Source organism: Lotus japonicus, chromosome 1 (genome assembly GCF_012489685.1).
Source record: "Lotus japonicus ecotype B-129 chromosome 1, LjGifu_v1.2".
Taxonomy (NCBI): domain Eukaryota; kingdom Viridiplantae; phylum Streptophyta; class Magnoliopsida; order Fabales; family Fabaceae; genus Lotus; species Lotus japonicus.
Genome location: NC_080041.1, coordinates 6,587,038 through 6,659,126, shown reverse-complemented (window position 1 = coordinate 6,659,126; position 72,089 = coordinate 6,587,038). Strand labels below are relative to the sequence as shown.

The window sequence follows — 72,089 nt, the reverse complement described above, 5'->3', positions numbered from 1 at the left end:
CATAGCTTGAAACTGTAGAAATGTGGAACAAGTATCAGATTTCTTTCTCATAGGAAAGATCCATGTGAAACGAGAAAAGGCATCCACACAAGTAAGAAAATAAGAAAAACCACAAGAAGACTCAATAGAGGAGGGCCCCCATAAATCAGCAAAAATTAGCTCTAGAGGAGAGGAGTAAACAGTAGTAGAAGAATGAGATGGCAAGCGATGAGACTTAGAAAGACAACAAGCTGAACAAACATTGAACTTTGTGGCTTACAATAGCAGAAGATGAAACTATAGACTTAGGACTAAGACTAGGTGTAGTAGAGCTAGATAATGCAGCTGACAAAGCAGAAACTGAGTCTGAAACAGCCACTGGAGACAAAGAAGCAGAAGCTGGAATAGGAGATGTCTTGGAAAGGGAAGGAGTATGCATGCCTTCAAAGACATACAAGCCATCTGGTCCAACATGACCTTGAAGAAGAACTCTAGATGTGACCTGACATTTAACAACACAGAAAGAAGGGTGAAATTCAAAATAAACATGATTGTCCCTTGCAAACTTACTTACACTAACCAAATTCTTGGTGATATTGGGAACTAGAAGCAGATTTTTAAGAGTGAGTGTGGTTGTATTATGATAAGGAGAAGGAAAAGAAGCAGATCCTATAGAGAGGATTGGCAAACCTTGTCCATTCCCCATGAAGATGTGGTCATTACCAGTGAGGGAGACACTATCTGAGATGACTGAGGAGTCATTTGTCACATGGTGAGTAGCACCAGAATCAGGGAACCAAGTGCTCAGGTTTGCTGAAGCAGATCCTCCAGCCTGTGATGTGCCAGTAAGCATAGCTTGTGGAGGCCTTGCAATGGAATTTCCAGGCCTCTGTCCTCCATTGTTGAACTGAGAAGGAAAATTACTCCATGGAGTACCAGCAAAGGAACTAAATCCAAACTGTTGAGGACCAAAAGGAAAACCAGAGAATGAATGTCCATGACCAAACTGTTGTTGCTGACCAAACTGAGTGGGAAAACCAAACTGAGGAGATCCACAGTAAGGTGAGAAGCCAAACTGAGGCATAGGCATCATAGGAAAATTAGGAAATTGCATTCCATAGCCTGAGTTCATTCCAGAAATGCCAGAAGAAGGAGTGGATGAAGATGAAGAACCACGATAGTAACAAACAGTAGCATCATGTCCATACTTCTTACAAATCTGACACTGAACGCTGCGATTATTACCTCTACCTCCTCCACGGCCATTGTAGCCACCACGAGAGTTGTTTCCACCATTGTTGCTAGTGTAGCCACCACGTCCACGCGATTCATAGGATCCAGTGCGATCATCACTGCGATCATCATAAGAACGATCCTTATAGGAAGAATCGACAGATCCAGAAGCATAATTTGCTTCAGAGGCCACCGGCGACGGTGTCGACAGCGGAGGTTGAGTCGCTGGTGGCGGTGGAGCCTGAGTAAGGAGCGCCGACAGAGGATTTGTCGAGATCTGGCGAGTACGAGCGCGATCGAGACGCGCTTCATGTGCGATAATCATCGCTTCAACCTGCGAAATCGAACTCGGTGATTCACGATTGTACACAATCGTTTGAAGATGACTGTATTCCTCAGGCAAGCCATCAAACACTGCTTCCAAGTGTTCACGATAGGAGATTGGATCTCCAATCGTGATTAGCGCATTAACAATCGACTTAATACGCTTGAGATACTCAGAACACGACTTCGATCCCTTGGAGATGGATCGAATCTCAGATCTCAGTTGTGTGGACTGCGCGAGAGCGTGTGCGTGGAAGAATTCGAGCACTGCTTCCCAGACTTGCCAGGACTGAGAGCAATTCACCACAGTAGGAAGCACTGATGGTGAAAGCGAAGAAAGTAACCACGTAAACAGAGCAGAATCTTGCTGCTCCCAGACTTGATATGCAGGATTCTCCACTGCATTCACACGATCTTCTTCAGTGAGAAATCGTGGTGGAATCTCAGGATGAGAAAGGAAACTCTGCAACCTGTGAGTGCGAACGATCCCTTCCACATGCTGCTTCCATGAAAGAAAATTTGTATCATCAAGCTTCAACGTAAGCTTGTGAACAAGCGTGGATGAACTCAACTGCGGTTGAGCCACTGGAACTGGAATCGGGATCGGAATCTCTGGAATTTCGTCAGCCATGACGAAGAAGAAGGAGAAGAAAAGAAAATCGAGAGAGATCTCAAGGATCGTGACCTGCTCTTGATACCATGTTGAAAACTCAGAACTCTGTAAATCTAATTCTCATTCATTTCAAAGGTTATGATACAATAGACCATAGTTCAGTACTTATAGAAGAATATAAAGCTTGATGAACAAGCTAACAATTCTAACAAACTCTAACAACTAACTCTTAATTCTGTTATGCCAGCTAAGCTTGACAGCTAAGCAAGCATAACTAACACACTAACTCAGCTACAATCAGTAGCTTTACTTAACACGAGTAGTATACTCTAATACCTTATTATATCAAAGAGCATACTCTACCAAGACAATATAAAATTACCAAGCTTCAGGTCCCGATGGAAGTACCAACGCTAAAATACACCAATTTCTAAATTCACCTTCAGAGAACAGATTTCCCTATCTATCATAAGTTAGTATAGATTGCATTCCTTCGGCTTCACAATATTTGGGTGGTTCATTTTTTGTAATGACTGCCATTAAGGGAAATAGTGATCAGAGATCATATACAAAAGAATAATAACACCTTGACTTCACTCATTTTCTTGATTGCAATTTGTAATTTTATGACTTATTAGGATAAAATCTGAATCCAAATACAGCATCTTCATGTTAAGAATACTTACAAGGTCACCAGTTGGCATATTTATAGCTCTCTAGACAGTAGCAAAAGTTTCACCACCAACTTCCTTAAATAACTTGTACCTGTATTTTCAGAGAAAAAGTCAATAATAAAATCAACAGATAAGGGAGGAAATAGTAAATTCTGCAGGAAATCAAATTACCAAAATGCCCGACATTTATGGTTCTCATTGATTAAGGTGAGAGTTTTGCATCCTGATGAGGATTTGAGGCTCATTGCCCTTGAAATATGTTTTGCTTCCTCGTTTCCCGGATTTTAATAAAAAATCCAGTGTGTAGTATGGCTATTGGCCCTTCTGATCCCGATCGGCACTGATAACCACCTTCTTTATGCATGTTTCTTCCTGGTACAAAAGATTGATCGCCCTATTTTAGTTGAACGAAAGAATCTAAACAATATTGACTAACTATCAATGTCTACCTTAAGACCCAACACAGAATAACATCAAAAATGCAAAAACTGATGCAAATAAATCTTTTCAAACAATTTTTTTTTTAATTCTTCCAAATTTTAGGACCAAATTTCACCTACAAACAAACCACAAAACAAAAACAAATCATTTGAATTAAAACAAGTAAAATAAATAAGAAGCACGAATGATAACAATAAAAAAAGGATGCAAAACTATGGAAATAGTATGCAAGATGCACACACATCAATTCTCAATAGGACATCTATGGAATCTTGAGAAAGAAAATTTAAGTATTACTATAAAAAGCAAACAGCAATTAAAAACCAACCAGAGCCTATGGCTTCTACATAGGTTTCTATTCTGACTGGAATTCTCTCTCTAACCGTATATAAAAGACATGCATGATTCTCCACTACGATCCCCCCACACTCATAATATTAGGATATACGTATAAAGCTTAGTTAGTTAGTTGTGTGTTAGCTTTGTATTTGTTATTCAGTTGAAGTTTCTAGTATCTATAAATATTGTATTTGTAATCTCTCTCTGTTAGGTTGAATAATACAGTTATCATTTCTCTGAAACTCTCTCTCTCTCTCTCTCTCTCTCTCTCTGAAACTCTCTCTCTCTCTCTCTCTCTCTCTCTCTCTCTCTCTCTCTCTCTGAAACTCTCTCTCTCTCTCTCTCTCTCTCTCTCTCTCTCTCTCTCTCTCTCTCTCCCTCCCTCCCTCCCTCCCTCCCTCCCTCCCTCCCTCCCTCTCTCTCTCTCTCTCTCTCTCTCTCTCTCTCTTGCTCTTCAAATTCTAAACACAACCTGCCCTCCTAACTTACACATTCATTCAATCCCTCTTTTGCCGATTTGTACTTTCTCTTTCTCACATATACCCTCCACCACCTTGGGTCCTATAACTGATCTTGATCCACAGCTCCATTAGACATCTTAGCCTTTTTATGTTGTGCTATCTAAAGCTATATTATGGTTTTAAATTGATAGGTCAATTGTAAAATAATAGCTTTATAATAAGTTTGCATGTAATTAAGTTAAATTAAACAAACAAATTAGGTCCCTGAAGTATTAACACTAAATTTCCTAAAGAGATTAGGATAAGACAGATAAATCATGAGAATAAATATGATAAGTATAACATTCTAGAAAGAAAACATAATGCAAAAATATGTGCATGCAAACAAATAACACTAAAAATAAAACATACTAATGCAACTCAATCTCCCCATGCTTAAATGGTACATAGTCCCCAATCTTAAAAGAAAAGTTAAGGAGGAGAAAAAGGATAGAACTCACAAAATCAACTTAGTGGTGGATAATGGCCTTGAGAAAGGTGCTAGTTGTGCAGCTATCATGTCATCTAATATGGTGCGTTGTTGAGCTTGCTCCATTTCTAGGTTGTGGCATTTTCTGATTTGGTCTAAATTTTGCTAACTTATTTCCAAAAGGTAGCGGAATTTTTTCTAACATATTTCTTCAATTCTTCCCGATTTTAGGACCAAAACTCATCTACAAACACAACACGAAACAAAAACAAATCATTTGAACTAAAACAAGTACAATGCATGCTAAAATTAACAGGAAAGCATGATAACATGATGTAGGAGCTTTTTAAGATAATTTTAGTATTTTAGTAATTTTACTTATTTGTAATTAAGATCTTTTAGGATCTTAATTATATTTAGCAAGCGGTTTATCCCAATTCCAGTTAACTCTGGAATCCACCAGTAAAGAGAGAAAAATCTCAAATTTGATTATCAATAATAAACTCCCATAGGCTATGCCTTACAAGTGCTTAAATAAGAAAAGAAAATATCCTAATAGTAAAATAAATAATATCCTAAAAGATCCTAATTGAAAATAAAAGATCCTAATTGAAAATAAATAAGTTCCTAACAAAAAAAATAATTAAGATCCTAAAAGATCTTAATTACAAATAAGTAAAATTACTAAAATACTAAAATTATCTTAAAAAGCTCCTACATCAGTTCTTGATACAGCGGAAGTCGTACTAGGATTGCAAGCGCAAATCCTAAGGAAAAGGTTTCTGGAATCCACCAGAAAGGAAATTAGCAAGCGCTAAAACCCTAGAAAATACACTGGAATCCACCAGAGAAGAAGAGAAAACTCTTAAATTTTATTATCAATCAAAACTCCCATAGGCTATGCCTTACAAGTGCTTAAATAAGAAAAGAAAATATCCTAATAGTAAAATAAATAATATCCTAAAAGATCCTAATTGAAAATAAAAGATCCTAATTGAAAATAAATAAGTTCCTAACAAAAAAAATAATTAAGATCCTAAAAGATCTTAATTACAAATAAGTAAAATTACTAAAATACTAAAATTATCTTAAAAAGCTCCTACATCAGTCTCCTCTTCTTGTAAAGAACTCGACCTCGAGTTCACATCACGATAAAGGACTTCAGTTGCCTCAAAATACCAGGATCAAAAGGCTTCCAAATTAAACCAAGGAGAGTGAGTGTTGAATATCTAATAAAAGCACATGGAAAAGAGTGTGGAGACTCCTGTTTTGAAACACTAGCATCCATCTTGTTGATGCCAGGATCAAATTGTTTTCGCCAAACACCATGAAATTGATGGAGTGTGATTTCTGGATGAACTAGCCGTGATTGAAACAACTTCCAGTGGCATGGAATAAATTGTCTGAATTGCGAGTTAGACAAGTTGGATTGCAGTTCCTTTTTCTCAGGCATATTACCAAACAAATGGGGTGCAAACTTGGGAACAAGGACATATCGAACCTGAGGCACAACCATAAGTGTTAGATTGTAAGGTGTGAACACTGCTTCGATGCCCAAATTGACAGAGGTGTCTGGCTCAGATATAACATGGGGTACAACCTCTAAGATGTCATCAGATCTAGATAAAAGAGAACAGTGTGTTGGTGTTGGTGCGCTCTCGCTGCACAAATCATCCATCAACGTTTTTGCCTCATCTTCCAGGCCAACAACAGAGGATGGCGCAAATGAAATTTGAGAATCAGATTCCGAAGAAGTTGCGTACATAGGTCTTGTAGAGGGACATGAATTTGAAGTAGGTTTTGGTAGGGGTTGTGGTAAGGAAATTGGATCTGCAGTCGGTGATATGTTGGGGTAAGGATTGATAAGGTTTGGAGTAGCAGGTTGGGGGTGTGGAGTTTCGGTGGTTTTAGAGGTTGAGTACTGAACTTGGTAATAAGGATGAGATACGGATGGTGAATGCAAAGATTGGGAAGGTAAAGATATAGCGGAACGATTGTTGTTGTTGTCGCGCGGAAACCTATGTGGTTTCCCTCTCCTGTCTCGTCCCCGGTTACCGTTGTTGGTATTGTTGATCTGCGCCGTTAAAGCCGCCGTGAACGTCGCCATATGTTGTATCATCTGTTGTGTCATATGTTGCGTAATAGCAGTTAGGGCCGCGGTAAGAGCCACGGTAACATCCTTCAGGTCTGCTTTGGTCATTGGTTGATCTTCCATGGTTGATCAAGCAAAGAAAAGAGACAGGAGAAAGCCTGCTCTGATACCACTTGATGCAGCGGAAGTCGTACTAGGATTGCAAGCGCAAATCCTAAGGAAAAGGTTTCTGGAATCCACCAGAAAGGAAATTAGCAAGCGCTAAAACCCTAGAAAATACACTGGAATCCACCAGAGAAGAAGAGAAAACTCTTAAATTTTATTATCAATCAAAACTGAAATAGGCTATGTCTTACAAGTGCTTAAATAAGAAAAGAAAATATCCTAATAGTAAAATAAATAATATCCTAAAAGATCCTAATTGAAAATAAAAGATCCTAATTGAAAATAAATAAGTTCCTAACAAAAAAATAATTAAGATCCTAAAAGATCTTAATTACAAATAAGTAAAATTACTAAAATACTAAAATTATCTTAAAAAGCTCCTACATCATAACACTTCAGAAAAGATGCAAAATACTAAGGAAATAGTATGCAAGATACACACACATGTATTCTCTATATGACGTCGATGGCATCTAGAGAAAGAAAATTTAAGTATGTCTCACTACAACAAGTAAATCATCAAATAGAAACCAACTAGTTGTGCATAACTAACATAATCAATGACATTTCTTCTTGTGCAGCTCTCATGTCATCTAATATAATGCATTGTTGAGGTTGTTCTGTTTCTATGTTGTCCTCTTTTATGATTTGTCTAAATTTCACTCACTTGCTCCTAATAACTACCAGCTCTTTTTTCTAACAAACTTTTTTAATTCTTCCCAGTTCTAGGACTAAGACTCACCGGCAAACATAACACAAAACAAAAACAAACCATTTGAAATGCTTATTAAAATTACCAGGGATCCATGATTGTCAAATAACCACTTAATCCCAAAAGCTTAAGCTGTTGGGTAAGGGTCACTTTAATGGTTTTATATTATATTCTAACACGCCCCCTCACGCAAGAGCCCTTTGGGCTTGAAGCGTGGATAACTGCACAGGCTCACCTACCATGTGCTTAATTAAATTCTACTTTTTAATTAAAAAGTGAGGGGAGCAAGGATCGAACTCTAGACCTCTCGGCCATAGAGACTCTGATACCATGTCAAATAACCACTTAATCCCAAAAGCTTAAGCTGTTGGGTAAGGGTCACTTTAATGGTTTTATATTATATTCTAACAATGATAACAAAGAGATTCACCATACTACGGAAATATTATGCAACATGCACACACATCTCTAAATAGGACATTAACAGAATCTAGAGAAAAAAAATTGAACTATTTCTCACCATAACAAGCAAAACAGCATTTAGAAACCAACAAGAGCCTGGGGCTTCTGCAGAAGTTCCAATGGCTACTAGAATTTTGCTCTCTAACAGAATACAGACTACCTGAATGATTCTCCACAACTATCTCCCCACACTTATTACATTCTCCACAACGATTTACCCACACTCATATCCAACTTACTCATGCATTCAATTCCTCTTTTGCCCCTTTGTTCTTACTCTTTCTCACATTTACCCTAAACACCTTGGGCCTATCAATTGGTTCCAATAACTGTTCATGATCCACAGCCCCTAGTCTATCTGGAACATTTTATTTTGCAATATGAAACTTATGTTGCAGTTTTAAGTTGGTAGTTCAAGGGTAAATTAGCTTTAGAATAAGTTTTCATGTAATTAAGATAAATCAAGCAAACAAATTAGGTCTCTGAAGTATCAACACTAAAATTTCCAAAAGAGAGTAGGCTAAGGTATATAAATCAAGAGAAAGAATATGATTAGTACCACATGCTATACTGCAACCATAATTTAAAAATATGTGCATGCAAACAAATAACTCTGAAAATAAAAAGGTTATTGCAACTCAATCTCCCCAGGCTTAAATGTTACGTTGTCCCCAATGTTTAAAGAGGAGAAAAAGGAAAGAAAACTCACAAAATCAACTAGGTGGTGGATAATGGCGTTGTTAGTGATGCATAGCTCGCATAATGGCTGACATTTCTTGTTGTACAGCTCAAATGTCATCAAATATAGTTCATTGTTGAGCTTGCTCAGTTTCTAGGTTGTGGACAATTCTGATAATCGCTCGCTTGCTCCCAAAAACTATCAGCAATCTTTTAAAAAAATTTCTTCAATTCTTCCTATTGCTAGGACCAAAACTCACAACACGAAACAAAAACAAAAATATCATTTGAAGTAAAACAAGTAAAAACCATACTGAAATTAACAGGAATGCATGATAACAGTAAAGGAAATGTGCAAAATACTATAGAAACAGTATGCAAGATGCAAACAAGTCAATTCTCAATAGGACACCAATGCAATCTAGAGAAAGAAAATTTAAGTATTACTCACTATAACAAGAAAAACAACAAATATTAACTTACTAGAGCATAAGACTTCTACAGAAGTTCCAATGGCTACTGGAATTCTGCTCTCTAACCGAATATACACTACCTGAATGATTCTTCACTACGATCCCTCCGCACTCCTAACATTCTCTACAAATATCCAACCTACTCATGCATTCAATTCCTCTTTTGCCCCTTTGTTCTTTCTCTTCCTCACATATAGCCTACAGACCTTAAGCCTATCAATTGATGCCAATAACTAATCTAGATCATTTTGAGTAGCCTTATCTAATTTTTATGTTACGGTTTTAAATTGTTAGGTCAACGGTAGTAAAATCATTAGGTTTAGAACAAATTTGCATGTAAATAACTTAGAGTAAACAAATAAATTGGGTCCCTAAAGTATCAAAACTTAAATTTCCTAAAAATGTGGGCTACGATAGATAAATCATGAGAAAGGATATGAGGAGTACGACATGCATATTGTACACATAATGCGAAAATATGTGCATGCACACACAAGTAACACTAAAACTAAAAAATGTTAAGGCAACCCAATTTCCCCATACTTAAATGTCATGTTGCATCCAATGTTAAAGCAAAGATAAAGAGGAGAAAAATGAAAGAACTCACAAAATTTGCTCACTTGATTCCAAAAGCTACCGACAATGTTTTCTAACAAAATTCTTCAGATCTTGCCAAGTCTAGGACCAAAACTCAACTACAAACACAACAAGAAAAAAAAAACAAATCATTTGAACTACAACATGCAATATGCATGTATTAGCAAGAATGCATGATACAACTAAAGAAAATAGGGAAAATACTATAAAAATTTACTAAATAAAGTGGGTTACATAGGTAAATTATGATCACTATAACAACCAAAACAGAAAATGAAACCAACCAGAGCATATGGCTTCTATAGAGGTTCCAATTCCTATTGGAATTCTCTCTCTAATCGTGTATAACCCAGTATGATTCTACACTATGATCCCCCCACACTCATAACTTGCCCTCCTAACTTACTCATGCATTTAGTCCCTTTTTTTCGCTTTGTACTTTCTCCTTCTCACATACCTCCACACATTGGGTCCTATAACTCTTCATGATCCACAACCCCATCTGGGCCATTTTATGTTGTGCTATCTAAAGCTATATTACGGTTTTAAATTGATAGATCAATGGTAAAATAATAGCTTTATAATTGTGTATGGCATGTATAACCCAGTATGATTCTCCACGATGACCCCGCTACACTCATAACCTGCCCTCCTATCTTACTCAGGCATTCAATCCCGGTTTTTTTCCGCTTTGTACTTTCTCTTTTTCACATATACTCTTCCACACCCTATAACTGTTCAGGAACCAAAACCCCATCTGGACCATTTTATGTTGTGCTATCTAAAGCTATATTGCAGATATAAATTGAGAGGTCAATGGTAAAATAATAGTTTCATAATAAGTTTGCATGTAAATAACTTAAATTAAACAATTAAACAAACAAATTAGGTCCCTGGAGTATTAACACTAAAATTTCCGAAAGAGGATAGGCTAAGATAGAGAAATGCAAAAATAAACGAAAGAATATGATGAGTACTACATGCTGTAATGCAAACTTAATGCAAAAATTTGTGCATGCAAACAAATAACACTAAAAATAAAAATGCTAATGCAACTCAATCTCCCCATGCTTAATGTTACATATCCACAATGTTAAAGCAAAACTAAAGAGGAGAAAGGAAAGAACTCATAAAATCAACTAGGTGGAGGATAATGGCCTTGAGAAAGGTGTTAGTTGTGCATTACTCACAAATGGATGACATTTTTTGTTGTGCATCTCTCATGTAATCTAATATTGTGTGTTGTTTGAGCTTGCTCTATTTCTAGGTTGGGGTGTTTTCTAATTTGGTCTAAATTTCAATATCTCACTACCAAAAGATAACGGCAATTTTTTCTAACAAATCATTTAAACTAAAACAAGTAAAATCCAACCTGAAATTAACAGGAATGCATGATAACACTTCAGAAAAAATGCAAAGTACTATGGAAATAGTATGGAAGATGCACACACATCAATTCTCTATAGGACACCAATGTAATCTAGAGAAAGAAAATTTATGTATTACTCACTATAACAAGAAAAACAACAAATATAAACTTACTAGAGCCTAAGACTTCTACAGAAGTTCCAATGGGTACTGGAATTCTGCTCTCTAACCGAATATACACTACCTGGAAGATTCTTCACTACAATCCCACCACACTCCAAACATTCTCTACAAATATCCAACCTACTCATGCAGTCAATTCCTCTTTTGCCCCTTTGTTCTTTCTCTTCCTCACATATACCCTACAGACCTTAAGCCTATCAATTGGTGCCAATAACTAATCTAGATCCAAAGCCCCGTAAGACACTACCTGAACGATTCTTCACTACGATCCCTCCATACTCCAAACATTCTCTACAAATATCCAACCTACTAATGCATTCAATTCCTCTTTTGCCCCTTTGTTCTTTCTCTTTCTCACATATACCCTACAGAAACTTCCAATGTCTGCATCATGAAAGAACTATTTGGCAGCTAAAGATAAGAGACTATGGGATAGAAACAAAAAGACACTACTAAAGCTTAAAATTAAGAAATATAGTGGCAAGCTGCACCTTTGTTGTCTTTGTGATCTGGTCAATGTCTCCTAAGAACTTCATCGCAAGTCCCTCAAAATAGTACATCAAAGTAGATTCGATCAAAAATGGAAGGTCTCTCGGTCTTGTTGGCATCTCATATTATGTATGAATGATAATCAAACACATAAAGAAATATAACCACAAAGGGCTACATGAATGAAAGCCACAAATAAAACACAACAACGAGAACAAAAAAATTCCAGTGTTTTAATAGATAATTAAAGAATTTTGCATGTAAGTTGCGCCTAGGTTCACAAGTTACGTACAAAATGCTTTAATTACTAAAAAATATTAACTAAACCTATTGACATAGCAATATACCAGAATAAATTACTGTGACTGCTAAAAAAACCATAATTAACACAACCTGCCACCTTGGTAGAAGCGTACTACCAACTACTTCGGTTGCGAAAGCTAGAGGAATGTAGTAGCAACTCTACGATACACAAAAAAGAGATTCTAAATTAAAATTCAAACAATGTATGATATGGACTCATGAAGAAAAAGTAAACAAAAAAACTCGTATTAGCTAACTGACTACCACATCGGGAAGAAACCATGGTGAAGGGCCTCAAAAACTGGTTGTCTTTTGCATGGATCATAGAAGCAAGGTGACTGCACAAATAGCATAAAAGAGAATTAGAAAATGCATTGCACATAATTAGTTGATAAATAGTAAGGGATAGGACACAGAATTGAATTCCCTTTATTGCTTTCCTCAACTTCCTTAGCTTCCTCCTTGACCGTCAAATATCCACTGTCTGAAACCTGAGAAAAAGACATTTCAACAAACCTTAAGTTAAAAAGAGACAAGAGAAGGGAGGGATAGAATTTTGAAGATGACTAATGCTTTAAACACATGAGAAGAGAGTAGTGCGAAACACCTCCGTCGCCATCCTAACCTAGTCATGGTTCTTAATATACTTTATCACATACGCTACAAAAAACGATGATTCTCAATCAAAATCACTACAAAATAAAAGCTTAATATGAGCATTATAAATTAAAAGGAGAGAAAACAACCCAAACTACTTTAAAGACCACGGCACCTAGAAGAAACCATGGTAAAGGGCTTCTAAGTTGTTGGTCTCTTGCAGTGATCTTAGCAGCAAAGTTACTGCACTAACAGCATAAAGGATAATGTGAAAATGCACTAAACGTAATTAGTAGATAAATGGTACATGGCTAGGATACATACCGATAAAACCTTCTTTGATAAGGCAGATTATATCATTAGTTGCAACTTGCAAACGGGATCTATGTGGAAAAATGTAAACCAGTGAGCGGTAGATAGTGAAAGGTGTATAGTGGCAAGGGCTAACTATAAAGTAAATGCTGCCTAAGTTTATCATCCTTAGCGTATGGGGCACTCATTTCTCTGGTCTTTTCTTTTGTTCACATCAAATAGAGAAGAAGCGTGAATAAGTTCATACCTGATAGTTGTTTGTTTCACCGACTCAATTCCCTCCTAATCCTAGAAACTTCCAATGTCTGCATCATGAAAGAACTATTTTTCAGCAAAAATTAAGAGACTGTGGGATAGAAACAAAAAGACACTACTAATGCTTAAAATTAAAAAATATAGTGGTGAGCTGCACCTTTGTTGTCTTTGTGATCTGGTCAATGTCTCCTAAGAACTTCATCGCATGCCCCTCAAAATAGTACATCAAAGTAGATTCGATAAAAAATGGAAGGTCTCTCTGTTTTGTTGGCATCTCATATTATGTATGAATGAATATCAAACATATAAAGAAATATAACCGCAGAGGGCTACAAGAATGAAAGCCACAAATAAAACACAACAACGAGAACAAAAAAAATTCAGTGTTTTAATAGATAATTAAAGAATTTTGCATGTAAGTTGCGCCTAGGTTCACAAGTTGCGTGCAAAATGCTTTAATTACTAAAAAATATTAACTAAACCAATTGACATAGCGATATACCAGAATAAATTAATGTGACTGCTAAAAAAACCATAATTAACACAACCTGCCACCTTGGTAGAAGCGTACTTCCAACTGCTTCGGTTGCGAAAGCTGGAGGAATGTAGTAGCAACTCTAAGATACACAAAAAAGAGATTCTAAATTAAATTCAAACAATGTATGATATGGACTCATGAAGAAGAAGTAAACAAAAAAACTCGTATTAGGTAACAGACTACCACATCGGGAAGAATCCATGATCAAGGGCCTCAAAAACTGGTTGTCTTTTGCATGAATCATAGAAGCAAGGTGACTGCACAAATAGCATAGAAGAGAATTAGAAAATGCATTGCACATAATTTGTTGATAAATAGTAAGGGATAGGACACATAGAATTTAATTCCCTTTATTGCTTTCCTCAACTTCCTTAGCTTCCTCCTTGACCATCAAATACCCATTGTCTGAAACCTGAGAAAAAGACATTTCAACAAACCTTAAGTTAAAAAGATACAAGAGAAGGGAGGGATAAAATTTTGAAGATGACTAATGCTTTAAACACTTGAGAAGAGAGTAGTGCGAAACACCTCCGTCGGCATCCTAACCTAGTCATGGTTCTTAATATACTTTATCACATAAGCTACAAAACAAAGATGATTCTCAATCAAAATGCCAACAAAATAAAAGCTTGATTTGAGCATTATAAATTAAAAGGAGACAAAAGAACCCAAACTACTTAAAAGACCACCTCACCTTGAAGAAACCATGGTAAAGGGCCTCTGAAGTTGTTGGTCTCTTGCAGTGATCTTAGCAGCAAAGTTACTGCACTAAAAGCATAAAGGATAATGTGAAAATGCACTAAACGTAATTAGTAGATAAATGGTACATGGCTAGGATACATACCAATAAAACCTTCTGTGGTAATGCCGATTACATCATTAGTTGCAACTTGCAAATTGGATCTATGTGGAAAAATGTAAACCAGTGAGCGGTAGATAGGGAAAGGCGTATAATGGCAAGGGCTAACTATAAAGTAAATGCTGCCTAAGTTTATCTTCCTTAGCGTATAGGGCACTCATTTCTCAGCTCTTTTCTTTTGTTCACATGAAATAGAGAAGAAGCGTGAATTAGTTCATACCTGATGGTTGTTTGTCTGACCGACTCAATTCCCTCCTAATCCAAGAAACTTCCAATATCTGCATCATGAAAGAAATATTTTTCAGCAAAAATTAAGAGAGCCTGTGGGATAGAAACAAAAAGACACAAACGATTAAAATTAAGAAAGATAGGTGGGAGCTGCAGCCTTATTGTCTTTGTGAACAGGTCAATGTCTCCTAAGAACTTGATCATGTGCGCCTGAAAATAGATGCATCATAGTAGATTCAACCAAAAATAGAAGGTCTATCTGTCTTGTTGGCATCTTATATTATGTATGAATGAATATCAAACACATAATGAAATATAACCACAGAGGGAGACATGAATGACAAGCCATAAATATAATAGAATGTCGAGAGTAAAAGCTCCAATGTATAAATATATAATTATAGCATTTTGCATGTACGTGCGCCTAGGTTCACAAGTTACATACAAAATGCTTTAATTACTCAAAAACAATTAACCAAAATACCATACCTGTTGATCAAAGTAATATACCAAAATAACTTACTGTGACAAGGCCGATTGCATCACCTATTGAAAATCCAATTACTGTTGAAAGATGCGCACCAGCAAGCTATAGAAAGTAAAAGAAAAATAGTGTCAAGTGCTAGGTAGAATGTCAATAACGTGTACCTTGGTCATAACAAGCATAAAGAATACTCACTTCTATGTTTTACTCTATTGTTCAAGGTACGTGAGCACTATTAATGAATTCAGACCTCATCATTGCTATCAACTTCTACGGTTCCCTCCATGACCATGAATTGTCGCTGTGTGAAACCTGTGAATATGTTAATACCTGATAGTTGTTTGTTTCACCGACTCAATTCCCTCCTGATCTTAGAAACCTCCAATGTCTGCATCCTGTAAGAACTATTTTTCAGCAAAAACTTAGGGATTGTGGGATAGAAACAAAAAGACACTACTAACGCTTAAAATTAAGAAATATAGTGGCGAGCTGCACCTTTGTTGTCTTTGTGATCTGGTCAATGTCTCCTAAGAACTTCATCGCATGCCCCGCAAAATAGTACATCAAAGTTGATTCGATCAAAAATGGAAGGTCTCTGTCTTGTTGGCATCTTATATTATGTATGAATTAATATCAAACACATAAAGAAATATAACCGCAGAGGGCGACATGAATGAAAGCCATAAATAAAACACAACAACGAGATTAAAAAAACTCCAGTGTTTTAATAGATAATTAAAGCATTTTGCATGTATGTTGCGCCTAGGTTCACAAGTTACATACAAAATGCTTTAATTACTCAAAAATATTAACTAAACCTATTGCCAAGCAATATACCAGAATAACTTACTGTGACAAGGCTGATTGCATGATCTATCGAAAATCCATTTGATGCTGAAAGATGCACACTAGAAAGCTATATAAAGAAATGGTAAAATAACGTCAAATGCTATGTAGAATGTCAATAATGTGTTACTTGGATATAACGAGTATAAAGGACACTCACTTCTATGTTTTACTCTTTTGTTGAAGGCAAAATACATGAGAATAATAAATTGTTTCGGACCTGATCATTGCTATCAACTTTCTCGGTTCCTTCTATGAAGATGAATCGTCACTGTGTGAAACCTGAGAGCGATATTTCAATAAACCTCAAGACCACGCAAGACAGACAAGAAAGAGAGGGAATAACAAAATTATGAAGATTACTTGATGAACACTTTCTTCATTTTCTCGAACTAGTCAAGGTAGTAGAAAAGTAAATCACACGTACCTCGGAATTAGGGAAAAACAACAGAAAAATCTCTGGTGCCTCCTTTCTGGTCAAGTTCCCCAACTAGTTCTAGCATAAAAAAGTACAATTGTTATTTTCTTATAGTTACGAAGGAAGAGTGTTCACTGCTAAAAAAACCATAATTAACACAACCTGCCACCTGGGCGAAGAGTACTTCCTACTGCTTCGACTGCGAAAGCTGGAGGAATGTAGTAGCAACTCTACGATACACAAAAAAAAAGATTCTAAATTAAAATGCAAACAATGTATGATATGGACTCATGAAGAAAAAGTAAACAAAAAAACTCGTATTAGCTAACTGACTACCACATCGGGAAGAAACCATGGTGAAGGGCCTCAAAAACTGGTTGTCTTTTGCATGGATCATAGAAGCAAGGTGACTGCACAAATAGCATAAAAGAGTGTTAGAAATCCTTAGTTAGAACCACACAACACCACAAAACCTTAGGCTTAAGGCAATGGGTGTGTGTGTTCTTTATTATATATGCACTTGTGCACTTGCTAATCTTGGCAATGTGGGACTTCTTTGAGTTACCACTTCATTATCTCTATTACTCCCCCTCAATTGGGACTCCATTTTTTTTTTTTTTTTTTTTTTTTGCCTGTGCCTTGCACTCCAGCGGGAACATCAGTGGTCGTCGGACTTGTGCTCCTTCGTCTGAGTCTGCCTTTCGACTTTCTTTGTCTGGGCTAGTACTCTAGCGGGAGCATCGGAGTTCCTTGGACTTGTGCTCCTTCGTCTGAGTCTGAGGCCTTGGCTTGCGCAAATGGGACTGCCATTTTTGCTTTTTTTTTTTTCTCGGATTTTTACTTTTTTTTTCGTTTTTTTTTTTTTTTTTTTTTTTTTTGGAAGCGGAAGTCATGGCTTGGATCAGACCAGCTCTGATACCATGTTAGAAATCCTTAGTTAGAACCACACAACACCACAAAACCTTAGGCTTAAGGCAATGGGTGTGTGTGTTCTTTATTATATATGCACTTGTGCACTTGCTAATCTTGGCAATGTGGGACTTCTTTGAGTTACCACTTCATTATCTCTATTATATGGAGACCTCCCATATTTGGGCCACCCGTTGTTGTTCCCACGTTCCAGTCTGTTCAATCCTGGACGTGAGGGGGTGTGTTAGAAGTCCCACATTGGCTAGAGATAAGGCCAATCAAGTGTTTATAAGGGTTGTGCAAACCTCAACTCTTGAGCTAGCTTTTGTGGTTGAGTATAGGCATCCCAATTTCTAATATGGTATCAGAGCCTATCCTAGATCCATTTGTTGTGTGGAGACCTCCCATATTTGGGCCACCCGTTGTTGTTCCCACGTTCCAGTCTGTTCAATCCTGGACGTGAGGGGGTGTGTTAGAAGTCCCACATTGGCTAGAGATAAGGCCAATCAAGTGTTTATAAGGGTTGTGCAAACCTCAACTCTTGAGCTAGCTTTTGTGGTTGAGTATAGGCATCCCAATTTCTAATAAAGAGAATTAGAAAATGCATTGCACATAATTAGTTGATAAATAGTAAGGGATAGGACACATAGAATTTAATTCCCTTTATTGTTTTCCTCAACTTCCTTAGCTTCCTCCTTGACCATCAAATATCCACCGTCTGAAACCTGAGAAAAAGACATTTCAACAAACCTTAAGTTAAAAAGAGACAAGAGAAGGGAGGGATAGAATTTTGAAGATGACTAATGCTTTAAACACTTGAGAAGAGAGTGGTGCGAAACACCTCCGTCGCCATCCTAACCTAGTCATGGTTCTTAATATACTTTATCACATATCCTACAAAATTTGGAAAACAACCAGAAAATATCTTGTCCCATTTCTGATATAGTGCCTTCTCTACTTCAAGTAGGGAAAAAAACACAATTACAATTTCTTTACAATTATACAAAAAGCAGGTGAACAGCTAAAAAAAGCTATAAAAGAACGCATTATGGAGTTATGTAATAGAAACACTACTGTAAAAAAAAAGATGATTCTCAATCAAAATGCCTACAAAATAAAAGCTTGATTTGAGCATTATAAATTAAAAGGAGACAAAACAACCTGAACTACTTAAAAGACCTGCGCACCTGGAAGAAACCATGGTAAGGGGCTCTGAAGTTGTTGGTCTCTTGCAGTGATCTTAGAAGCAAAGTTACTGCACTAACAGCATAAAGGATAATGTGAAAATGCACTAAACGTAATTAGTAGATACATGGTACATGGCTAGGATGTGTTGAAAACACGGAAATGTTTAACTGAATTTCATTGATTGTAAAACTGAATGGTACAAGGGATGATTTCTCTATTTATAGAGAGCTAACAAGCTTGCATAGGAAGCTACCTAATTCTGTTATGCCAGCTCAGCTTGACAGCTAAGCTTAACAACTAATTCTGTTATCCTAACAACTAACTTGACAGCTAGGATAACTAACTTCTGTTAAGCTAACAACTAACTTGACAGCTAGGATAACTAACTTCATAACAGTAACTAACAGTTACTTATCAGAAACTATATCTAACTATATAGTATACTCTAATAGGATGCATACCGATAAAACCATCTGTGATAAGGCGGATTACATCATCAGTTGCAAATGGGATCTATGTGGAAAAATGTAAACCAGTGAGCAGTAGATAGTGAAAGGCGTATAATGGCAAGGGCTAACTATAAAGTAAATGCTGCCTAAGTTTCTCATCCTTAGCTTATAGGGTCCTCAGTTCTCTGCTCTTTTCTTTTGTTCACATCAAATAGAGAAGAAGCGTGAATTAGTTCATACCTGATGGTTGTTTGTTTCACTGACTCAATTCCCTCCTAATCCAAGAAACTTCCAATATCTGCATCATGAAAGAAATATTTTTCAGCAAAAATTAAGAGAGCCTGTGGGATAGAAACAAAAAGACACAAACGATTAAAATTAAGAAAGATAGGTGGGAGCTGCAGCCTTATTGTCTTTGTGAACAGGTCAATGTCTCCTAAGAACTTGATCATGTGCGCCTGAAAATAGATGCATCATAGTAGATTCAACCAAAAATAGAAGGTCTATCTGTCTTGTTGGCATCTTATATTATGTATGAATGAATATCAAACACATAATGAAATATAACCACAGAGGGAGACATGAATGACAAGCCATAAATATAATAGAATGTCGAGAGTAAAAGCTCCAATGTATAAATATATAATTATAGCATTTTGCATGTACGTGCGCCTAGGTTCACAAGTTACATACAAAATGCTTTAATTACTCAAAAACAATTAACCAAAATACCATACCTGTTGATCAAAGTAATATACCAAAATAACTTACTGTGACAAGGCCGATTGCATCACCTATTGAAAATCCAATTACTGTTGAAAGATGCGCACCAGCAAGCTATAGAAAGTAAAAGAAAAATAGTGTCAAGTGCTAGGTAGAATGTCAATAACGTGTACCTTGGTCATAACAAGCATAAAGAATACTCACTTCTATGTTTTACTCTATTGTTCAAGGTACATGAGCACTATTAATGAATTCAGACCTCATCATTGCTATCAACTTCTACGGTTCCCTCCATGACCATGAATTGTCGCTGTGTGAAACCTGCGAGAGATATTTCAACAAAACTCAAGACCAAAGACATTCAAGAGAGAGAGGGAAGGATATAAAAATGAAGATGACTAATGCTTAAAAACAAAGAGAAGATTGTGGTGAGGAACACCTTCGTCGTTTTCCCGAACTAGTCAAGGTACTTAAAGAAGTAAATCACATGTTCCTCGGAGTTGGGTAAAACACCAGAAAAATTACTTGTGGTCTAGTGCCCCTACTAGTTCTAGTTTAAAAAATTACAATTACTATTTAAACAAGTTAAAGCAAAGGACTCATCATGAGCCTGAAGCAGAACTTCAAGAGAACGATACCTAATCAAAAACCATACCATATAATTAATTCAATACCTAACAAACAAAACCATTATATATCTATAGCTAGTCAATAGCACATACTATTGAGTGGAGACATACTCAGGTATATAAATCAAGAGAAAGAATATGATTAGTACCACATGCTATTCTGCAACCATAATTTAAAAATATGTGCATGCAAATAAATAACTCTGAAAATAAAAAGGTTATTGCAACTCAATCTCCCCAGGCTTAAATGTTACGTTGTCCCCAATGTTAAAGTAAAGTTAAAGAGGAGAAAAAGGAAAGAAAACTCACAAAATCAACTAGGCGGTGGATAATGGCGTTGTTAGTGATGCATAGCTCGCATAATGGCTGACATTTCTTGTTGTACAGCTCAAATGTCATCAAATATAGTTCATTGTTGAGCTTACTCTGTTTCTAGGTTGTGGACAATTCTGATAATCGCTCGCTTGCTCCCAAAAACTATCGGCAATCTTTTTAAACAAATTTCTTCAATTCTTCCCAATGCTAGGACCAAAACTCACAACACGAAACAAAAAAATATATCATTTGAAGTCAAACAAGTAAAAACCATACTGAAATTAACAAGAACACATGATAACAGTAAAGGAAATGTGCAAAATACTATAGAAATAGTATGCAAGATGCAAACACTTCAATTCTCAATAGGTACTGGAATTCTGCTCTCTAACTGAGTATACACTACCTGAATGATTCTTCACTACGATCCCTCCGCACTCCTAACATTCTCTACAATTATCCAACCTACTCATGCATTCAATTCCTCTTTTGCCTCTTTGTTCTTTCTCTTCCTCACATATACCCTACAGACCTTAAGCCTATCAATTGGTGCCCATAACTAATATAGATCATTTTGAGTAGCCTTATCTAATTTTTATATTACAAATTGTTAGGTCAATGGTAGTAAAATCATTAGGTTTAGAACAAGTTTGCATGTAAATAACTTACAGTAAACAAATAAATTGGGTCCCTAAAGTATCAAAACAAAAATTTCGTAAAAATGTGGGCTACGATAGATAAATCATGAGAAAGGATATGATGAGTACGACATGCATAAAGTACATGCACACAAGTAACACTAAAACTAAAAAATGTTAAGGCAACCCAATTTCCCCATCATACTTAAATGTTAAAGCAAAGATAAAGAGGAGAAAAATGAAAGAACTCACAAATTGAGAAATATGTGAACATTTCAGATGCAGCTTCGTAACAAACATGAAACTATAAGGTAGAAATACAATGATGCAAAGAAGGAATTAAGTTGTAAAACATAAAACACCAACAAACACATGAGTCTAGTCTAGTCTAGTCTAGTCTGTGTTAAAATCATAAACCTGAAGGTGTCCATGCCGTGCACGGTGGTGGTGGTTGCGGCCGTCTGTGCACGGTGGTGGTTGTGATGCCAACACGCGGCGATGATCTTTCACTGAAACACTCTTTCTTGACGCTTGAAACCCTCTTTCTTCTCTTCTGCTTCAAGAAACACTCAAACCCTCTTTCTCTGTCTGTATCTGTATCTGTATCTGTATCTGTATCTGTATCTGTATCTGGCGCCCCTGTATTTATACTCTTTTCTCTTCGCGTATTTTCTTCCCTCTTCAAAATGTTACCGTTTTAAATTGATTGAGTTTCATTTAATTAGAAACAAGATCTTAAAAGATCTTTTTTCAACTTAATTACAAACAAGATCTTAAAAGATATTTACTTATTTTATATTTTCAAATAATATTAAAAAACTTGTTATTTACTTATTGCTGTCAAAAAAAATATATTTAAAAACTTTACAACTTTTATTTACTTTCTTTATTATAACAAAATGTTACCTTTCTTAATTATGTTATGTGTCCAGTTACTCCAGTACAAAAATGATATCTATAAAATTAGAAGCGAATTTTTCGTCAAAAATAGAAACAACATTGTAAAACATATTTTACTTATTTAATATTTACAATTTTAATTTTATTTATTTATTTCTAAGGTGTGTGATATGATATCATTTTTTTAAAATTAGATTCATGCAAAATAAATTTAAGCAAGCAATACCTATCTATCTTTTTTTTTTCTTTATGGAAAGCAATACCTATCTATCTATCTATCTATAATTTATATAAAGGATAAGTTTTTGAATACATCTTCCCCAAAATGATGCGCGGCCTTTCTCACTTTTTTCCATTTCTCTTTCGTTTTTCTTTGATGAACTGACCATGAACAAGTACTTCTTTCTCCACAAATTGCTCTGCCGCTACCCCAAGCCTGAATCTTCCAGTTCTTCTCCCTCCTCTGTCGTGGTGATGGTTGTTGTTGTGGAGACCGGATCGACGGTGGCTGCCTGGAAAATGATTAATCTTTTACCCTCTCCATTCTCTCACTCACCCACTCACTCTTCAGGTTCATATGGGACAGTTACCATAGCATCCATTTCTTCAATTGTTGGCGGGACAGTTAAAAAAGCTTTAGCTGTTAGACGATTTGATGAGATTGGTGAATGCTAGCATTACCTCCCAAATTTCCCTTATGACGATTGAAGAGAAGATACTATGATTGAAAGTATGGAGAAACAAGTGGAAGTCCATAGTGCAATATGAGACTAGGGTGAAAGATTATGAGAGGAGTGGTACTATTGAGAAGAGAAAACTTCTCATCTTACAATTAAAGATTTCTCATTTCACAAGTATTCATTTAATTTTTACTTGAAGTTCTTGAAAGCTCAAGTATTCTTGTAAGTGTTATTGCAATGTGTGTTCTTGTCTTCAATAATTCATATTCCAATATATCCACTTGTGCAAAACTCAAAATCAGACAAATAATATTTAGAGCTTCAACACCATAATATGTTTGATGAGCACATAACTTATTCATTTGAAACTACAATTTGAACAGAATTTGCTTAGTGCCCTGTACATCTCACTAATTACAAACCACTAATGAATCTTGTATGCTAAACCCAATTGTTAGAGCCCAGAAGCATGAACTAAATGAAAATTGATAAAAAAAAATCACCATGCAGATGGTTTGACAAACTAACTCTATCCTCACTCACTTTCTTTGTTCATTTGAAGAGAGCCTCACACATAGAAATAATCTCAATCGAATAAGCAACCTTTACAAGTGAGCAAACCATTAATTTGACACAAACAACTGTGGATGTAATGTACATAATGCACCCTGCAAGGAATTAGATCTAGAAAACCATCTTGCAAAGTCCAAATTAAGAAAACCATGTGTGGATAATATCCTAAGATGGTCATAATAAAAGAATGGCTTCACAAATCTCCCCTATTTGTTTCATTAGCACCTGCAACTGCATGGTATCATCTGATGGGACATCTGACTCAGATTCTCCGGGGAAGGTGATGCCCCCCACCTCCCCCTTATGATTAAAATAAATTAAGGCATTTGCCGTGTCATATAAAACCATCTAATATAATTCTTGCCTTCTTGAGCACATACTATCAGGAGATACACTTTCCTCATCTTGCTTATGTGATAGGTCCCCATTTCCAGTAAAAAGTCGGACCGATAACGAAGGCGATGAAGGTGGACTACCTGTAATTGTTTCAACAACAAATAAAATATGAAAGAATACCAAGTTTGGTTCAATCTAGTAATCAATAGCACCAGAATAAGGGTACATTTGGGCAAACAACTTAATTAAGCACTTATCACATATGACCTTTTTCATTAGCTATTTAGGAATTTTATTGAAATAAGCTCAAAATAACTTATTGGTAGATATAAACGTTTATCCATAAGCAAATATGAGCAACTTATAAGTAGGTCATAAACTATTTTCAGAAGCTTACTTGAACACTTGCATAAGCGTTTATGCTATAAGTTAAACTCAAATAAACCATTCCAAACGCAGTCTAAGTAGTATGATCAAATTTATCATACCTCGAACAGACGGGCTTCTCTCAAAGTCCTTCGTTGCATGTAACATGATAGTGCCAGAGAGCACAACAATAAAGCCACATATTTCTGACACAATAGTTCCACCACTTTGACCATCCCAATCCTGTAAGCAATGTTATGAAATGTAATTTGGCTCTTCTACAATTCTATGACAACAGAAACATGTCATGCATCTTTCATTAAACGTCAAAACTAGTTGATCGTACCTTAAACATTATTACACTGGCTAATATTGTCAGTGTTGTAAACATGACATAGTATATAGGGGACACAATTGCTGTGTTGAAGGTGTCAAGAGCCTGAAATATATTATAATCATGTAAGTGAAAGCATTATTGATTCAACGTTTCAAATATAACTACTTCGTACATAATGCACAGAATAAGTCGGAATTAGAGTATTGCTTTCTTCTTCCGTTGCATATAACTCCGACATTATTTGGAACAAAAATATTAAAATTTCAGAATTCCCAAAACTAAACCCTATTTGACATTACATATTACAAAAATCATGTCAAGATTACAAGAAATAAGCATATGGTAAAGACTTGGTGTATCTCAGATAAATGAAGCAGCACATAATTCCTCCATAATTCAGCCAATTGTTACAGACAACTTACAAGGCATGGAAAACAGATGTTATTATCCCTATTAAGGCGGCCCATATTTCAAGTAACACATATCCAGAAAATACACAAAATGAGAAATATATTAAAAGTTTTAAAGCTGTTGAGAAGTACCACATTGACTAGAGATATATGGCCAAAATAGTGCTTATAATATAAAGGTTAGACCAACCCTCATCCCTAAGCTAGCTTTTGGGGCAGAGTTAAGCATAACCCAAATTCTAAGAAAAGCAACTATTACTGTTACTCACTTTCAAAAAAAAAAATCTATTACTGTTACTCTGTCTATCTCTCATTATCTAACAGTGAAATCGATAAATAAAATAGTAGATCTAATGGTGACAACAGAAAGAGCAAAATAAATTGAATATATTTGGATCAAGAAAGCATGTTCTTCAGTATCAAGCAGAATAACAGATACGGGAATACCAGATCCAGTCAAAGATAGAGCTTTACATTTCCTATCCTGGTGTCCTTACAAACTGCTATAATGATTGTTGAAAAGTTGCTCTATCAGGAAAAAGGACAAAGTTGTTTAATAGTGTCCTCACAAGGAATATAGCTCCAACCCAACCTCATCGATAAGATTGACCAACATATGCACTACTATAAAGAGAAAAAGAGGTCCTTTCATGGAAAAAAATATACTGCGTTTAGAAAGAAGCTTAGCAGAATTTCAGTATCCCCCTACTTATTTTAGTACTCTTTTCTATCCAGTTCTCAAATGTATTTCCAGTTGTAGCAATTAACAAAACCTCCCCAGTCCCCACAGTCCAACCAGAAGGAAAAGCCTAGCAACACCCTTAGTTTTCCTCAAAAACACCAAATACATCAAAAATAATTAAAAAATACCAACCCTTGCATGCCAGTCACAGCCCAAAAAATCAACCTCAAATCTGAGTTTCTTTGCTTTGATTGATTCCTAGTCTACCTATGTGATATGTCAAAAGTACAAGTAAAGCCACTTCATTTCCTGAGCCTAAGCCCATGGATACACTATAGCTTCTCCCCACAACTTTGCGTATGTCGTGCTTTCTTGCAAAACTTTGCATAGCTGGCCTCAAGTCCGAATAAAAGTAGAGCATTATGAAATGTAGTATGTAGACATACTTCATTGAATATCTTATGACATGAATCAATGATACAAGTTATATCTGCAAGTTCTAGTAAAATTTCCCATGTACTAACTGATCCATTGCTCACAGTAACATATGAAAGGGATGTTATATTAAAGGCTAGGATAAGTACAATATCTTGTTTTCCTCTTATACCTAATACTCAAGAACTCATTGAATATCCAGCACACTTCCACAACACGAGAACCTCTTGGCAAAGAAACACTGGTAAAATTACACACAAAACCCTAAACTATCTTATATTTTGTTAAGGATCTTCAATAATAAAAAACAATGTCATATTAAAATTTATAAACACTGTGTGTAATACTATTCAAAGGGCTTCTCTAACCTTATTTCCTTAAATGTGTTATGAGATGGGGTTGTACCTATGGCCTTGCTTTGGTGTTTAGCACAATGATCTGTAAGGGAGTTTTCTGGATATATAGACTCAATAGGTAGTTTAATTGCATTTTTCATTTTGAGCCTCTCAGCTCACCGATATCCTCCGTCCTTGTTTTTTTCTCTTCTATATCTAGTAAGCCTTTCTTTCAAAAAAAACTAAGAAAAAGCAGTTACTATGATATATATGGATTAAGATAGAATAGAAGCAAACCATGTGAAAAAAAAGAGCAAGGGACAAATTTCTTCTTATATACTAACAAATTACAATCGGAAGGTATATTTCAACTTAAAATTTGCCACATGTTTGAACAACCACCAATAGATCATTGGCAAAAATGTATTTAGGATGAGGTCAGATTCCTAACTTTAAGAGTCAATAAGTAACAAACCTTATTAAGATAATTCATTTGCATGATGACACATATAGCCACAACTAACATAAAGAACCATGTCTCCGGGTAGATCAACTGATTTTTGCCTTCAAAAGTTAATTTCAAAGAAGTCCCAAGGGCTTTAACACTCATCACCTGCAAAATTATAGTAGTTTCATATCAGTCAGTAGAGAAATTATTGCAGTGTTACTAAAAGGAAACACTTTTCAACTTTCAGAAAACATCATCAGTTATTTTGATAGAAATAAGTGCACATTAATTGGGGGAGAGGGAGAAAGCTTTAAAACATAATAGTATATGTAATATAAATAACATGTGAAGTTACATGGAAGCAATGTTAGCAAAGTAGCACTGTTCCGATTCAAAACGCATGCAAAATCTTTTTTTGGTGGAATCCCGTAGAATCTTAGATTTTAATCGTAAAATCGTAAAATCTTATTGAATCTTACGATTCTAGTATTTTTTTAATTTTTGAAGCTGATTCCTAAAATTGGGGAAACTAGAGAGTTTTTTTACTTTGTGGGAAAAACAACCCACCACCCAGCATTTAGGGGATTTCGAAATTGAAGCTCTAATTGATTGTAGTTGCCAAATTTGAATGCTTAATTGATAAGAATTAATAACTGATTGTATATTTCGAAAAATCAACTCATGTGACCCAACCTTCATGCCTCTAATTGCCTATTTAATTCACTCATAGTAGAGTGAATTGAATCACGCATTCATGCTCTGTTTTCTGTAGTCTCTATCTAGGTCTCTTCCTCTTATGTTTTCTCTTCATTCTTCAACATCTTTGTTTTCCTTCATTCTTCAACGTCTCTGTTTCATCTTTTAATTTCATGTTCTAGTACTCTTATGATTTTGGATTGAGATTATGACTTATATGGATGTTAATCTGATGAATTTTTATTCCAATTTTTGTTAAATGATGTGACTTACAAGATATCAATGCTATTTTTTTGTTTTTCTATTTATGGTAGAATCTTACGATTCAATTTACGATTATACGATTATACGATTTTGAACCCCTCTCCGATTCTACGTAGAATCTAGCTTTTCACAACATTGCATGGAAGCTAAAACTTTATTTATGAAATTCACTATTATAACAGGTCTCACCAGACAGTGTTAGTGGATCGTGAAGATTGAATTACTTTCAACATAAAGTTACATGGTTGTATATGTTTTAAACTAAACAACTTTGAATAAACAAATCTTTGAAGTTTTGGCCAATTATCAAGAAGACTGCGCAAGAGAGATAAAGTTGATTTACTTACAGAGAGGGAACCCATCAATGAACAAATGCCAGTATAAACAAGCACATTGGAATGCCCACATGTTGGTGCAAAATGGAAAACCAGGATGAAAACCAATACCATTACTGAAGCCACATAAGCCAGAAATGCTGCACGCAAGAAGAATACCTCTGTTGTCAAGGAACTACAATAAGTTGAATTGAGATAAAGTTGTGTGTTCTAACCTGGTTGAGTAGCCATGTTCCATATTTCCAGAACAGATGTGATAGGTTGCTCCTTAGGAGCATTTATAACAATAATAATAGAGCCAGCAATGCACATCACACAGCCTAATATCCCAAGATGGGGTAGCTTCTCTTTCAGAATAAGGTCAGCCAAAACAGCACTAGAGGTTACAACCAAAACATGCAACAATGTTGCCATCAGAGTTAGAAGTCAAAACTGTCTTGATTCTTAATTGAGGAAGAAAACTAAGTATACCTCACAATTATACTTAATGCGCCGAGAGGGGTAACTAGAACTGCAGGGGCAAACGCATACGCAACAAAGTTTGCAACCTCTCCTATAATCACTGAACAAGAAACCACACAGAAACAGATTCTGCAAGAAATCAGATATTGGAAGAAGAAAAAAATCCCTTGAAAAACTAAAATTCGCATCTTCTAATAAATAAACAAAAAACTAGAATAAGTGTTAAAAATCATTTGTCGGTCTAGTCTTAAGCAAGCTAAACCCGGTGAGGATGAAACACAAGTTCGAACCCCGATAAAGTCATTTGTTGGAAGGACAATTACAGATTCCCGAACCGGTGAGACATTCGAGTAAAGGCAAAAAAAAATCCAGATTCCATATTCCATTGAACAATGTAAAACGAAATTAATTCAATCTAGTTAATTTCATACAAAGATTAGATGAAATCAAAGCCAACTATGAACACAAAGTCACAAAAAAAAAAAAAAAACCATTGAAGCACAAGAAAATCAACCCCCAAAAACAAAGAAAGAGCATCAAAGGCTTACTTATGATCAACCCCACCCACCAGAGTGGTTCCATGAGATAATAATAGCCACCAACACCTGCAAAATGATGGAAGATTAAAACCATGAAAAACCAAAACAAGCTATGAAAAATCACAACAAAAATTGAAAATTCTCTGTCTGTCTTACCAGCCCTGACACCAGAAACTGCAGCTGCTCTTCTGAGACCTTGTTTCTTGATGATGAAGCTTGAGCCAATGAAGCCACTTGATACCAACGCTAGAGTAAGACCTGTTAGATTCTCCTTGGACAAACCCATGTCGCAAAATCGTAAATTTCTTCGAAATTTGGATCTTTTCTTCTTCTCCTTCGCTTCATCGATGAGCTCTGAGACAAACACGGTTCCTCAGATCATCATCATCATTGTTGTTGTTCATTTCATATTTTCATGATTGTCGAAGGAAGGAAAAAGATAGGGTGTGAACGACCACAACCAATTATTCTGAGTACCTTCAATCAAGGGCCCCACTTTATTAATATTCTCAAAAGTCTTTTTTGAACTTAATATTCTCAAAAGTCTTAACCAATCTTTTATCTTGCTTTCATAGTTTGGGTCCAAAACCATGGAATATGCATTTATTGAGGACTTCTGGACTAGGATAAATAAATAAATGCATAGTACAAAGAATATAACTTTTAATGCAACCTTTATATATTAAATGTGCATGTTTAGTGTATTTTTTTCCTTTCTAAAAGCACCTTTATTTTTACTTATGACCACACATTCTCAATATATATATATATAGATGATGTATTTTATGAGAAAGGTGATCTTACATGAGAAAATGAGAATAAATCACGACTGATAAATCTAATTATGAATGGTCTAGATTTCTAAACCATTCATGATTAGATCTTATTCTCATTTTCTCACACAAGATCACATTTCTCATAAGATACATTCCCTATATATATATATAATATAATATAATATAATATAAAACTATTCAGAGTTCTTCACATACAAGTGATCTAGAGTTTGATCATTGTTGTCTTCATTATTATAATAATAAAATGAAATCTCAGATCATGGTAGGTGAAATTTCAGTTTGATCCTTGTTTAATCTAAAGTTTGATCCTTGGGGTATATCATAGATGACGAAAGCAGAAGGACCCTTGCAATCAAGGTGAAGATCGTTGAGGTTGATTGCAATGTAAGTCTCATATTGCTAATATTGTTAAGGGAAGAAAGAGGTTAAGGAAAACATCTTGGAGAAGTCACACATGACTTAGCATGGCGAAGGGTGGGGCTCAAAGCTATATATAAAGATATCAAAGTTCCTTGTAACAACACATGGAAACACTTTTACTTATGTTTGTGTTTTCTATTTCTCTTATACTCTTGTTTTAGAGTATTGTGAGATGTAGTTAAAATATTTTCTTTAATGAGTGTATTGGGGTCATGAGATGGTTAAGAGTGAAACCAAATGTCAATTATGGGTAGGTTTTGAGCCATAGAATAAAGGTTGACATTTTCACTCAAGTAGTGTGTAGATAACCTCCGATCGGCCGGCTAAGTTATGAAGGTGTTTGCAAGATCATGTTTTAGTCTTTTGTCGAAATTTTGTTGGTAACATAGTCAGGTTTTGATGGTTGAGGATCATTGGTGTTACTTGAAGAATTAGATATGTACTTGCAGTTGGGCAGTTAAAAGAATCCCAAGTCATGACACATGGGAAATGAAAAACCAACAACGAAAACACGTTAAAAATACATGTTTGAATCTAGTCAATTGATTGTTGTAAAGACAACTAAGACTTAATCTATAAATAGGATTTCTGTCATCGTACTCTCAAAAAGCTCATATCTGCTTACAAAGTCCGGCCAAATGAACGTGACTATATAGCAATTCCAAGTTATAGAGTATGTATATTGTGAAACCATCTTAACTCCAATGGAATTTATGTTTTTCCTCCATTCTTATTATTTCACTTTTTTCAATTCCGCAATCTTTTATTTGTTTTAAGTTTCGTTGTCCTTGTTCTTCAAACACATCTTTTCTTTAACTTTTTAAATCAAAGTTGATACTTATAAGCTTTCACTATAAGAACACAAGAGGACTTGAATCCAGTTTCAAATTGCTTGTGGATTCATATTTGTTTACTAAAAATTCGAGTAAACAATGTGTTATGATAATTTTCACATCTCTTATTATCTGGTTGACTTTTCTCACAACGAGCATGGTTTTTTTTTTTTTTTCAATTCGAGAGTTTTTCATGTTATACTCTTGTGTTGTTAATTTTGCTTCTATTTATTTTATTTTTTCAATTGTGTTATTTCCTAACAAATTGAAGGATGTAAAATCCTTCGGTTCATCATTTAAAGTATAAAGGAATAAATTACAATATAATAAATAAATTTTTTATTTTAAAACTTGTCTTTTATATTTTTTTTATCCTGATTGTTAAGTTTTAGTGATGAAACTGGTGCCCACTAGGGTGGACCTTTATTATTTTGGTCCACCGGTGCACCATTTACTTAATACCTTTAGATCTAAGATTCCTAGAATATTCTTCAAACGAACGGTTAAGATTGAATCAACAATAGAAGGGTAAAATTGTAAATCGACCCCCTCCAAGTTCAACAGAACTGTAGCACCACTGGGTTGATACTGCCAAGAGCCTTTGAAATCCTTGCAGCGGTGAAATTGCTGGGTTGGGTTTCCATAAATCGAAGCAGATTGAAGCGGAGCTTGCTGCCTCTGAAGCATATCTTGCCATCGATCGAAAAACCAACCTTGGTTGTTGGGAAGAGAGTGGAGGGAGAAGGGTTGGGATTGGCGTTGATCTTGCTGGGTTTGGTGTTTTCCCCCTTCTAAAAATCTAACCTTTTTCATCTGTTTTCAATTTTTGTGTTCTGATGCTTCTTATTCAGTCATTATGATGACAGGGGCAAGAAAGATGGAGGCTTTCTTGCAACTTCAACAAAAAAATGGGAGGAAGGTGAAGATTCAGATTGGTTTGTGAGGCTGGGAAGCAGGGAGAGAGTGGGAGGGAGAAGGAGTGGAAGGGACAAAGTCTAAAACATCTCTGTTCTAGTTCTATTTCTGGTTAGAGATGTATGGGTTAGTTTGGGTAACGCCCCAATTTCTCAACTGAGGAATCACATTAAGTAACCTAACAAAGTCTAAGGACTATTCTGCAATCCCTAAAACCAAAGGGTATTTTTAAAAAAAAAATGAAAAGACTAAATACCATAGGGTTGGAAACGTTACATAACTTTATTTAAATAACTTGTTTCCCGACATAATAATATACATAACATAGAGTAGTTCACCACACCATAAACGGGGTTCCAAAATAAGTACGCTCACTTAGACAAGTGGCGAGATAAGGTTTAAACAACATAGTTTTCAGAAGGAGAAAGAAACTCAGACATAGTCCACCAAAAAGGGAGAAGCAACTGCTTCATCCACCTCTACTCGACCGCCCACGGTCACGGTCTCCAACTCGAACAGCTAAGCTTCAGCGAAAGGCTCTCCATCGCCTAATAGCGTTAAGCGCCCAAACAACAAGTAGCAAATAGAAAGGGTTAACTCCATGCAATTACCACATAATAAAGAGAAAAGCATGTTATTCAAATCTAATACATGTCATGGTAAGTAAGCTACCAATTTAACTCAGGATAGATGACGACTCATCCTATCGATCATGAAATCGAATCATATATTTAACAGAATTAAACATATCAGTATATCAGCAAAATCAACGATATGATTTTAAAACAGATACCAACAAAACTTAACAACATAAACTAAATCATGAATCAATAACTTAACAACATAGGTTAATTCAGATAACAATAACTTCAACAATATAACATCAAATCATATATCAATAATCCTCAACAATATAACATCAAATCAGATATCAATAATCCTCAACAATATAACATCAAATCATATATCAATAATCCTCAACAATATCAATCAAACAATAACGTCTCCCAAGACGGGACAGTCCTGTGAAAATATCCACTCCACTGTCACTAAGTAACGCCTCGAAGGACGGGATAGTCATGTGAAAATATCAACTCCACTACCACTTGATAACGCCTCGAAGGACGGGATAGTCATGTGAAAATATCCACTCCACTACCACTTGATAACGCCTCGAAAGACGGGATAGTCATGTGAAAATATCCACTCCACTACCACTTGATAACGCCTCGAAAGACGGGACAGTCCTGTGAAAATATCCACTCCACTGTCACTAAGTAACGCCTCGAAGGACGGGATAGTCATGTGAAAATATCCACTCCACTACCACTTGATAACGCCCCGAAAGACGGGACAATCATGTGAAAATATCCACTCCACTGCCACTTCAAGCAAATCAAAACATCTCAAACCAATAATCAACTTAGAGTAACCACATGTTATTCATAATTTTAACAAGCATAAACACATCAAGCTCTATTCCTCTGAAAATGCGGAAAAATGAAAATTTCGCGATTCCGATTTTTCTTGCGCATTCCTCTGTGAATTCTAAGATAGGTTCTGGCGACAGAATTCCAGAACTCAAAACAGGTTTCTTGGAATTAAATCAAACGATCCAAAGTCGGTGTAAATCGATTTTACCCGAAAAACTACTTTTTGCAGTTGATGTCGGATGAGAAAACTTCGTTCTGAAGAAAGATTGAAAACATTGAAATAAATAGGTGGTCGCGTGTGGAATATTTGTTTGAAGCTCCGAATAGAAAAAGTCTTCATCGTCGGTTGATTCTAGGTTTCTTGAACTATCAGTGATTCAGTTTCGGCAAACTTTCGAGTATTGGAATTTGACCTTCGTACATTCCAGGGTTTCGTATCGAAACGCTTGTTATGGAAAGGAATAAGAGAAATTCTTATATTCCTCTTGAAGATTTTTGGAATTTATTCCTATAGTGTTCCAAGGGTTAAATTAATCTTTTCCTAAGGTTCTTGTCCTATGCGTAAACGAATAATACTTGCGTCATAAGTTTCGTCGATTCGAATCTTGTCCTTAACCTTCTCGTGAAATATCTTCTCCATACATTTATTCCATTTAATAAATGTTTATCCAGTTTTCTTACTTCACGTTACATCGAACTTATTCGTGAATCGGAAATTTCACTAATTTATTCTAAGCTTAAAAACTTGGGTCTCACAGTTTGCCACTGTTTTTTTTTTTTCTGGTTGTTTTGCTCCTGGGTATTGCCTTTGCTAGTTCAAGGAAAGTGCATTGAGGGTGTGCCTTTGCATACCAGGTTGGGTTAATTTCGTTGAAATGTTCATCTGGTATTCCTTGGATGCGTGAGCTTATATTGGGGGGAATTTTTGTGGCTTTATTTGGGAAAAGTATTTAATCCTTTCAAGGCAAGGATTGTATCTATATGTCCCTCTCATTCAGATGTGAAGAAGAGATGGAGCATTGGGTGAGTGGTTTGTTTAGGAAGAAGTGGACACAAGAGATAGTGGCCTTGATGGTGGACTGGTGGCTGGTTGGGAAGGGGAGGAAGAAGAAAACAGAAAAGACAGGGAAAAAATCAAAATTGCCCTCTGGTCCACCGGTGGACCAAAATAAAATTAGTCCACCCTAGTGGGCACCTATTGAACTTGTAGTAAGAAAGTAATGAAGGGCAATGCAGGTACACATGAAGCTACCCTGCGCAGGGCCGGCCCAAGGGTGAAGCCACCCAAGCAAGGGCTTTAGGCCTCCAAAAAAAATTTATTTTTTACTAAGTAAAGTAGGCCTCAAATTTTATTACTAAGTAAAAAAGCCCCAAAAAATTAAACATTAATAGTTAATACTAATTTAAAAAGGCCTCACTTAAAAAATTTGCTTTAGGCCTCATGTATTGTTGGGCCGGTCCTGACCCTGCGGAGCAGTGCAGCAAATTGAACACACGTGTTGCTTTTAGATTTAGTTATATGAGCTGGCCAATAAGAGAGAAAGAGAAGCATCTGATCATTCAATTGAAGCCAAATGTAAAGTGGGGTCAATGCTTCACATGTGACCGGCACGTGTTTCCTTTAGGTGGTGGATGTGAATTTGTCCTCTGCTTCTAGTGTTAGTCGTTCACACATGTGGGCCGCGGGCCTCAAACCTGGCCCATCATAGCCCAATAATTTTTTTACAATCAATTGAAATTTTTATTCAAAAAGAAAGGACACAATTCTATTGAATATAAGCTCAATGTTACTAGTGAATTTTAGGTGTTAACTGTTAACCATTATATTTCACACCCCGATAATAATGAGATTAATTTATACCTCGTTATTAGTGCACTAAGCGTGATAAAAGACTGATTAATAATTTTTTTTATTTATAAATGTTGAGAATCAAAGCTTCAATCACTTACTTAAGGGATGAAGTGCTGAATTCCACTCGTGAATTATAAAGAAGAAATAATTAAGTTACAACTTAAACAACGAATGTGTTCTTTCCTTATTTGCTTTATGCTTCATAATGGGGCTTTGAGTGATTACTTGTAATAATTTACTCCATAGTTACTAGGGGTGTAAGCGGGTATGGTCCGATCCTCGAATCCGATTAAACCGATCCGACCCGAACACATTATGGTGGGTTGGATCGGATCATTGGTTCGGTTCGGATTTTATTTACTGAATCCGATCACCATCAGTTCGGGTATCGGATTTAGGGATTGAAAAACCGATTAATCCGAACTAACCCAATGAATTGAGAATTTTTTTACATTAACCTCAAACAATTTCAACCCATTATGTAAGACCCAAGTTTTTAAGCTTAGAATAAATTAGAAAAATTTCCGATTCACGAATAAGTTCGATGTAACGTGAAGTAAGAAAACTGGATAAACGTTTATTAAATGGAATAAATGTATGGAGAGGATATTTCACGAGAAGGTTAAGGACAAGATTCGAATCGACGGAACTTATGACGCCAGTATTATTCGTTTACGCCTAGGACAAAAAACCTTAGGAAAAGATTAATTTAACCCTTGGAACACTATAGGAATAAATTCCAAAAATCTTCAAGAGGAATATAAGAATTTCTCTTATTCCTTTCCATAACAAGCGTTTCGATACGAAATCCTGTAATGTACGAAGGTCAAATTCCAATACTCGGAAGTTTGCCGAAACTAAATCACTGATAGCTCAAGAAACCTATAATAGACGGTTGATGAAGACTTTTTCTATTCGGAGCTTCAAATGAAGATTCCACACGCGTACACCTATTTCTCTTGATGTTTCCCATCTTTCTTCAGAGAGAAGTTTTCTCATCCCACATTCAGAGCAAAAAGTAACTTTTCGGGTAAAATAGATTTACACCGACTTTGGATTGTTTACCTTAATTCCAAGAAACCTCTTTTGAGTTTTGGAATTCTGCCGCCAGAACCTATCTTAGAATTCACAAAGGAATGCGCAGGAAAAAAATCGGAATCACTCTTATATTTTTATCTTAACTCTATGAGTTAAATCCTCCGATATCTAAACTAATCTGTACCGGTTTACAAAATATCTATTCATCCTTATCTGATCTCTACAAATATCTATTCATCCTTATCTGATCTCTACAAATATCTATCCATCCTTATCTAATCTTTACAAAATATCTTCCATTTCATTCACTATATATATGTTGTAGCTTGAAAAATGAAAAACAAAAATCTCACCAAACACTCACCCAAACCCGCGGCTTCAAGAGGAGGAGGAGGAGAAGAGTTTTTCGCCAATTCTTGCCTGATCGTTCCACAGTTCGTTGCTACGCGTAGGCCTCAAGGTACTGATGTTAATCCTTACTTCTGATCGTAAATTCTGCCGCTTTTCTCTATACTTTTCTGTACTCTAAGATTTGAGCTTTTTGCAAAACTATCCAAATAACTTCATCTTTCTATCTAAACTTATTCCCTGCGTGCCCCTGAGCATGTTTAGCGGATTACATTTCGCCGATTCTCGCCGAATTGCCGCCGAGTTTCAATTCTGCTCATAATACCCATTTTTGGCTAAAGTTCCAACCTTTGGGCTTAAAACCCTCGACTGAGCTTAGCGTTAGTAAGATTAGTCGTCATAATCGTCGTTGGTATCAACCTCATCTAATTTGTTTTTCGAAATTCTAATTTTTGAGTTTCCAAGCTAATAATATTGACCAAAATACCCCTGCGACAGTTTTCGATTCGATAATTTTTCTGAGAGTTTCCCTGGCCTAGATATCGCCTAAGAATACCTAGGAATCGATTTAGATCGAAGAAAAAGTTCGGGAACCCTATTTTACATAGTGGCCGAAACCTATTGCTTAGGGTACCGTGTCCAAAAATAACTTTTGGGTCTCTATGACCTGAACCATTGCGTAGCTCTTTCGATTGTCGAAATTTTGGCGCTGGTTTCGTGTCATTCCGAGTTCTGTAGCTCGAGTTATGCTCGTTTTAGCGAACGGAGTTCTGTTGTCAATTCGTGCCTATAAAGGAACTCTGAAGCTTTAAAAGCTTTCTTTCCGGTTTCGATTAGCGTTATTAGATAGTGTTACTTCTAGTAGGGCTTGTGTTGATGATTGTGTTTCCTTGTTCTAGGTTCACAACTTCCATGCCCAACTTCTACTCACGAAGGTAAGGGTAACTCAGTTTTAGACTGTCTTTGAGTCTTGCCTGCTTTTATCGCACTGCCTGCGTTTGAGATGAAGATGTTTATATTGATTGGCATTGGATTATGATTATTATGCTTTCAATGTTGTATGCTTGCTTATGTTGACTGTTTCTGAGGCTTGTGCCAAATGTTTTATGAAGGCTTCGGCCGAGTAAACTTATTGAGACGTGTGTCTCCGTTTTCTGAGAGGCTTCGACCGTTTACTGGTTTCTGTCATTGAACTGAGTTGGTATGCAATTGAATTGAGTTATGTTCGTTGATAATAGGAATAACATGTGGTTACTCCGAATTAATCATTGGTTTGGGGATTGTTGTTGACTGACTTGGCATATAGGCTTTGGTCCTTAAGTGGCGATGAGGTGGGTGTGGTCCCACGTGATTGTCCCGTCTTTCGAGGCGTTATAAAGTGGCAATGAGGTGGGTGTGGTCCCGCGGGATTGTCCCATCTTTTGAGATGTTCTAAAGTGGCGATGAGGTGGGTGTGGTCCCACGCGATTGTCCCGTCCGGAGTGGCGTTAAGTGGCAATGAGGTGGGTGTGGTCCCGCGTGATTGTCCCGTCTTGAGAGACGTTGCTGATCGATCCATTTTGGTATAAGCATATAGTTGCATTATAGGGAACTAACACCTAACCCTATGTTGTTGGATTTTAGTTATTAGTTTATTGATATCTGATTTGATGTTATATGTTAGGTTGTCGATATTTGAATTGATGTTATATGTTAGGTTGTCGATATCCGAATTGATGTTATATGTTAGGTTGTTGATATATGAGTTTAGTTATGTTGTTGGTTTATTTACCATGATAGGTAGTTAAATTTGAATAGCATGATTTTCTCTTTCATACATGGTAATTGTATGGAGTTAACCCTTTCTATTTGCTACTTGTTGTTTGGGCGCTTAACGCTATTAGGCGATGGAGAGCCTTCCGCTGAAGCTTAGCTGTTCAAGTTGGAGACCGTGACCGTGGGCGGTCGAGTAGAGGTGGATGAAGCAGTTTCTTCTCCCTTTTTGGTGGACTATGTCTGAGTTTCTTTTTTCTTCTGAAAACTCTGTTGTTTAAACCTTATATTCGCCACTTGTCTAAGTGAGCGTACTTACTTTGGAAACTTGTTCATGATGATGTAAGACACTATTATTATTATGTCGGGAATGGGTTGTTGAATAACGTCTATGTTATATATTCAATTATGTTCAGCTGTTTCGAAAAGGAAAAAAAAAATATATTGTGTTTTCTTAGGATTAAGAAATAGTCCTTAGACTTGTTAGGTTACTAATGTGACTCCTCAGTTGAGAAATTGGGGCGTTACACATTACATTACATATTTATATTTATATTAGAGATGTTAGTTTTATTTAGATTATATGGATTATGTCATTATCAAACGTTATGTTCTTTAAAAATGTTAGATTTTTCTATATTATTTATAATTTTTCACATTTTTAGAATAATTTTCATGCATATCTCCAAATAATATTTTTATATTTCAAATCCGACCATCTGAACCAAACCAATCCGATTGAAATCGGGTTTGTTTGGTTCAGATTTAGAAGTAAAAATCATGAAATCTGAACCAACCCAAACCGAACATGTTTGATTGGTTCGGACATTTTATCACTCTAAATTCGAACCAATCCAGTCCGATTACACCCCTAATAGTAGCTTATAAATCATAAGCGCTTATGACCTTGCGCTTAATTAAGCTGTGTTTCCAAACGAGACCTATATGTACTAACAAATTGTTGGTCTAGTGATAAAGCATTGATTGGTAGCCAAGAAAATAAAAGGCAAAGTTCATCTTCCTAGAGTGCCATAAACAAATAAGAGAAAATGAGATAGAGTTTCGAAGGTAACGTTGATGATCGTAGAGATGTTTTATGAAGAAAACCCCTCAATAATGATTATGAAGTTGGACTCAATACTTATAGACATGCACAGGAAAGATCTGAAGGGTTTCGTAGATAATGAGAACAAAAAAAAATGGAACCATGATCTAGGTTCATTTGAGTGGGCACGATTGTTGATGATAAAAGTTGAAGAAAACCAATGCGTGGAGTTGGAAGAAATTGGAAAGACACTTGATGAAATTGTGGTTTATGAGAGAAGTTATATCGTGAGACATGCTCTTTGAATTTTCACATAATTGGGATACATTTCAAAGAGAAAATGGCGAAGTATTTTTTGACTTTCTGACTAAAAAATTCTTTGTGACAATCCTTAGAAGCATGATATTTTGGTGCGTATCTATTAACCCAAAATTTTATCAAGATTTAAATTTTGATCAAAAGTGGAATATAGGTCGAAATCTTAAATGTTAAAGAGAATTCGAAACGTAAAGTCTCAAGACTCTCGAAAAAAGCGTAACAAGGTCGTCAAAGAGTTATTAGGCTAAGGTAATGAAGGAATGTTTTTCGACCTTTGAATTTCGAGTTAAAGTTTGCTTTTGAAGACTTGGTGAAATTTGGAGTTCATTGTCCTAAACACACATCTCTGCATTGAAGCGTCAAGTTTCAAAGCGATGACAAATGCAGTAATGTAGTTTGAAGAGTCCACGAAAAGTTACATGTTTGAACGCACGAAGACCGATGGTTTACAAGGAAGTTTGATATTCTCATACTCATGTTTCTCTTACATATTATTCCCTCCGTTCCCTATTATAAGTCACATTTTTCGAAAAAAATTTGTTTCAAAATATAAATCACTCTCTAATATCTATGAATCATTAAATAGTTTTTTTCAAATTCACCCTCATATTTAATATGAAAGAGGTGATGAACTTTAGAAATATTAACGTGGAGAGAGAAAATCATAGAAAAGTAAATAAGGGTAATATAGGAGAGTTAATCATTTGTTTTATAAATTTATTACCAGTAACTAATTTTCTTAATTTAAGGGAATTAGTTATTTGTGACTTATATATAGGAATAGAGGGTGATCACTTTTTTTATCTCTTATCTATTTTATTACATTATTATGACTTATTTCTCTCTCCTATATTTATATTTAGGCTTAATTGCACTTTTGGTCCCCCAACGTTGGCCTTCCTGCGAAAATCGTCCCCAAACTTTAAAATTAGCAAAAAAACGTTCCTAACGTTTACACCCGATTGCAAAATTGGTTTTCCGTCCAATTACATAAAAAAAACTAACGGAATATTCCTCAAAAAATTAATTAAAAAATCTAGTCTCTGAAACATTCATCATCTTCATATTAAAAACCCAGAAATTCATCATCTTCATCCCATTTTTCCTTCATCTTCATCATCTTAATTAACACCCTTTTCTTTTTCACCTTTCCACCATAACCTCTGCACTTCAACTGCAAGCCACCACCGCCGTACCATGGATCACTCCTCTCACTTCCCCAAATCACATCATCACCACCACTCGTTCTCGCTCTCCGATATGAACCTCTACACACCGCCACGTTTGCCAGCAACCGCTTCTCCTCAGATCTGCCCTTTCCCGATCTGAACCTCTCCTTGTTGGTTTTAGCGTCGCCGTCGCCGCTCACCCTTTCCCGATCTGCCCATCACCACCACTCGCTCATCACCTATCTCAGATCTGAACCTCTGCACACCACCACGTTTTCGCGTAGCCGCTCTATTCGCCGCCATTACCATCATCCTCTGGTTTTATATCGTCTCTGACTCTGATGGCGGAGGAGGAGGCAGTGGTTTTTGGGTAGTGGCTGTGGTGTTGGTGGTTGGGAGAGAGGGATAGGTGTTAGTTACATTGTCTGAATGTTTTATCTCAAACCATGAAATGGGTCGTTGAGAGATTTGGATTTGGTACCTTCCATTTGATCACATTGTTCATCCACCGTAAATAATTAATTTTGTTTTCTTTTTGTGTGCTGGGTTTGTCACTGTGGAATGTGTGTACTTTAGGAATTTCTTTTCAGGTTTGGACATATTGAGTGGAAGGAATTGTTATTGGTGAGATGGATCAGGCAAGAAGTGTAGGTAGGGGTGAGATGTTGGATCGTGTTGACGAAGGGGTGGGTGGGAAATGGAGCCATTTGAGTGAAGGAGTTGCAATTGATGTAGTAACTGGTCCTAGCTTGGGTGATAGAGTTGCAGTTGTTATTGGTGTGATCTGGGTTCTTCTTCTTCAACCTCTCTCTCCAACAATGAACCTAGAAAAAAGAAGATTTCCAGTAAAAGGATAGAAAAAAGGATGAATTTTAGGTTTTTGTTTTATTTTTTTGTTTTTTATTAATTTTTATCCCAAAATTCGTTAAATAGTGGATGGAATTGGACGGAAAACCAATTTTGCAACTGGGTGTAAACGTTAGAGATGATTTTTGCTAATTTTAAAGTTTGGGAACAATTTTCGCAGGAAGATCAAAGTTGGAGGACCAAAAGTACAATTAAGCCTTATATATTTATGTATCTCTCTACTCTCTAGAGGTGAAGAGGTTGGAAAGGTGCTAGAATCAAGGTAAACTAGCTGTTAATTGGTGATTAGTGTTCTTTCCCCCAAAATCACGGAAAAGCTAAGGGGCAAAAAAGTAAAAAAATTCTCTAAAGTGATCGAAGAAAATGGGAAAGTCACTCCCATTTCCCAAACACGCTCTCATCTCTCTTCTTCTTCTTTCAGTATCTTCCGATCAGACATCAATATAGTTTAAAGATGGAGAGTGGTAGGAACTCACGCTGTGCTGCTTGCAAGATCCTCCGTAGAAATTGCACTCAGAATTGTGTTTTTGCTCCACTGTTCGAGCCCCACAACAAGATGCTGCAGGTCTGTTCACTCTCACTCTAACAAGTTTATTTCAAACTTACTCGACCAGATATAAAGGGATTATCATGATGTTCATGTTAAATGCTCATGGTGTTCTGAGTATATTCAACCACATCACATGTAATAACTTCAAGGTGTTCTGAGTATATTCACCATTATTATAGTTCATTTTATTTAGTATGAATCATCACCATTAGTGGGAGTTATGAGCTGTTATTTACATTTATGATTTAGTTTCAGATTAATAGGTAAAATTATTGTCATTTTCCAATTATGGTTTTCTTGTATTAAAAGGATGTTCATGTTAGTATGAATAAAAGAGTCTCAGCTTTTATGTATAGCCTTCTAAATTCAAATTCGCCTATAGTTCCAACAGGAGTGCTTCCAATCGCCTAACATTCCAAATCTCTTCAATAACTTGGTCTCTGAGATGGCTGCCACCACTCAATCAGAGGTTCCGAGTGGCGCGGTTGATTCTACTGGTAATTGATTAATGGTTATTCTTTTATCTGAATATGCATTGTTTTGGGCAGTTGATAGGCCGCTGAAACTCCAAGCTCTTAATTTGCAGGGAAGGCGAAACACAGAATGTTATTCAATGAGGAGGAAGGATATAAAGATGGATTGATGCATCTTCATTTCATGAACCTATGCACGAGTGAACATGGCAGGCTCTTGGTAAAGCAGAGGTTAGTCGCCTGTTCTAGTATTGAGGGGGTAATAGACATCAAAACCTGTAAGAAGAACTTCAAGGATTGGTTCAAGCAAATCAGGAGGGAGCCGGATAATCAATTTCAAAAGCATCTCAATGATTTCATAACTCTTATGAACTCCCCCGACTTTAGGATCTTCTGCTACAATATCTACCAGTCTACCGAGCGCGTCCCGTTGCTACCGACACCTCATGTTTCTCAAGATACCATCTCTTTAAGAAGCTCTGATAAGGTGGTCTTTGAGATGAATAAGATGGTTGCAATCTCTGAATCAAAGCTTCTTAAAGACGTTATTGAATGTCACCCAAATGAAGATGAGATTCCCGTGCCTCGAGTATCCAGCCTCGTCCTCCCGGAGGTCATCTCCTTTTGCGAGAAGAAACTCAAATTCGATCAGCTCTTTAAGAGTATTGGGGAGATTTTGAAGACTGTTTTCATCCCCTACCAAGCTTGGGTCACACGCTTCGTCAACAATAATCATAGCATTTTCTCTCACTTGCATGATGTGAGTTGGTATATCTTGTTAACGATTGATTTCACTTAACATATATATATCTATGTGATTATAACTGGGAGTTCTTTTTTTCCCCTTGTGTGCGTTTTGTAGGCTGCGAACTTTCTCAACATTCCAAGCCTTTTTGAGTTTACATCACTTTTCACTGGACTGCAAGATAGAGGTGAAAACGAAAACAAAATTCAAGAGACATCGAAGTGGTATTCAGCATCATCCATGCTTTCAACTATGGGGATTGATATTGGAGAAGCTTCTTATATTTCGCTAAATTTTGGATAACTCTTGCATTTCATTGCAGTTCATCACCTCTTTCTAGTTATATGACATGATTGTATTAGCTTATTTTTCCTCAATCAATTTTTATACTCAAACTTCTTCTCATAATTGATTGGTTATAGAATCAATTGCCAAGAGAAATCAATAGAAAATGGTTTTGTCATCTAGGTCACTCCATTACTGGCTGAGGTCAACATGTGAGGGTTACTTTGATTCCAGCTCACAAAGTTATGTAAACTTATTTAAGTTGTAGTAATATATTACATTGGAACAAGGTGTTTTGTGTTTTGGTCAAAGAACCAGGTGTTAAATATCCACTGGGTAAGTGAGAACCGGATTAAAAGCATTATATGTAACTATTGCTCTGACTAGGTTTGCAGCTTATGTAGATTAGAAGCATTATATGAAACTATTTACCATTATTTTTTGGGTTTCTATTGTTTTTACTATAATCATTTTTTTAAAATTAACCTGATAACCTAGTATAGCAGGCCGAAAGATACTTGTGTAAGGTTAAAAAAAACTTTGTGCTTCTAGTATAGCACGATAGTATATGAGCATTTATTTCAATTTCAATAATGTTTCTTGCATAGCTTAATCAGGATAAAATACACCTCTAGAAGATGAGACATGGAGAAATACACTTAAAGTCTCGGGTCCTACCGTCCAAAAATGAAAACCTTTATTTTCTTTTTGGATTTATTGCAGTGACCTCTTTTGATTTCTGAAGTTTATCTTTATTACACTAATATCACTTCTATTATTACTGAAACAAACACTCTTTAAAAGTAGCTATGCCAGAGTATATGTTTACGTTTCCATTTGTTAATCTGAAAGTAAAACGTAAGAATTCTCAGGGTTTATAACTCCAAAGCATTTGTCAAAAAAATGCTCCAAAGCAAAAACGGACTTATCTACTTTCAAATTTCGATCAAACATTTCGACCGATTTTTTTTCCAATCAAACATACCATCTTTGGTAATAATATTGCTATGCCCATGTCAAGTGAAGTTTCTCACAAAGACAAATCAAAACTTGATTCCTCTTAGGAATATTCATTCTTTTGTGTATATTCTTAACCAAAGAGCATTCTTTACCTGGTAATTTAATATTGATGATGAATTTGATGTCCATATATAAGAAAACAACACATAATAGATGCAGTAATGACATATATCAAGACAATGAAGGAAGCAACAATGCATCAAAAGTAGGGAATAAGTAGTACATCCTCCAAAAAGTGCAAAAGAGGGATAACATTAATATGTTTATTTAACAGAAAACCATGAAAGAAAAGTAATTACAAGAATTGGTTGTGATGTGACTCAAATCCTGGAAGGGATCATAGGAATATTATTCTGAAAGTATGCACTAGCAGCAGCAACTCCACTTCCAAGCTTTACAGGGTATCCCACATCGTTCAGTATCATCTCCACACCAGCAAGACAACCCAAGAGTTGCAACTGCAAAATACATTTTTAAGAAATAACTATACCAAATGTAGCAACTCTGAAGTAATTTAGTAAATGATAACTCTTGACATTAATAATTTTATATTACATTTTAGCTTAAAAATGATCTAATGAAATAGAACAGAATCTTGCTGCTACATATTCTTAGCATACTTCTGATAACATGTTAGTAAGATTGAGCAAGTTCAGAGATTGAAAATTAATGTAATGGCAAGAGAGAATAATTATGATTCTCATTGCTCAAATACAGTGATTCTCATTGCTCAGATGATGGGTGATTGAGAAATAAGTATTTACCTCATTCAAGTTGCCAAGATGTCCTATTCTGAAAACCTTCCCAGCAACTTTGTTTAATCCCAGTCCTAAGCTCATGTTGTATCTCTTCCATGACCTTCTAACTACTTCAGCAGCATCAATGTAAGGAGGAACAAGAACTGCAGTCACAGTGTCACTGTACCACTCTTCTTTTTGGGTGCAGTTCTTCAAACCCCATGCTTCAACTGCAAGCCTGCATTTGGCAGATTGAGAACTTATCGGATTCTTTATTTACAATATAGTAAAAAGTTAAAATTCTTTATCAAATTTCAGACATCTTTACCCTAAAGTAAGAACTCTAGACAATGATTATTCTAAGTTAATCAACTTTGATATATCCACACCACTTCCTTTTTCATTCGAGTTCCAACTCTTTTTTCTCCCTAATGTTTTCTCTTTTTCTATCAAAACACTGATCATATCTCTCACTTATCTCTCTTTTATCCCTTGTCATTCTAGGTGAAGGTGGAAATGAGGTGTTTCTGAAACATTAGTGTTAAGTTAATGATGTTTCAGGGGAGGAGGGGCTGCCCTTAATAATGGGATTTTTTAGGTGTTCATGTAGTATGTACTGCACCCTTTACAATATAGACACTTGTCCTCTTATAGTTAGTTTTTTTTTTCTTTTAATTATTTTGAATAAAAAAGAGCTAACCACTCATTTGTGAGAGAGGGAGCACAAACTACTCAATACCACAGTAGTAGTATAAAAGCATCTCCAATGCAAGGTTCTTAGTTCTTATTTTGGAGTTAAGAACTAAGAACTTTACCATTGGAGGTGCTGACATTGACTCCTTAGTTCTTAAAAATAAGAACTCAGTTCTTATATAAGAAGTTTTGCTTTTTGAGTTTTTAGCTTAAAATATTAATTATTTTTCTCTCATCCAAATTATTTTATTACTTTATGAGGTTTTTTTATTACTTTATGAAAATAAAAAAGTATAAATAATGTGGTTGGTGGGACCAAATGAATAGTGGTAAGAACTAAGAACTCATGGTTGGAGCAAAATTGCTTGAGAGTTGCTTAAACACATGTGGCAATACGGGCCCACATGAATAGTGCTAAAAACTAAGAAATAAGAATTAGCATTGGAGATGCTCTTAGGAGTTTTACTTTATGAGTTCTTAGCTTAAAATATTAATTATTTCTCTCTCATCCAATTTACTTTATTACTTTATGAGTTTTGTTTTTTACTTTATGAAAATAAAAAGTATAAATAATGTGGTTGGTGGGACCAAATGAATAGTGGTAAGAACTAAGAACTCATGGTTGGAGCAAAATTGCTTAAGAGTTGCTTAAGCACATGTGGCAATACGAGCCCACATGAACAGTGCTGAGAACTAAGAAATAAGAACTAGCATTGGAGATGCTCTAAGAACTGAGTTCTTATTTTTAAGAACTAAGAGCTCCATGTCAGCACCTCCAGTGGTAAAGTTCTTAGTTCTTAGTTCTTCACTCAAAAATAAGAACTAAGAACCTTGCATTGGAGATGTTCTTAGTGTGTATTTGAATGTCAATTGAGTGCAATGTGAACATACTTTCATTCCAACCATAAGAAGGGTTTCATCAATTTTTTGTCTCGAAGTGAGTGTCTGTTTGCACCAGCACCAATAGATACCCAAACATAGTAATAATGATTTTAAATGAGAAAATTATGGTATGCCTCACTCACCTGGTTGCATGGCCTAAACGTTTGTGCCTTAAAATCACATTATCAAGTCCTTCCTCAAAAATCAGGTCAAGAGCTTCTCTGAGACCATAGAGCAACTGAATGGAAGGAGTGTAAGGCCAATATGTTCCCAACTTGTAGAACTTCAAGTAGTCATTCCAGTCAAAGAAAACTCTGAGTGATTTGGCAGATTTTGAAGCCTCAATGGCTTTAGGACCTGCACAGACAATGCCTAACCCAGTGGGAAGGGAAAGAGCTTTCTGGGAGCCAGTCACGGCCACATCCACTCCCCATTCATCCATGCGGAAATCGAGAGCACAAATGGAAGACACTCCATCCACAATAAGAAGGGCTGGATGCTGGTAGTCATCTGAGTGCCCAAAATACAATGTGAGAACCAATTTGTTATAGAATAGAAAAAAACATTATAAAAAACATATTTGTGTCGAAGACTAATAAAACTTATTTCAATTTATAACATGTTTGGATCAGCATATTTTTCTCAGAATGGCACCTAGAAGCCAGAAGCTACTCATAGAAGTTCCTCCAAGAAATTGATTCTGAATTTAGAATCACTAGTAGAAGGATTTCCAAACATGCTATTAGGAGTCTAGAAAATCTTTGTCAAATCAAATATTTGTCATGAAACCCAAGATATAACATTTGAGTTCAATGATGTTGCATGTCAATATTCTGCCCAAGTTTCAGATGCATACTAAGGTCATAGGAATGAATTCAAGGAAACATGACCAACAAAGTAGCACAAATTTCAAGATACACAGCAAATTGGGAAGCTTCAGCACATAAATAATGTCAAAATGCTATATTGATGTTCTTCTCTCTCTGCTGCTATCCTAATACAACTAGTTCCTAAAGAAGACTTTGCAGTTACAGAATCTTTATTCCATGAAAGGGCAAGCACATATCAATACATCTACATGCAAAGGTACAATGATGACACCAGAAGATATGATACGGCATCATTAGCAGAAGACAAGTCATGGCATGCTCACCGAGAATTTTTCTCACTTTGGCCAAGTTATTGGTGACCCCGGTTGCAGTCTCATTGTGAACAATGCAAATAGCCTTTATGGTGTGTGTTCTATCTGAAGCAAGTTTTGATTCCAGAACATCAAGATTGGCACCCTGGCCCCAATCACTTTCCACAACATCAACATTGAAGTTGAGGCGTTGCTGCTGGTCAATCCAAAGCAAGCTGAATTGGCCAATCAGGAAAGATACAATACGATCCCCAGGAGATAAGGTATTTGTCAGTGCACTCTCCCATGCACCAGTGCCTGAAACAAATGCAGGAGCATTACTTAATCAGAAGATGTGATAGGCAAGTAAAAGCAACAATTTTTCGACAATACCAACCCAAAAAAAGACTACTATTTTTCTTCTTGTATTAACCTTAGCATCATTGTTATGTTTGTAACCTTCAAAATACAATCAGACAAACACACCACAAGGAACTAGAACAATGTAATACAACACTAACTATAACTAGTATTCTATGATATCATCTAAGAACTCAGCAGTCAAGTTTCACGTTGCTATGGGCCAAGATACAGCCAGTCGGCCCAAGTAAGTCAATCACTATTGGGCGAGGATCGGACTAGACTCTTGGAAGACCATGACTATGCTAGTTCGTTAGGCCAGCTATGTCAAGTTAGTTAGGTTGTCTGAGCTATACAGACGAGGAGGACCAACGGTAAACCAGGTATAAACACTGTCAAAATACTCTAGTCTGACTTGAGCGTCAGAGTGCCTTTGGGCGCACATGTAGTTCAAAATTTTCCAATCCAAATAATATACTCCAAAATTTTGATATAATCAAAGGAATAAATTGAGCTTGAATGATCAAGATTGTTGACTAAGTATTTAATAGATGCATTTGGGTCATCAATCTGAAATAGGTATCTGATATGGTTAACTGAGCACAATCCTGATTCCTTATGAGTTATGAGTAAGTAAGACAAGAGTATAATGGACTATATTTCACACTATATACCACATAATACAAATACAATGAACAACAATATGGCATGTCCATGTATACAATACCAGTTGTGGGGAAAAGAAATGGGATTCCAGTGCTAGTCTTGAAAATCTTCTTCACATCTTCAAGCAGAGTTTTTGTCAGTGCTGGTATTGCTGGAGCACGGTAGTCCTCATTGTTTCGGTTCATAGCCCGAATCACTTGTTCAGGGATGTTCGTAGGCCCTGGAACAAACAGATGGTGTCGTCCGGGTGCATTGTCCATCTTCCCCTGCTTAGAATTTCAACCTCTTTGAATTCAAGCAGTTTTTTAACTTTCCCAGGCAACAAAACACCACCTATATAAAGTCCATTGCAAAGTGTTAACAACTTTTGAATCAACAGACCTAAAACTTAAAAAGTGTATGCTGCTTGAAAGTAAATCATAACTCATATTTGTTGAAAATATCCCTATTTACACTCATCTATGCAATGATATTACAAGGATGGATTATCAATTATGGACTCAGTAACAAGTCAAAATGAGAAATGATAGAAAATGACTCAGTGCATGTTCGGAAACCCTTCTACAATTGATTATGAAGCGAGAATTAATTTTGGGGAGAAGTTTCACTGAGTAGCTTCGGGGTTTTAGAATTGACTCTGATGAAAGAGATCAAAACATGCTCTTAGTACCATTATTGCTCCATAAGAATGATCAAGGGATCTATGAAACTAAAAATCTATACAGATTCAGAATTCTTTCCACTAACCTCCCTACTTGATCATTCCACTTCCAAAACCTTTTTTCCATTCAAAGACAATTATTATTTTTGCAAAATTCAATTGAAAGAACCATACTTATAACAATTACATGCAAAACTATAGCAAATATGATATGTAACATCTGAATTCTGAAGAAAACACATACATACCTTTGATAAGAGAGAATCCTCAGTGACTTGTTTGGTACTTGGCAGGGGGAAGAAAGAAGCGTGCCCGTGAGTCCGCCTTGATATCATACAAGAGAATCTTTTATATATATATTTGAAAAAGTGCTAATGACCAAAACTAATATTTATTAATTTATTTACCTATTTATGGGGAGTGACACAATATTATACGTAAGCATGCAGTAAATGTTTCCGGTCATAGTATTTTTTTTAGTCAAATTCGTGTTCACCAAAAAACTGTAAAAACATCTCTACCAACAAGGTAGAACATAATAATTAGTAGATTTTTTTTCTCGCTTAATTTTCTCTCTCAAAATTTAATCTAACTTTTCCTTCCTTAACTTATATATCTCACAGCTTTTGCTACGTAAGTTATCCTGATGAGATAGTTGAACTACTAAAACATTTAGTCGAATTTGAGATCAGATACCTAAACGGTGTATGTGGGGAAATATTTATTATGAGAGGTCTACCCACTCAATGTGAACTTCTACTCTCAAAGGGCTTAATCTCATTACTGTCAACTATGAAATATCTTAAAAAATCAAAAAAAAAAATGAAAAAGTAATAACATCTCTTTACACCATTTTTTTCTCAATCTTTTTATTCACCTCACATATCACATATAACACTTATCATTCTACTCTTGTTATATCCCCACTCAATAGGTCTACACCTAAATCATTTTCGTATCTTTTAAATGAAGGAGAACCAATCAAATGTAAAGATGGGACCCAATCACTCCAAACGTGGCAGATAAGAAGAATAGACTATGCACCTTGCCGCAAAGGATGAGTGAGAATACTCAGTTCTGACTTGGATTTGCGCCTACAATTCTCAGCCTATTTTATTTTTTATTTTTTTATTTAATCTGATGTACAATTTTCTTGATTAATCATCTCCTTAACTTTTTGTAGTAATAAAGATCTTATTTTATTTATTGTCCATATTTACTTATTTTTCTATTTTGAATTCAATACAATAAAAATGAACAGGAGTAGATGTTTAATTACACAAGACATGTTTACTCGAGTTAAGACTTATAATTTTTAATAAGAGATATTTTTAGACAATTTCACTATGGAACCAATGTACTATGGGATTCTCGTGAGTCTTCTGGCTTGGTCAACTAAACAAGTTGTATCATATAACCTCTGCAGTTACATATGTTAACCACAAACATCTTAGCCATATAAAAATATTTTGACATATCATGAAAAAAACATTAAAATAATGATTTATATAGATTTGTACCATTGGAATACATCTGCAGGATGGTGCAGTGATTTACCAACTCCAAAGGATCTAATCCAAACAAGTATGGATTAGTAAACCATATGGGGAGTGAAAAAACAAGTACAGAGGAAACATTTGACTGCATCACAATTTTTGCAAGTTAAAAGTTGAGGCTGAGATAGCAATATGAAAGATAAAGAGAAAATAGTTTGTCAACCACAATTAGCTGGTTCTGCTGGAGGGAAATTTGGCCAGACATTTTCTTTTGTACTGATATGCATAGATTATTTTCAATGTTTGGATGTATCACTAAGTTTGAAGCAGCTTACGTGTATGAATGTGACCATGTGAGCCCAGAGCTGTCACTGAGGATACTAGGATAGTGTTTCACGCATCTTCTTGATCTTTTGTTTCTTTCAGTAAATTTGTTTTTGGTGGTTTTATACAGTTGGGTTCATTTCCAGATTTCCTACTCAATACTCATACTTTCAAATTTCAAATATGATATGCCATTTAAAGTCATAGCATTTTCAGTTTCAAACAGTCACCTGTGTTTACAGGCATTCTATGATACACTGGAAGTTTATAAAAATTTAACCAAAAGCAAGAAGCCAAAAATTCATTTTTCATTCACTATCCCACTTCAAAGAGTTACAAAATCTTGGACAATATAGGTATAATTACCACAAAATCAAATACATTTCTATCTAGATCAACTAACATACTTTATGCAGTGAGAAGCAAGTCCAATAAAATTGCAGAACTGACAATGTACAGTTTTCCTAAGTATGTCTATAGCAAGTGGGAAAATCTTTTTCTCTCAAGATTTTTGCTATGTAAACACTTTGCTAGGCCCGTTCTTCAAGGAAGGGTAGAAATCAAAATGGAAAAACAGAAACAATTGGCAAGACTCAATTTCATCTTGCACCAGATCTTCATCAGCTTCAGCCTTCAAGGATGCAAATCCCAGAGTAGGGATATTTCCAGATCAACCTAAGGACACCAAAGTGGGATCTGCGGATCTTATTCCCATGGGTGGAAAAAACAATTCCGGAGAATATACAAGGTGAAGCTGTGAGATGCTGCAGAGTGAAAGCAACTGCCAACACTCTTGTAAATTGTAATAGCCACTCTGATCCCATAAAGCTGGCTAGTTTATACCTGAAGAGAAACTTTGTCTTAAAGGAACCCCACCGGGTTGTGTCCTGTAAGGTTTCTCACTAACAAAGCGTTTGTCAGATGGTCCAGCACCAAGGATGCCAAGTGAGTTAGGATCAGTAATCTGGACTCCACTACTCGTGGATCTTTGAGGTGGAACCTGGAAATGATCCTCACTTTCCGCTCTTCTTCTTCGTTTCCATGCCTCAGATTTCCCTGTATTACTACTAACTGATTCTGGCAGTTGGTAGCTAGTCATATTTTTTAAACCTCTTTGCCTCTCCATATGGTGATGGATCGGGTTTCCATTTCGGCCGAATGAAACAGATGCTGACCCGTTGACATGAGAGGGGCCAACCCCAGCCTCTTCTTGCTCCTTTTTAAGTTTGGAATATATTTGATGAAGCCTTTCCCCAGAAAGATGGGAGAAAGTGGAGACATATTTCCACAGTCGCACAGTCATTCCTGTAAATAAGCAAGACAAAAAAAATTCAATCAAGTAGTCGACAACCCCAAAAAACACAGGAGTTACCTGTAATCTACGAGGAAATAGGAGGACACCAACAACAATATAAATGGATTCCAGACACATAACAAAGCAGAAACATGTCCCATGAAGAAACACCACAGCATGAAATATTCAGAATGGGAAAAAGCACTTACTATCTTGCTTATACGGTTCCTCTTCATGTTCTAACACAATTTGATCTATCCTTCGCCCAAGAAGCTGTAAATAGTTGCGTATTTTCGAAAGAACCTAAAGTAGATGGGGAGGAGTAAGTAGTGCAACATATTTGAAATAGACATAATAGAAGGAAATAAGCCCTGGTGGTGTACCTTTTCCTTTGGAAGATTGGCACTAGTTGTCTGCAACCTGTGAAGACGTTTCAAAGTTTTCATTTCTTCAACCATCACATCCTGACACCATTCCATCCATTTTACCTCCTTGAACTGCTCATATACTTCTTCATTGTCGGACATTTCACCCTCCTCTTTTGCAATAGGTTCAACCTTTTGGGTTTTCTGGAATCTATTCTTTCTCATTTGGACATCAACTTTAACAGAACCCGCTTTTTTCTTCTCCTGCCCTCGCAACAGTGAGGTGTTCATTTGTTCTCTCTCTTTCTTGGAAGGCTTCCGTCCAACTCTATTATTGGTATGTTTAACACCAAGAACAGCAAGTTCCTAGCCAATAAGAAAATGTTGACATTATAGTAAAAAGAGACTTCGCATTCAAATAAAAAGAGACAAGCATGCATATACTCATATATACACATGATGGTAGGAAACAAGACAAAAACTCCATTTATGGTCCTAGAACTTATGTACAATATTCCTGATTTTGAAATGAAGATAATAACAGAAATCCATTTACAGTCAGAACTCAGAAGGATAATAACATAAAAATATATATATATATGAAGATAGCCAAAGACAAGTTGAGATTCCAAGTCTCCACTCAATCCTGGCCTGCCTCACCCTTCCTTTCCTTTACCCCATACATTCTCATTCCAATCAAGTAAATAGCACCTATATTTCCTTGAGTACACATTATGACCTCCCTGCCCATGTGTGTTGCTATTGTCTCCTATTCTACATACCTTAGTGATTGGGGACTCTTAGGTACCAGATGATGACATGAAAAGTAATTAAGAAGTTTAGCAGAAGACAGTTGCATGCAAAGGCATTAGAAAGAAACAAAAAAGAGGAAGGAGAAAGATCCCTTAACAGATTTTTAAATCGCATATACAGAACAAACAAAAGAACATTATGCTGAAATTAAATTCAAGTAATAGCATACTTGCTCCAACAAGGCGTTAGCACGGTCTCTCAAATTTGGAGCTCGTGGCAAGAAAGTTTCATGGTGTAGAAGTTCTACAGGTGCAATTTTTTTCGTAAGGCCAAGCCTTTCATCTAATCTAATCTTTTCCCAATTACCAAATCCATAGTAATGTATTCCAAGAAGCAATCTTGCATCATCAACTGTAATAAAAGTAAAATAGAATTAGCAAAAACAGCAGTTAAGTCAGTCAACAGCACGGAATGCATAACAGAAACTACTTAGAGGATGCACCTACTTTGATTCCATCCACAACCTTTCGACCAATTTGAAGGTTTGAGATATGACAAAACACGGAATTGTGCAATGGGATCTTCATACCGACTAATGCGCTTTGCTAGTAGTTGAAGTTCTTGGACACGGGTCAGTAGATCATTTGCCTTCACTGGGACGCCAAAAAAATCCAGCAAAGGCCCCTGGATGCATATTATATAAGCATCTAAGGAAACTATGAATACAAACTGACTGTTTAAGAGAATGTTACACCAACCTTTAGATCCAGATTTCCAAGTTCCACCGCTTCTGTACAGCCATCAATTAGAGCACTGAAAAGTTCAACCTGTGCTTCAGGTGGAGCTGCCTCAACTGCACCCCCAACCTCAGCAACAATTAAGTCGACTTGGTTCTCATTGCCATATTTCATAACCTGGTGATTTAATTGGGGATGAGGATATAGCAGCAGAAAGTTCATATCCAATGTACACAAACAGAATGCACAAACTTGTAAGACAAATTATCATGCTAGAGAAGCCAAAAAGAATAATAAAAAGAAAAAGGCATTCATCCACTAAAAATAGCCGTAAATGCAATATAAACACAATCATGGGCTACAACCCACAGGGAGGCAATTAACTCAATCCAGAAAAAGAAGCAAGGGGGAGATATAACATGCTGAGAAAGGTGTTGATTATTCTGTTGCAATAAAAATTGAAAAGCAAGTAAACATGACCATAAAAGCATGCTATCTCTATATAATAAACAAAGAAAACTCCCACAAGTAAGAAAGAGTTCCAGTCAACATGAACTCAATTTAAATCACTGTCTCAGCTAGCCTGAGACTATCAACATATATGAAACAGTGCAATGTGATTTTCAAATTTTATGTTAAATTGTATATTACTCCCTCCGTTCCTAATTATAAGACCTAGTTTTAAATTTTCCATGTTCCTAAATATAAGACCTTTAACAATAATCTATCAAAAAGTATTCAACTCTTCCACATATACCCCTCACATTAATTGTGTTTTTTCAATTCCAAAGTTTTAATTACCACCTACCATTAATTAGTGAGAGAAAATGACAAAGGGTAAATATGGAGTAATGAATGCATTTTTAAAAAACTAATACAATAATTAGACACATTTAATGTTTTCTTAATAAGCGCAATTTTTTGTATTAGGTCTTATAATTATGAACGGAGGGAGTAGTAACCAAACAAACTCTGGCGTAGTTTTGAAATTCAGCGGCACCTCAAGCTCATGCTAGCTCAGTAGCTTCAGTGGTTCATGCTTAAGCCAAAACTCAGATTGAACAGGCCAAGTAGAATATGAAGGTTCGATATTTCAGTTCTCTTCTGCCCACACCCCAAGTTCTACCTCAAATTTAATTTTTTATATCACATAATTCTTAGGTTTTAAAGCTGATCCTACAGCACCAAGATAGGTAGTTTAACCCAGATGGTAGGGCAAAAACAGCATGAGACTGACTGGAATGAAGATTGATAACAAAATAACCAAAAAATGGCTTAGAGAGTGTCTACAACATACATGCCTAAAGCAATAGACTTTCTTTATGTTAACATAAGGCTGAAAATTGCCAGAAGCAATAGAATCTTACTGCACGAGAGAAACGAAGTGCATCTCTTTTAGATAAATTCCCATATGACCAACTTCTCACTTGGGCAGAAGCTCCCTCGATCATTGGTACTACAGGAGCTGAATACTCTGCTTTCCGCCGTTTCTGAACTCGTTCAGGTAGTTCAGGTTCCTTCTTTTTTCTTTTATTATTACTTCTTTCACATGGATCAGCCTCCGCGTAACTTTTAATATTTCTTGCAGAACGTGGAACAAGAGCTTCCTAAAAATCCATAAAGGAAAAGATAAGGCAAGTAAAAGAATAATATTTTTTTTTTGCTCCATCGGAAAATAAAAGAATAATATTTTAAGCATTAACTGAAGCAAATATTATAAATAATTCTTAGAAATTCAACTACAACATGAAAGACCTTTTATAAGAATATATCCATAAGAGAAACAAGATCAAACCTCTGCTTGGTACACAGCATCAGGCTTAATCCAACGACTCCAGAAACTTGCATCATCTTCATCATTGGAAAAATTGGCAACCTACAGATTAAAAATAAAGAAAGAGAAACACCTTAGTAATTCCTCGCCCTATTCAAATAAGTTTATTTCCCCATTCTTAGAAATTGATGTGATCATACAAAAAAAGGAAACTCATAATTAGAAAAACATAAAAAACAAAATTCAAGGTTCTTTTAACATATCTTGCCTTAAATGCACCTAATAACTCATCCCCTTGCTCTCCACCAGCTTCCTTCTCTTCAACCTTCTCTGCTCTTTCAAGAATCTCATCTATATCCATGCTTAAGAGCCGTTTCTTGCTTTCTTCATCGTTTCTTTCTTCTTTAAAAAGCTCCTCTGCTCCAAACCGTAAGATTGCAGACAGCTCATTCTGTCATTTCAGAATAACACATTCAATACAATAACTTTGCAAAAATGGAAAAGAAAACACCTTAGTAGTTGTTGTTTTTCTACTATCTACAAATACATCATATCGATGGAAGCAGGCTAACATATATGAAGATTTCACAAATATCCTTACTTTATCAAAATAACTTCCTCCTTTTTTGGCTTCTTTCTTCTCCAGTTTACCCTCTGCATTTAATTTTTGAATCACCAAGTGGTCCAGAACCTATAGAACAAATCCACACGAAAATTCATGTAAAATTATTGACTTCATCACCTCAATGCATGTAAAATCTATCTTTTGCAAAGATAATTATATATTAGACATACCCAAAACGATAAGATAACATTGTTGGAGGAAAAAATGGAAACAAAAACAGCCATTGGATAGCCAATGTTTCTAAACATACCATCTTCTTCTTAGCGCGTTCCAGAATATCTTCCTCAACACTTTTGCTTGTCACAAATCTATATATGTTAACCACTTCTTGTTGCCCAATTCTATGAGCTCTACTCATGGCCTAAAAGAGACACAGATGTAAATGTAAACACCTAAATATTTATTGATTAATAGTGAAAACAAATCAACTGAATACCTGCAGGTCATTTTGAGGATTCCAATCTGAGTCAAATATTATGACAGTATCTGCAGTGGCAAGGTTGATACCCAGACCTCCAGCTCGTGTTGAAAGAAGGAAGCAAAAATCATCACTACCAGGTGCATTGAAATGATCCATTGCCTGCTGTCGGAGCTCAGCCTTAGTACTGCCATCAAGCCTCTGAAATTGAAACCCTCGAAGTGACATATACTCTCCTAGTATATCCAACAACCTAACCATCTGCATTACATTTCTTATAGCTTAGAATCATCATATACTAATTCTTAAAGCATAATACAAATTTGTAAAAGCAAACTAGGATGCTTAGGAGCAACATGAATCATTAGAGTTGAAAGCCATGTATAATCTTAACTGCTACCTCTTCATGAACCTTGTATAAGAAATAAGTCCTAAAATTAGTATTAGAGATTTAAGACTTCAGAGAGACCAGCTATCATATCTGCTCACCACCAGTCAGTAGTAGACCAACCAGTATTTTTGTGAGCAGTATGTTTCTCGTACTCAATTAATTGACTTTTTGTCCTGTCACTTCACAGGAAGGTGGGAAATAAGCTAGTGAAATTACCATTTTCAACCGGGGATTCCTTTGCTTACAATTTTTATGTGATATTTTTTTCCAGATACTGGACAATGTTGAAATAAAGGCTTCCACTAAGATAGTTATCCAAAAACACATTCAGTACATCACTTTCAACCACAAACCTGAGAAAAAATTAGAACACGGTGCTTGGTTTCATGCAATCTAACAAGAAGCTTATCAAGTATGACCAGCTTGCCACTGCTAAAGACAATTCTCTCTAGTTTACTATTATCATTACTTCCTGAGGCCCCACCATAGCCATGGTCAGCACTTTCAAACAGGAAGGGATGATTGCAACACTTCTTCAATTCTACCACAATATTTAGCAGAGAAACCTGAAATTTAGCAGAAGAGTACACTTGAATATAGTGAAGATATTTCAAAAGGAAACGATTCCGAAATGTAGGTATTTATGAAAACTTTACAAAATTTGTCAGTCCAGCTGACAATAAACAGATGCCACATTTCCTGTTACCACAAGCATTGGGGGAAAGAATTACAATACGTTCTTCACATGCATGAAAATCCAACTTTTATTTCAGTTTTCATTCATATAATATAATTAAAATTTGAAATTTTTTAATCTTAACAATAAACCTTCAACAGCATTAACTCTACCACCCTCCTACTTTGGATAATGATAATCATCCAGGTTTACATGATGGAAAGAAACCAAGCATCAAAGTCAGCCATGTGTTTGCATTATAATAAAGAATATCCAATATTTATAAGATGGACACAGGCAAAAGATAGAGATTATATAGTAAAGGAGAACACATAGGATCTATGTCCTTTGTGTGAGAATGGTCAAAACACAAGATAGAGATGCAACCTGATTCCCACGAACTCCTTTGTTCAAATTATGAAAGTTGCGTTCCAAAATCCACTTATAATACCTACATGAAGAAAACGATAGAAGGAGATAGAAAGTGAACTTACAGAATTAGGTTTCTTTCTTTCAAAAAAAAGACCCAATAACTAAAATTGTACTTACTGTTTCTGAAGAGGAGACATTTCAACCCTAAGGATACGCTCAATTTTGGGGGGTAATGATTTCTCCACATCTTTGATAACTCTTCTAAGTATATGAGGCCTCAATTCCATATGAAGATTTGCAAGCTAACATAAAATAATATATTCATATCAAATAACACTGAAAGGCAGAAGGCAAGACCAAGAAAAGTCAAGGAACAAGGAAACAAATAAAAGGCCTTGATAAAAATTTATACCTCTTTCTCATTGAAAGAACTAAGATTCTTATAGTTTTGAACAAAATCATCCTTGCTCTTGAACTTGTCAGGATCAAGGAAGTGAAGCAAAGCCCTACAGCAAAATAGGAAAGATGGGGGAGGGGTAATTGTCATAAACAAAAAACAAAGTGAACAAAATAACTGGTAACATGAACATAACCTAATAAGAAATCAATGGAGTGGCCGTATAACAATAAACCCCAAAACAAGAGAGTCTTCTAAAATGAAGAAAATTTCATATTTTATGTTAAATTATTAATGAGTGTGAACTGCATGACAAACTCAGGGTGGGGCATTATTTCTCCTTGATTCATCAACCATCGCGATAGAAATATGAGAGTAAGTACGCTGAATCATATCGAGTTAGGCTCTAAGCTGAGCACATGTTCTGTCAGCTTTCTGAGCTGACAGGTTCAGATCAGAGTGTTAGGACTAAGGATCAGTTAGAGTTGAGCTCTTATAAGATATATTCATACTGAAACAGATTTATACATCAAGAATATAGTCGAAGTTTTAAAATATTGTTTATCTGTCTTATCTTATCTTGCAAACTATCATTCTCTTGCTATCAGCTATCTTTAACCATCAAATATAAAAGTGAGCATGCATATTATTTGCATCATAATGAAGATAGAAACATGAACGAGCATGCGGAAGCACCCTGGAGGTATATGGCTTTCGGAAATGTCTAAATTAACTACTTCAATATTGCGTGCGGAACAGTTAAACGTATTGTAAAGACTAAAAAGACCCAAAAAGCCACACAGAAAAAAGAAAAGTAGAAATGCCGAATATTAGCGAAGATGAAACAGAAAAGGACTACTGAAGTATGTGATCATCCTACGCTCCCTCACTACCAAGAGCCTAAGGCTCTACAGATGAAACTCTCTGCTCAAGTTTACAACCGGAGAATGATAATCACCATGAAGATTCTCTACCCCGCCCTAGCCTACTAACTGTCTCTCATAACATGAATACTGATTCCAGCATAACTGAGTTAGAGTTATTCTAGACTGCCCATTTTGTCCCTTTTTTTCTCTTATAGTATACACCTTCCAGATACAAGGCCATTTGGCCCATTACCCAGCTGACCTTGATTTTCCCGATAGTCTCTTCTTTCACATCACCGGGCCTAAGACATGTCGAAAGCTGTTTCAAATGGCTAATGTAAATAATACTACCTATGTTTCTTATTATAAGAACCAAATAACTACCTCACGCCCCTTAAGAAATGTGGTTAATGTAGTTAGTAACTACCTCAGTATCTTATTTATTTCTTGTCAAAAAATAATTAATGCACCACTAACTTCAAGTTGGTTTTTATAAAAAGGACCAAGGTGCACCTCCAATTTGGTTCTTATAATAAGGAACAGAGGTAGTAATATAATATACAAATAACTTGTAATTTATGGAGTCAAATATCAAGCACTTAATTAAGTGCATGTTCACCACTGAAGATAGACATAATCAACATTTATTGGCATTTGGCCATACAAGAATACTAAGAAATCCCAACAAATACACAGAAGATAGAAGTTTCTTTTTGACAGGTTTAATATAAAGTAAGACGTTAAAAATACCATAGCTCTTCAACACTGTTCTGTAGAGGAGTACCCGTGATAAGCAACTTGTTCTTGGTGCTAAATTCCTAAAAGACCAGTGAACAAGCCATCACTAAAAAAGGTTGACCGAAATATCATAATTAATAGCTGAACATTAAATTGAAAGTTACATACCGAAAGCGTTGTATACAACTGCGCCTCGCTATTTTTAAGTCTATGAGCCTCATCTACCATCAGATAATTCCATCTGATCTTGGAGAGAACAGCCTTATCCTTTAAAACTACTTCATATGTAGTCAACAGCGCATTGAATTTTATTGGTTTTCCAGGCTTTTTATCATTATAAAATTCATATTGTTGACACACCTGCCACAAAGATTCAAAACAAAACAAGAAACCTTGAAGAGCTGAAGACAAAAAAAAAAGTTGCAAAATGCAAATTGCAAAAAAAATAAAAAATAAAATTGCAAGTTACAAATCACACTATCAGTATCTAGATTACCATACAACAAAACAGGTAAATTCAATTGAAAGACAAGTAGCTGAACCACGACCACTTACTGAGCTGACCATAATACAGTTGGTGAAAATTAATTTTTACCTAACTCAGATAAGATACTAACTAGAAATTACCTAGATTTGATCTATCAAAGAAATGTCAAATGCAAAAACCTTAATTTCTTTCCTAGTAGCAAGAAATAACAAAGCATAGCAAAGAGGAGTTAACACTCATGGTAATGTAGTATCAATGTGATTAATGGCAAGAAAAAGAACCACTGAAGCATGGAAGGCTTGATGAAAGTCATAAATAAACCTATATATTGTTCACCAATCACCACAGATAAATCAGTGCACAATTATTGAACTAAGGATGACTGAACTAAGGACGTAAAAAAGTTCCAAGAAGATGGGTGGATACTGTCTTACATACGTACTAATAAAGCACTGAAAGCACCATCAGAAAAATCAACATTCACATGAATGAAAATAAAAATGAAAAAAGGAAGTCTTGATAATGCTTGATGGAAATAAAGAACACACACGTGGATATTGGAAAATTGAAACCCGAATCCGAAATAGTGTAATCCACATCCACATTCAAATTCATTTGCTCATCGATTTTCTATTGTATTTTATATGTTTTTAAACCACATGGAAGGACCCTGCTGCCATCAGCACAAAAAGGCTAGAAAAGAGATCTTAGACATAGAAGCTGATTTATAATCATCCTGCAACATTTTCACGTTATCTTATTCCACATACATATTTGCAATCTAATAAAAATACAAGCTGCTGAAATATATTACATATCAAACATATTTTATAACTTCAAATGTATATAAATAAAAATTCATACAGGTATGTCTCACCTCTCGACTTGCACGAGTACCAACATACACAATGATATTCATATCAGGAAGCCACTTCCTGAATTCTTTGGCCCAGTTTGATAGAGTAGACAATGGCACAACCACAAGAAAAGGACCATGGATCTGCTGAGCATTCTGCACCAGGAAGAAAAATAAATGCGTTTATTACCTTGCATGAGCATTTGTAAATTGTAACCAAACAGAGAATTGATACTATACCTGTAGAAAACCGAGCATCGATACGGACTGAACAGTTTTCCCAAGACCCATTTCATCAGCTAAAATGACATTTGTATCATTTCTCCAACTGCAAAATGCAATAGACAAAGATTTGGAACACCAAAAAGTGAAAGTATATCTTAATACATTCATAAACTGATTAACACATACCTGTTAACAAGAAAATTCAGTCCCTCAAGCTGATAATCACGGAGCCTTCCACCCTTTAACCATTCAGGTTGTTGCTCAAGCTTCCGTAAGCTTGCTAAACATCAAAACCACAGACTAAAATCAGAATTTACATATAATATTAAATGATATTCTGCACATGAAATTGTGAAACATGAACATCCAACATACTGCATAAAATAACTAAATAAATAAACAAAAAAACAGCAAAAGGAAATAGACTTCAGAAGGCAGGGGACCACAAAGAAAAAGAAACTATCAGAAAAAGCTTACTCCGGAAAAAACACTTACATACACTCACATGTGAGCCAACATAAACATATGTTTTTCAATTACTTGCTAATTATCAGATTTATGATAAAAGAAAACTAGAATAGATGGATCAAAGTTAATTGTTAATTATGAGATTTGTGATTTAAAAGTAAGACATGTCAGTTTTGATCCAAAACTACAAAATAAATAAAACTTAAAGTTAAACTCTCTAAGGACCTGTCATAATTACCTCTTCAAAACACGTCCAAATAACTTATAGGCACACGAGTCACTAGCATAAAGATTTACACGAATATACATAAGGTTTTGTTAACTAAACAGTTCATATTAACGCAAAAATCTGAAAATTATGGTTTTGAACATTAAAATCACCATTCTAATAATCAATTCAGTTTAAGAATAGTATAAATTATCCTTGATAAAAGAATTTTATTAGAAAATAACAGAAGGGACGGACGACGGACGGATGCAATAGAGGAGAATCTCCTAAAAGAAATCAAAATACAAAAACCAGAAGGAAAAAAGGCACACCTACAAATACAATCTAATGGCATTCAATAAAAGAATGTTGCATTTATACACAAAAACACACAAAGCCAGAGACCGATCGTGTCCCGTCCTGCTTCTATGTTTACTAGAGAAGACGTGCCATTAAACACTAACCCTACTATGAAAGAGAATCAAGTAAATCAAGACAAATAAGTCTTCTATGAGATCCACAAAACAGTCAAGGGTTTAGTACTGTAGTACATTTTTCAGGTCCAATCTACAAAACCAGGCAAAGATGAAAGAGATCACTACAGCAATACCACACAATTGGCAAAATTGTACCAAATGCCGGAGGCCTTTTTTTACATTAACCCATGAACTTGTAAGCTATACTGTAGATGAATGACAACGGCACAAACAGTATTATACCAACAACCATCTCAATTAATTCTATATATTATTGAAAATGAACATAAATGCAAGGAAACCTGAATAGTTTCGAACAGATACCTACCCTTGCTCTTCTTACGCTGGAAATCTACCATCTTTCCTTGAACTGACATTGCAGCCTCACGAGCCTTTTCAGAAATGGCAGCACAAAAAGTTAAATAGCAAATAATATCGCAACTATCATATATAAATCTTCCCTACATACATGTATTGCACACCACTGATAACCACAAATATAAACAACCACAAAGCGTAATCCAGGTGAGTTTAGATGTGAAACTGCAGGATTACTCAGCAGGTCACCGTTTCTACTCTCTAACTACTTTCATCCAGGTATGCTTAAGACAAAAATACAAGAGAGTAGACAATTACACATCGGAAGGGAATATGAAAAGCAAAATCCAAAAGCTGAGAACAGTGAAGACTCCCTAATGAAAAGTTGAAGGGAAGAAACTTCAAACCAGATGAGGAAAAAAAAACATCACATGCTGATCCCAATAAATCCACCATGGTTTCAAATTATTACTACCAATTGCAATATTTTAAGCAAAATACGTAATTCTCATTTCGAAGGGTGTGCAACACAATGAAATATGAACAAACATAACCAGCATAGAACATTGGATAACATCTAACATATAAAAGTCGGATCCAGTTGTGTAGTTACACTTATCAAATTTATATGCATTTCTTAAATTTATTATTTGGGATACGGCTGACCTAAGGTACAGAGGAAATCAGCTAAGTGAAGGTAGAGATATAGCTTAATACAGAGCAAAATAGTCAAATATGAAATCCAAGGCACAAAAAACAATCAAGTATTCAATCTTCCATCACGCGAGAAGATGGCTCCAAGAGCATCAGATTGTTCAGTTAGTTGGATCCTGCCATAAAGTATCCTGATTTTTTTATACATCATCTTCTCTTTTTATTCATGTTTTGTCATACCCATCATACTTAGAAGCATCTTTGTGCTTCCTAGGTTCAATAAAAATCTCCATCACCTTGCAGTTGTAGTTGTAACCATGCCATCTAATTTCACTTGCTAAAATACACGCCAAATAATGGGACAATAACTTTCACAAAAAGATGACAATGGTATACAATCCAGTCAAACAAGAACTTCCGAGAACCAGCATCATGAGAATAAATAGAGAGCTACCTTATACTCATCAATTGCATGTTGAGCAAAAGCAATATCGATGTCCTTTTCCCTAGTACAACACATGAACAAACAGGAACAATAACATAGTATAAGTAAAAATGCATAGCCATCTAATAACTTCGAAAAGTAACATAATACTTGCTAAATAATGACCTAAAAATCTAAAACACAGTGCATAGAAAATATACAGAGATCAACTCATCCTTCTCTCTAAATATGAAGACACTGGATGCGTAGAAAATGAAGAAAAATAAATCATCACTAAATTTAGTGTGCTGTACCAAGTTGCTTCAGCATAAGATAGTCCCTGCCACTTGACCAGGTATTCTGGAATAACATTGTCAGAGATATCTTTGCTGATCCTATCTGCAATTATTCGTTCCACCTTAAAATGCAAATAACAACAAAATTAGGAATATATCAAAGAACAAGAAAAGGGAATGAGCAAAGTAATAAAGTTAATTAAATGAAGAAAGGAAACCTGGCTGTTCTGCTTGATAATATCTAAATCCATCTCCTTACTCACATCATTGACCTCAATCTTCATACAGCAAAAAAAAATATTACAAACTAAAAACTAATAAATAATAGAGATATCATTAAAAAACAATCTTTTATTTAAACATAAATTATTGTAGCCTACGATTGACATAACATTATTGAGATTGGGAATATATACAGCAAACTTACAAACAACTAAGAAAATGAGTAAATTTAAGCTAAAGAAGAGGCATCAATATATTTTCCTTCATGAAGCAGCTATCAGGAGTAATATGAGATAGAAATTAAAGTAAAAAATTAAAACTACAAGAATATGAAGAGATACAAAATGCTTTACCCTGCCCGATGTAAAGCCCAATTAGTTAGACATTCATTTGAAGGTAATTGAGCTTGAGCGTTTACCAGGCAAATAATCTACAATACTAATAAATCTATCCAGAATCTATTTAAGGGTCAATAACTCATGACTTGCAGCTCCTGCCTTTGTTCCCTTAATATGTGTATAATATTTATTTATAGTTCCTTGTTTTATGAAGATTACAATTATTTCTTCTTTAGTTACTTCCACACAAAATTAATTCACAGTTTTTAATTTTCTTTTTTTACAAAAATCTTCATGCCTTCCTAAAAATTCTTTCATTTTTCTAAAATTTTACTACAACACATTTTCTTCCTTTAATGTATTCTTTTAATATCTTTATTATTATTATAACAAATTTATTCAATATCATGTCAGAAGTCAAATGTTTTTTTTACATTTTCATGCCCAATAGTATGTTTACAATTTACTAATAAAATATGAGTAATCAATAAATTTCTTATTCTATTACATTATTTGTGATTTTTTAATATATGAATATTTAAATTTTTTCTCAGCATACAAAGTATGAGATATTGTTCTAGCATAAAAATAAAAGTTATGTTAAACAGTTCACTTCTTATCAGGAAACTTCCAACAAGTGGAGTGAAGTGAGAAACAATTTGTCCAAACAAATATCAGCACGTACTTTTTTTGTTGTATTTATAGTCTCCAGGTCAATTAAAACAATACATAGCATCTAAAGCAGAGTCTTCAACGCTGGACTCAAAATATTTACCTCCTCTCTTGTGATTGTTTTCCGGTGCCTGATGTCCTCCATTATTCTCTTTGTATAATTCAAAACCTTCTTAAAACCACTGAGCTGCAATTTCACGTAGACAGAATGTATTACACTTCAGCCAGAAAGCAATGAAGAAAAACTTCAAAAAACATGGAAGATTAAAATAACCAAAAGAATAAACTGTAGGGTTATTGTAATAAAAGAAGAGAGAGAACCAAACAATAGTGACAGCATAATTCAGAATAATGTATAATAAGTAATAGGAATAAATCATACATTCTGCAGCTCAGCGAAAGACTTCCACTGACAATGCAAATGAGACTGCCCTTTCCATTTAATCAAAAATTCCATCTCATTCCAATCAAAGTCAGAATCAAACAAGTGACTCATCAAAACAGGATCTGTTGACCTATTATTCCTCTGAGCATCTTCAGCCATGCCCTTCGGCTGATGCCAAAGTACCTTTTCAATGGAGTCACCATCATCCTCTTCAATTTCATCCTGAAGAATATTTAAGAGAACCACATGAGTAGAGATAAATCAAAAGTGTACATTAAGTAAATAGGTGGTATGATAGTAACTTAACTAAGTAACATCCTACACTCCCACCAGAAAGCCATTTCCATATGAACAAAAAATTTATAATGTAGCTACAAAACTCTAACACGTCTGTACACAACAGTCATCACTGCTAGATGAGATTATGCTGATCCTTTGATAGTTATAGCACTAGATCTAAAGAAGGCACCTAAAAGAATTACGCAAGTCCATTCCATACACAAAACTCCTAATGCTCCCTCTTTATCTTAAGCTCTGGCATGAAAAGACTAAAAAAAGCTTTCACCAAATAAAAACACATGTTATTGGTCTCTCACCATGCCAGTATCCATAAAGCGCTCTCTTAAAACAAAACAGTCAGAAACTTTCTTCAAGTTAGTATTCAATCTCTGATCTCTCACTCAAAGCTGATATACACAGGATAAAAGTCATCACTTCCTAATCTACATCCCTGAAAGTTCTCAATTTTACATTTATAAATTAAAATAAGCCTTTAGTGTATTTGTTTCGGTGCTTTGTATTAAATTACTGCATAAACTTACTAATCCTATCTCGATTTGAAACACTACTTTTCGTGCTCCTCTACCAATAATGAAAATAAAAGTAATAACAATACAAATATAATCAGATCATCACAATAAAGTTTAATTTTCTGATTTTTTTCCCATACAATTATTCAGATTTCAAGTGTACTCAAAATAGATTAATCTGAACTCTAAATTATGTAATTCCCATTAACTCACCCCGAGAAGAGAGTGAGCACACATCTCAGAAGGCCAATACGGACAGGGTGGTCAGAAGATCTTGACTGGTTTGTAGTCGTTGGTGTGTCATCCTAATTTGGAAAAGTTTTTGCTGGTTAGGCTTAAAGGGTAGGTAAGAACAATTTCAGCAACAAGCAGTTAATGCAGCCCAGTGATACAATTTATTGGAATTAAACACTAGGAATTTTAGAGGCATCCCTTGGCCCTTCAGTTTCAATTGAGATTGCATTTTTAACCCTCTACTTGATCTACAAATAGTTGTTTAAACTGAGCTGCATTTTCCTCTCTTCTTTCTAGAACAATATTTTTTTATCAAATACAAAATATTTGTAAAATAATCGTTTTTAGAGAAACCCACAATTTCACCATAATATACTACCAAAACTTTCAACAAAAAAAGGCATGTCTAATCAGTAGTCATTAGCTGTAAAATCTATACAGCCTTTGAATACCATGTTATCTGGCAATGACATGGTTGACAACTACCATTTGCAAGAGTTTTAGCAGACAAATAAACATTTCCACCAGAATACAGATACCGAAACAGATAGAAAGTAGAAACCACACCCGAATGTGTATAACGAAGGCATTACCTTTTGAACCTTTTTCTTCTTCCCTTCATCGGCTTCTTCACTTCCATCGCTTTCAACATATGATACCTTCCTAACTGCCCTACTAGAAGTGCGAACCTCACTGTTACGAGTAGAAAAACTTGCGGTTACAGAAGAGCGACTATTATTCTTGCGGACATGAATACTTCTCTTTTTTGTGTTTTTGAAATCGTCATCACTATCACTGTCAGGATCCTCTGATGTTGACTCATTGTCTTCAAAGGATGATTTAACTCTTCTTTGTCTACTAGATGGAGCAAATGCTTTGCGATCTCTGGTAGATTGTATGCTTTTTCCAACCTTACCTCGCAGCCTTCCTTTAGGTTTTTTAGCATAAAAAGAATCATCATCATCAGAGACATCAAGATTTTCGTCACTATCATCATCTTCATCTGAGCCTTCACCTTCCCAGTCTTTATCCTGGAACAACAGTAAAACCATTTAATATTAAGAAACAACCACCAAATCACTTATGTGTAATATCTTCAAAACTAACAGTAACAATTGACCTCTCAATAACAGACCATTATTGAAAAAGATAACTTGATAAATACAATAAATAAGAGAAACAACCTTGTTTGCAGCATGACCACTTGTGGCAGGCTCAAAATCAGCATCAGCAGGATCATCTTCTGCAAAATATTAACCAGTAAAAAATGCAACAGAGTCCAACATCAGTCAGGACTAGGTAACATGGCCAACTCATTACGTAATTTTTAAGAGTAGTACTTTGTGCTTAAGAAACAGTCTTTATATAAATACAATGCCTTAACATACCATCTGCTGCATCTTCCTCTTCATAGTCACCATCATCATCATCTGAAATCCTAGATTTTCTATGCATAGCTCTATTAGATTTAGCCATCCGTTGAGGCCATGAATTCATCCCAGTGGGCTTATGAATCTCACCATAATGCAATGAGTCACTTTGCTCATCCCCATCCTGCTCATAATATTCATCAGATAGCATTTCTTCCGCAGGAACATCAGAATGACCTCTTGTACCATTACCTGCCTCCTTCAGTTCGTCATCATCTTCAGAGTCTAACCTTCCTGCTCTTCCGTCCAATGAATTATCTTCAGACACATCTGCATTTTGATAGTCCGATCCACTTTTCGATTCCTGCCCAGATTCAGAACCATTTTGAGGATGCATTGGTCGGCAGTCCTTCCAAAATGTTGAACCCCAACTCCGGACCGTAGCGGATTTACTACCACCAGTAGTCTGTAAGTTTGGTTTTTTAATAGCATCTCCATCATTGGCTGCAGCCTCATTTTGTAGCCTACAGGCACCATCTGGTTCACCGTCACTCTCATACTGTGCCTCCATGTTCATATCAAATTCTTTCTCACTCGAAGTTGCATCGAGACATTCATTACCTAGTGATCTATGGACTCTATCAGCATTCTGTCCTTGGCTTTTATCTTCTATGACATCATGTGAGACTGTTTCATTTGAAAAGTTCCTAAATAAAGCCATCGTGTAAGCTATCACTAACCTACTATTATCTTTTCAATCCCCTCTCTATAAGAGTAATTCATCACAATAAAAAAAGTAACAGCCACTTATATCACTAGCCGCTTCCATTATCTTCTGTCTCCTCTGCAAAACCTGAATAACAAAGAATGATAAATCGTCAGTGGGATCCGTTGACGTAAATATATTAATGCACATGCACAATCGACGACTCACACAATATCTTTATATAGTTTGCAAAACCACCAATCATGCTCAGCTATTAATAGTTAAATTACTAAGTTCAACAATCAGTGACATCATTGAGTTGAACCTCATTTACAAACCACTAGCTAGCGAGTTAGTTAAAATCCTCATGATATTCAGTTTCACCATTTTCTGGCAACCAAGGAAGTTTCAAATTGAATTCAAGTAGAACTTGAAGCTAGTAAAGCGAATTCAATTTGAACTTCATAATCTAAGTTTAAAACAGCCCTATCTGCATTATAGCAAATTCGCGAGCGAACTACGTTGATTGAGGAGTGAAGGCACTGGTTTGAATGAGTGTCTAGTGTTAACGGTCAAAATTGAATTCCATTCAAACCGAAATTTTGCCAAACTCCAATTTCAACACCGTGCAGTGCACAAAAATCACCAACACCGAATCAGAAACAAGTAAATTCACCAAAACCAACCGCAAAATCCAATCGAAACGGATCAACAAGCAAGCTCACACTAAAACCCCTAAGGCTCAGAGAGCGCGACCTACCAAACATAGAGACCGACGGAAATCCGCAATTGGAAACCTAATCTCCAAAACCTAACAACAACGAGATGAGCGAATCGGAGCGGCGATGACGGAGGAGCAAGCGGCCTCTCACCTTTCCAGTTGCAAAAGAACGGAGGAGCGAGCGCCAATTTTGGTTATAGAAATGGAAAAGGAACCGCGACGAACGACGGTGCGCGGGATAATAATCGTGCGCACCTCCTCCTCCTCCGACAAGGACTCGTCGGAATCCGAATCGCCGGCGGCGGCGGGGGATACCGAAAGCGGAAACAGAAAAATCGGATGGTGTTGTTGTTGGAGGTAAAGCGAGAAAGCGAGATTCGAAGTAATGAAGAAGCGGCGGCGAGATTCGGCGGTTACGGCGGCGGCGGCGGTGGCGACGAGGAGGCGATTTGGATTAATCGACGACGATGTGCGGCAGATGAAAGAGGGAAGAGAGAGAAACAAAGTCCTTTCCCTTTTTTTTAGAGAGAGATAGAGGCGCACGGAGAAAAAGATATATTAATAATGATGAGAGGTAAATTCTTTTTTTTTTCCTTTTTATTTGAATAAACGGTTTTATTGAAATTCTTTTTTTTTTCCAAGCCCTCATGGCATTCGCTTGAGGGTAACCAACGAGATTGGCCCACGTGGCGTTTGGGCGCTGCGTGGTGATTGAATGGAGCGTCCAAGATAAAAGCAGCAACTTTTTTGGCCGGTTGGTTTAAAATCCATTTT

The 72,089-nt window shown here is 35.8% G+C and overlaps 4 protein-coding genes across 6 annotated transcripts; 1 reads left to right on the top strand and 3 right to left on the bottom strand.

The window, feature by feature from the left end:
- Positions 1-23,321: 23,321 nt before the first annotated feature.
- LOC130733291 (probable magnesium transporter NIPA6) lies at positions 23,322-29,686 on the bottom strand. The gene is made up of 9 exons (XM_057585421.1): positions 29,398-29,686; positions 29,251-29,307; positions 28,712-28,802; positions 28,456-28,616; positions 28,253-28,380; positions 26,973-27,110; positions 24,645-24,737; positions 24,421-24,541; positions 23,322-24,072 (listed from the first exon to the last, which is right to left on the bottom strand). Exons 1-9 carry the CDS (start codon positions 29,525-29,527, stop codon positions 23,945-23,947), a joined length of 1,047 nt encoding a protein of 348 aa, XP_057441404.1. The 5' UTR covers positions 29,528-29,686; the 3' UTR covers positions 23,322-23,944.
- Positions 29,687-42,318: 12,632 nt separating this feature from the next.
- On the top strand, positions 42,319-44,484 carry LOC130733290 (uncharacterized). Of its 2 annotated transcripts, none has more exons than XM_057585420.1 (4): positions 42,319-42,593; positions 42,970-43,075; positions 43,165-43,811; positions 43,914-44,484. In XM_057585420.1, exons 1-4 carry the CDS (start codon positions 42,483-42,485, stop codon positions 44,097-44,099), a joined length of 1,050 nt encoding a protein of 349 aa, XP_057441403.1. In that variant the 5' UTR covers positions 42,319-42,482; the 3' UTR covers positions 44,100-44,484. The 2 variants fall into 2 exon arrangements, with proteins under 2 accessions (XP_057441403.1, XP_057441402.1); XM_057585419.1 differs by having other exon boundaries at positions 42,322-42,593; positions 42,961-43,075.
- Positions 44,485-45,281: 797 nt separating this feature from the next.
- Positions 45,282-50,610, bottom strand: LOC130733289 (serine--glyoxylate aminotransferase-like). The gene is made up of 6 exons (XM_057585418.1): positions 50,469-50,610; positions 49,621-49,892; positions 48,567-48,851; positions 47,557-47,923; positions 45,866-46,076; positions 45,282-45,559 (listed from the first exon to the last, which is right to left on the bottom strand). The coding sequence occupies exons 2-6, from the start codon at positions 49,817-49,819 to the stop codon at positions 45,422-45,424; spliced, it is 1,200 nt and encodes a 399-aa protein (XP_057441401.1). The 5' UTR covers positions 49,820-49,892; positions 50,469-50,610; the 3' UTR covers positions 45,282-45,421.
- A 1,720-nt stretch (positions 50,611-52,330) lies between these two features.
- On the bottom strand, positions 52,331-71,858 carry LOC130733287 (protein CHROMATIN REMODELING 5). Of its 2 annotated transcripts, none has more exons than XM_057585416.1 (31): positions 71,355-71,858; positions 69,907-70,741; positions 69,703-69,761; positions 69,112-69,549; positions 67,473-67,697; positions 67,194-67,277; positions 66,077-66,136; positions 65,877-65,980; positions 65,593-65,644; positions 64,495-64,558; positions 63,201-63,294; positions 63,030-63,117; positions 62,811-62,945; positions 61,615-61,806; positions 61,459-61,526; positions 59,858-59,951; positions 59,623-59,747; positions 59,461-59,524; positions 58,751-58,963; positions 58,025-58,267; positions 57,839-57,949; positions 57,565-57,654; positions 57,232-57,414; positions 56,985-57,065; positions 56,557-56,796; positions 55,211-55,366; positions 54,959-55,136; positions 54,682-54,863; positions 53,718-54,065; positions 53,544-53,637; positions 52,331-53,345 (listed from the first exon to the last, which is right to left on the bottom strand). In XM_057585416.1, exons 2-31 carry the CDS (start codon positions 70,607-70,609, stop codon positions 52,873-52,875), a joined length of 5,241 nt encoding a protein of 1,746 aa, XP_057441399.1. In that variant the 5' UTR covers positions 70,610-70,741; positions 71,355-71,858; the 3' UTR covers positions 52,331-52,872. The 2 variants fall into 2 exon arrangements, with proteins under 2 accessions (XP_057441399.1, XP_057441400.1); XM_057585417.1 differs by having other exon boundaries at positions 71,467-71,858.
- Positions 71,859-72,089: the final 231 nt, after the last annotated feature.

Bases quoted from the DNA above. Each gene is read 5' to 3' on its own strand.
- LOC130733291 (XM_057585421.1), bottom strand. From the start codon at position 29,527: ATGGGTTTGTCCAAGGAGAATCTAACAGGTCTTACTCTAGCGTTGGTA. The intron at 29,308-29,397 runs GTAAGACAGACA...ATCATTTTGCAG, and splicing joins AGTTTCTGGTGTCAGGGCTG to GTGTTGGTGGCTATTATTAT. The intron at 24,073-24,420 runs GTATGATAAATT...AAACAATTACAG, and splicing joins GAGAAGCCCGTCTGTTCGAG to GTAGTCCACCTTCATCGCCT.
- LOC130733290 (XM_057585419.1), top strand. From the start codon at position 42,483: ATGGAGAGTGGTAGGAACTCACGCTGTGCTGCTTGCAAGATCCTCCGT. The intron at 42,594-42,960 runs GTCTGTTCACTC...ATTCGCCTATAG, and splicing joins CCCACAACAAGATGCTGCAG to TTCCAACAGGAGTGCTTCCA. The intron at 43,812-43,913 runs GTGAGTTGGTAT...TGCGTTTTGTAG, and splicing joins TTTTCTCTCACTTGCATGAT to GCTGCGAACTTTCTCAACAT.
- LOC130733289 (XM_057585418.1), bottom strand. From the start codon at position 49,819: ATGGACAATGCACCCGGACGACACCATCTGTTTGTTCCAGGGCCTACG. The intron at 48,852-49,620 runs GTATTGTATACA...CATTTGTTTCAG, and splicing joins ATTTCTTTTCCCCACAACTG to GCACTGGTGCATGGGAGAGT. The intron at 47,924-48,566 runs GTGAGCATGCCA...TTGGGCACTCAG, and splicing joins CAAAGTGAGAAAAATTCTCG to ATGACTACCAGCATCCAGCC.
- LOC130733287 (XM_057585416.1), bottom strand. From the start codon at position 70,609: ATGGCTTTATTTAGGAACTTTTCAAATGAAACAGTCTCACATGATGTC. The intron at 65,645-65,876 runs GTACAGCACACT...GTGTTGTACTAG, and splicing joins TCTTATGCTGAAGCAACTTG to GGAAAAGGACATCGATATTG. The intron at 57,066-57,231 runs GCAAGATATGTT...TTTAATCTGTAG, and splicing joins AGTTATTAGGTGCATTTAAG to GTTGCCAATTTTTCCAATGA.